Source organism: Cherax quadricarinatus, chromosome 7, assembly GCF_038502225.1.
Source record: "Cherax quadricarinatus isolate ZL_2023a chromosome 7, ASM3850222v1, whole genome shotgun sequence".
Taxonomy (NCBI): Eukaryota; Metazoa; Arthropoda; class Malacostraca; order Decapoda; family Parastacidae; genus Cherax; species Cherax quadricarinatus.
Window position 1 is genome coordinate 64480155 of NC_091298.1, and position 72089 is coordinate 64552243.

The following is a 72089-nucleotide window of genomic DNA, read 5'->3' on the forward strand; positions in this document are numbered from 1 at the left end:
CCTACTACACTCCCACACACACCCTCCCCCACACTCACAAATCCCAGCACTAACCCACCCCCTTACCCCTACCTCGTCAGTAAGACTCCTTCCCATGGCGCCCACAACCCCCTTCTCCCACCCACAACCTTCCCCTCCTCCCACCCATAATCTTCCCCTACACTCAAACAAGCCTACCACTGCACTCACAAGCCTCCCCGACTCTCACAAACCCCACCCCTATCACAAAACCCTCCCCCGCGCGCCCACAAGCCTCCCCCCGCACGCCCACAAACACTGTGAGAGCAGCAACATGACAAGGGCGTGGCCTGGGAACACTAGACTCCGCCCACACCGCCCATAAACCACCACACACATTTTCTTAACCAAGCTGCCTTTTATTTGGAGGGGAGGGGGGTTGTGTATGTTTCTATTGTGTGTGTGTGTGTGTACTCACCTATTTGTACTCACCTATTTGTGGTTGCAGGGGTCGAGTCTTAGCTCCTGGCCCCGCCTCTTCACCGGTTGCTACTGGGCCCTCTCTCTCCCCGCTCCATGAGCTTTATCAAACCTCGTCTTAAAACTGTGTATGGTTCCTGCCTCCACTACGTCATTTTCTAGGCTATTCCACTGCCTTACAACTCTATGACTGAAGAAATACTTCCTAATATCTCTCTGACTCATTTGTGTCTTCAACTTCCAATTGTGGCCTCTTGTTTCTGTGTCCCCTCCCTGGAACATCCTGTCTTTGTCCACCTTGTCTATTCCACGCAGTATTTTATATGTCGTTATCATGTCTCCCCTGACCCTCCTGTCCTCCAGTGTCGTCAGGCCGATTTCCCTTAATCTTTCTTCATAGGACATTCCCCTTAGCTCTGGAACTAACCTTGTCGCAAACCTTTGTACTTTCTCTAGTTTCTTGACGTGCTTTATCAAGTGCGGGTTCCAAACAGGTGCTGCATACTCCAGTATGGGCCTGACATACACGGTGTACAGTGTCTTGAACGATTCCTTACTAAGGTATCGGAAAGCTGTTCTCAGGTTTGCCAGGCGCCCATATGCTGCAGCAGTTATCTGGTTGATGTGTGCTTCCGGAGACATGCTCGGTGTTATACTCACCCCAAGATCTTTCTCCTTGAGTGAGGTTTGCAGTCTTTGGCCACCTAGCCTATACTCGGTCTGTGGTCTTCTGTGCCCTTCCCCTATCTTCATGACTTTGCATTTGGCAGGATTAAATTCGAGAAGCCATTTGCTGGACCAGGTGTCCAGTCTGTCCAGGTCTCTTTGAAGTCCTGCCTGGTCCTCATCAGATTTAATTCTCCTCATTAACTTCACATCATCTGCAAACAGGGACACTTCTGAGTCTAACCCTTCCATCATGTCGTTCACATATACCAAAAATAGCACTGGTCCTAGGACCGACCCCTGTGGGACCCCGCTCGTCACAGGTGCCCACTGTGATACATCATTGCGTACCATGACTCGTTGTTGTCTCCCTGTCAGGTATTCTCTGATCCATTGCAGTGCCCTTCCTGTTATATGCGCCTGATGCTCTAGCTTCTGCACTAATCTCTTGTGAGGAACTGTGTCAAAGGCCTTCTTGCAGTCCAAGAAGATGCAATCAACCCACCCCTCTCTCTCGTGTCTTACTTCTGTTATTTTATCATAAAACTCCAGAAGGTTTGTGACACAGGATTTGCCTTCCATGAATCCGTGCTGGTTGGCATTTATACTCTTGTTCCGTTCCAGGTGCTCCACCACTCTCCTCCTGATAATCTTCTCCATAATTTTGCATACTATACACGTCAATGACACAGGTCTATAGTTTAGTGCCTCTTTTCTGTCTCCTTTTTTAAAAATGGGAACTACATTTGTCGTCTTCCATACCTCAGGTAGTTGCCCAGTTTCCAGGGACGTGTTGAAGATTGTGGTAAGTGGCACGCACAACATATCTGCTCCCTCTCTAAGGACCCACGGGGAGATGTTGTCCGGTCCCATTGCCTTTGAGGTATCGATGTCCCTTAGCAGTTTCTTCACCTCCTCCTCATCTGTATGTATGTCGTCCAACACTTGTTGGTGTATTCCTTGCTGGTGTCCCCATCTGGTCTGTCCCCCCCAGAGTCCTTCCTGACTCTACTGTAAATACTTCCTTAAATCTCGTGTTGAGCTCCTCACATACCTCTTGATCATTTCTTGTGAGTTCTCCACCTTCTTTCCTCAGCCTTATCACCTGGTCCTTGACTGTTGTCTTCCTCCTAATGTGGCTATACAGCAGTTTCGGGTCAGATTTGACTTTCGATGCTATATCGTTTTCATACTGTCGCTGGGCCTCCCTCCTTATCTGTGCATACTCGTTTCTGGCTCTTCTACTAATCTCCTTGTTTTCCTGGGTCCTATGCCTCCTGTACCTCCTGTACAGGTACCTCCTGTACCTGTGTGTGTGTGTGTGTGTGTGTGTGTGTGTGTGTGTGTGTGTGTGTGTGTGTGTGTGTGTGTGTGTGTGTGTGTGTTATAAGCAGTTGCATGGGGTAGACCAACGATTGTTAGGTCTTGTAAAGAATAAACTATTTCTCTTGTCCAAGATGGGAGAAATTTTTGACTGCCTGAAAACAACTAATCTCATATTCTGTACAGCTCCTCTGTTTACCACGACCCTTAACTCTAACATTAAATCTAATTTACAGCTCCTCTGTTTACCACGACCCTTAACTCTAACATTAAATCTAATTTACAGCTCCTCTGTTTACCACGACCCTTAACTCTAACATTAAATCTAATTTACAGCTCCTCTGTTTACCACGACCCTTAACTCTAACATTAAATCTAATTTACAGCTCCTCTGTTTACCACGACCCTTAACTCTAACATTAAATCTAATTTACAGCTCCTCTGTTTACCACGACCCTTAACTCTAACATTAAATCTAATTTACAGCTCCTCTGTTTACCACGACCCTTAACTCTAACATTAAATCTAATTTACAGCTCCTCTGTTTACCACGACCCTTAACTCTAACATTAAATCTAATTTACAGCTCCTCTGTTTACCACGACCCTTAACTCTAACATTAAATCTAATTTACAGCTCCTCTGTTTACCACGACCCTTAAGTTCAACACTAAATTTACAATGTTATGTAAGAGGACGCAAGTGTAACTAATGTGACATTTTATTATGGCAACGTTTCGCCACAATAAAATGTCACTTATGTCCTTTTACCTAACATATTGTCGGTAATTTTACCAACATTAATACAGTAAATCTAATATACAGCTCCTGTGTTGACCACGATCCTTAAGTCCAACACTAAATCTAATATACAGCTCATCTGTTTTCTACGACCGTTAACTCCAACAATATATCTCGGAAATAAGGTTCACGTTACGTCAGCACTATTACAGCCGTTCAACCCAATGAAATCTTTTAGCCTAGCAAGAGGATTCATATACCCCGGGGCAATTACAACCCTTAAACCCAACAACAATTATTGATACGATACTAAGTTCCTTCAGGTCGGCATAACTCTTCAATCCAACACTAACAAGGTAAATAAGCTCTCTCAGGCAGACACAATCTTCTAAGATAAGATAAGATAAGAGTTCGTTCGGATTTTTAACCCCGGAGGGTTAGCCACCCAGGATAACCCAAGAAAGTCAGTGCGTCATCGAGGACTGTCTAACTTATTTCCATTATGGTCCTCAATCTTGTCCCCCAGGATGCGACCCACACCAGTCAACTAACACCCAGGTACCTATTTGCTGCTAGGTGAACAGAACAACAGGTGTAAGGAAACGTGTCGAAATGTTTCCACCCCCCGGGAATCGAACCCGGACCCACCGTGTGTGAAGCGGGAGCTTTAGCCACCAGGCCACTAACAATAACAATAACAATAACAATAACAATAAAATAACAATAGCAAAATAAAAAATATCCCTAAGGCCGGCATAACATTTTAACCCAGCTCAAATGAGCTGATGTAGGTAACAGCTCTTAGCTTGCCAATAAAGTTTGGAATCCTTAACCTGTAAATAGCTAGTCAATAAAGCTAGGGATCCTTAACCTTGTCAAACCCTGTGTTGCCAAACCCTGTGTAAAAAAAAAAAAAAAAAGGCAGAAAATTCCCCTGTGACCGACACAACCTTTTAGTCCAACAGTAACAAGATAAATAAAATCCCTCAGGCCGGCGTAATCCTTCAACCCAACAATAACAAGGTCAATAAGTTGCCTCGTTAGATAACGGTATAACGTAAATACATTATCTACATAACTATCTGTACACCTAAGTTATTAAGGCTACGCAGCCATTGTTCACCTGACAAGAGAATACTTATTATTAGCACAGGTAAATATAACTAGTAGAGTAACTAGTTTACCTGGAGTTTACCTGGAGAGAGTTCCGGGGGTCAACGCCCCCGCGGCCCGGTCTGTGACCAGGCCTCCTGGTGGATCAGAGCCTGATCAACCAGGCTGTTACTGCTGGCTGCACGCAAACCAACGTACGACCCACAGCCCGGCTGATCAGGAACCGACTTTAGGTGCTTGTCCAGTGCCAGCTTGAAGACTGCCAGGGGTCTGTTGGTAATCCCCTCATGTATGCTGGGAGGCAGTTGAACAGTCTCGGGCCCCTGACACTTATTGTATGGTCTCTTAACGTGCTAGTGACACCCCTGCTTTTCATTGGGGGGATGTTGCATCGTCTGCCAAGTCTTTTGCTTTCGTAGTGAGTGATTTTCGTGTGCAAGTTCGGTACTAGTCCCTCTAGGATTTTCCAGGTGTATATAATCACGTATCTCTCCCGCCTGCGTTCCAGGGAATACAGGTTTAGGAACCTCAAGCGCTCCCAGTAATTGAGGTGTTTTATCTCCGTTATGCACGCCGTGAAGGTTCTCTGTACATTTTCTAGGTCAGCAATTTCACCTGCCTTGAAAGGTGCTGTTAGTGTGCAGCAATATTCCAGCCTAGATAGAACAAGTGACCTGAAGAGTGTCATCATGGGCTTGGCATCCCTCGTTTTGAAGGTTCTCATTATCCATCCTGTCATTTTTCTAGCAGATGCGATTGATACAATGTTATGGTCCTTGAAGGTGAGATCCTCCGACATGATCACTCCCAGGTCCTTGACGATGGTGTTTCGCTCTATTTTGTGACCAGAATTTGTTTTGTACTCTGATGAAGATTTAATTTCCTCGTGTTTACCATATCTGAGTAATTGAAATTTCTCATCGTTGAACTTCATATTGTTTTCTGCAGCCCACTGAAAGATTTGGTTGATGTCCGCCTGGAGCCTTGCAGTGTCTGCAATGGAAGACACTGTCATGCAGATTCGGGTGTCATCTGCAAAGGAAGACACGGTGCTGTGGCTGACATCCTTGTCTATGTCAGATATGAGGATGAGGAACAAGATGGGAGCGAGTACTGTGCCTTGTGGAACAGAGCTTTTCACCGTGCCTGCCTCGGACTTTACTCTGTTGACTACTACTCTCTGTGTTCTGTTAGTGAGGAAATTATAGATCCATCGACCGACTTTTCCTGTTATTCCTTTAGCACGCATTTTGTGCGCTATTACGCCATGGTCACGCTTGTCGAAGGCTTTTGCAAAGTCTGTATATATTACATCTGCATTCTTTTTGTCTTCTAGTGCATTTAGGACCTTGTCGTAGTGATCCAATAGTTGAGACAGACAGGAGCGACCTGTTCTAAACCCATGTTGCCCTGGGTTGTGTAACTGATGGGTTTCTAGATGGGTGGTGATCTTGCTTCTTAGGACTCTTTCAAAGATTTTTATGATATGGGATGTTAGTGCTATCGGTCTGTAGTTCTTTGCTGTTGCTTTACTGCCCCCTTTGTGGAGTGGGGCTATGTCTGTTGTTTTTAGTAACTGTGGGACGACCCCCGTGTCCATGCTCCCTCTCCATAGGATGGTAAAGGCTCGTGATAGGGGCTTCTTGCAGTTCTTGATGTACACGGAGTTCCATGAGTCTGGCCCTGGGGCAGAGTGCATGGGCATGTCATTTATCGCCTGTTCGAAGTCATTTGGCGTCAGGATAACATCAGATAGGCTTGTGTTAACCAAATTCTGTGGCTCTCTCATAAAAAATTAATTTTAATCTTCGACTCTCAGTCTGGTTAGTGGCTTGCTAAAAACTGAGTCATATTGGGACTTGAGTAGCTCACTCATTTCCTTGCTGTCATCTGTGTAGGACCCATCTTGTTTAAGTAAGGGCCCAATACTGGACGTTGTTCTCGACTTTGATTTGGCATAGGAGAAGAAATACTTTGGGTTTCTTTCGATTTCATTTATGGCTTTTAGTTCTTCCCGCGATTCCTGACTCCTATAAGATTCCTTTAGCTTAAGTTCGATGTTTGCTATTTCTCTGACCAGTGTCTCCCTACGCATTTCAGATAGATTGACCTCTTTTAGCCGCTCTGTTATTCTTTTCCGTCGCCTGTAAAGAGAGCGCCTGTCTCTTTCTATTTTACATCTACTCCTCCTTTTTCTTAGAGGAATAAGTCTTGTGCATACATCGAGTGCCACCAAGTTAATCTGTTCTAGGCATAAGTTGGGGTCTGTGTTGCTTAGTATATCTTCCCAGCTTATATCGGTTAGGACTTGGTTTACTTGGTCCCACTTTATGTTTTTGTTATTGAAGTTGAATTTGGTGAATGCTCCCTCGTGACTAATCTCATTTTGTCGGTCTGGGGCTCCACGCATACATGTCTGAACCTCAATTGTGTTGTGATCTGAGTATATTGTTTTTGATATGGTGACATTTCTTATCAGATCATCATTGTTAGTGAAGATGAGGTCTAGTGTATTCTCCAGTCTAGTAGGCTCTATTATTTGCTGGTTTAAATTGAATTTTGTGCAGAGATTTAAAAGCTCGTGTGAGTGTGAGTTTTCATCAGAGCTGCCTCCTGGTGTTATTACTGCAACAATATTATTTGCTATATTCCTCCATTTTAGTTGCCTTAAGTTGAAATCCCCCAGGAGCAAGATGTTGAGTGCAGGAGCTGGAAGATTTTCCAGACAGTGGTCAATTTTTAACAGCTGTTCCTGGAATTGCTGGGATGTTGCATCCGGAGGCTTGTAGACTACCACAATGACTAGGTTTTGGTTCTCGACCTTTACTGCTAAAACTTCCACTACATCATTTGAGGCATTTAGCAGTTCTGTGCAAACAAGTGACTCTGCAATGTACAGGCCAACCCCCCCCTCCTTTTGCCTGTTCACTCTGTCACAACTGTATAGGTCGTAACCTGGGATCCATATTTCGTTGTCCAAGTGATCCTTTATGTGGGTCTCAGTGAAAGCCGCGAACATTGCCTTTGCCTCTGCAAGCAGTCCACGGATGAAAGGTATTTTGTTGTTTGTTGCTGGCTTTAGACCCTGTATATTTGCAAAGAAGAATGTCATCGGACTGGTGGTATTGTTGGTACTCGGGGGGGGGGGATTTTTTTTCGGGCATTAGTATCTGTATCTGTTGGTTTGGAGTGGAGGCCATCGACTGTGGTTCCACTCCAGGAATGACTGGATTTGGTGTACGATTTCTGCCATTTCCTGCCAGTTTTTTTTTTCTTCCTGGCACTAAAAAACCTCTCCCTCTTGAGTGGCTGTGGCTACCCAGGTTTTCCCATGGCCTGGATGTTTTGTATCTTTTTGTCCCCTTTAGATGGTATGCCTGGCAATTTAAGTTATAGCACAGTCTTTCCTGTACTGAAGAGGTACACAGTTCAGGGTGAAAAAGCTTACAGGAAGGGAGTTTGCATTTTCCTGTTGTCATATGGGCAGGGCATAAAGCAGGGCATAAAGCAGGGCATAAAGCAGGGCATAAAGAAGGGCATAAAGCAGGGAATAAACAGGGCATAAAGCAGCGGGAGTAAAACTATTTTATTATCTAATTTAAGATACGTTTATTGTTAACAATACAAAGTTTAGCTTTATTTTTAAATAATTTGAACACTTATGGTATGCATACACATGTATATTTCATATATATATATATATATATATATATATATATATATATATATATATATATATATATATATATATATATATATATATATATATATATATATATATATATATATATATATATATATATATGTATATATGTATGTATATACATACACCTTGTGTAAACTCTGGCTATGCATACGCATTATGTATAATACTTTAAGAAATACACTTGTATAGAATGTTCTCATGGACCTAAGTATACAACAGTGTTAGTTAAGGTATACCTTTCATACAACATAGTATTGGTATACCTAGCTACATCCACACACCTGTCCTGCTTTCTAATGTGGTATTCATCCTCTTCCCACTCGTTTACACGTTCGAATCCCTTCAGAGAACGACCCTTGACGCTTGGGGTAGGGGGACTGGCTCTTGTTCCATGGAGTTAGAGCCGCTCGTCTCCTCTCCTCGGATCAAACCTGATCTGTCATTCCCAAAGGTGCTTCACTGACACCTACGTGTTCCTAGTTACTGATAGGTCCTCAGAGGCGACAGGCTGTTAGGTTTATCTAACAGTCTGTCGTGAGTGGATGTCGTGGGTGGGTGTCATGGGTGGGTGTCATGGGTGGGTGTCATGGGTGGGTGTCATGGGTAGGTGTCGTGGTTCACTGTACCCCTACAGAATCCCACTACGTTACGAAGTGATCTGGAACTATCAAGAGGTTCACTTGAAATCACGATGATCCGTGATGCATGTATCACAGTACACAAGACAGTGTGTCACTTCCAAGGATGGCGAGACACCAAACAACTTACAGTGTCCAAACAAAGATTATTGGAAAGCAGTATTTTTTTAATCAATGTATGAGAAATGTCGTATATCCCAGGTTCTTGGGAAAAGATAAAAATTAATGGAAATGAACCAGAATGCATTCCCTTAGGAATACATTCACTGATAACGTTTCGGTCCTTGGACCTTCACATAACGTGTATTTGAAGTGATCAAGGTCCAAGGACCGAAAGTTGTAGTGAGTGCAGTCATGTTCTTTTTTCCCTCTAGTTGTCGGCAGTCATTTGTCTCCCAAGTACGGAAACATAAGATTATGTTATTCACCGTTGGTATATACATTGGTTATAATCATAACCATAATTCTTAAAGGGGTGGAGGGGTAAGCCAGTGGAAGGCCTCGGTCAGATGACTAAAAGCTCCAGCGGCGGGTCATCAACTAAGACCCACGTCAGGAAACACCTGTCTTGTTTCCTGACAAACATTACCTAACCTAATCTAAGCGTTGTTGTTGTTCAGTTTCGTTTACTTAATTTTCTATATTTGCTCATTTTTTTGGAGGCACACTATGCAGTGCCAGCTGGACACACAGTGCCAGCTGGACACACAGTGCCAAACATCTCAGTGCCAAAGAATTCTAGACACCAAAACAACTCACTAAGTACAGCACATGTGAAATACCTGTATAACACGAGGGACACAAATGCCCATGAGGGGCACAATGTTAAAAATGGTAAATAATAATAACAAATTGATGATTAAGACGCACATGCAACAGCTGGGTATCTTTAGTCAGATACAGAGGCAGCAAGTGTAATCAGTCCATCAACCTTGGAGAAATTGTATTTAAGGTGTCAGTCCCTCAGTCTTGGAGTTGAAGGAACACCTTCAGGACTACGGTGCTCTGTTGTATATAATTCTTCACATTATGTCCTTCTGTTGTACTGATGAAACCACTGGATGGCGAAACGTCTACAAATAAAGATACCCAGATGTTGCTCATGTGTCTAATTGACCTCTATTAATGAATTCAAAGTGGATGAGGTTAGATTTAGAAAGGATATAGGAAAATACTGGTTTGGCAGTAGAATAGTCGATGGGTGGAACAGTGTACCTAGTGGGGTTATTGAAGCTAAAACCTTAGGCTGCTTCAAATTTAGGCTAGATAAATACATGGAAGACACTGGATTTAAGCGGGACTTGCAAATGAGTTAATAGATTTATCAAAGCTTATTACATGGGTGGCATTGAAAATGGGTTGGGCAAATGTTTTTGTTAGTGGGTTTAGGTTTGGGTTTGGGTTTGAGAAGGACGCGCCCAGTATGGGCCAACAGGCTTACTACGGTGTTCCTAAACTACCTGGAAGTACGATGAGGCTGATAGGCAGACTATAAGAATGAAAATGTGGGGACTTCAGATGCGGAAACCTCCAGCATACAAAAGATTTTGGAACGATATTCCACCAGATCGTAAAAGCAAACGATACTTATGTACAGTTCAGCACATTTATTAAAGGAAATGTACACAAGTGTCTTGTTCCACATCTTGTCGGTATCACCATATCATTTTCCAGTGAAAGAAAACATTATTAAGTTTTTAAGAGAACTGGGATTTGATCTGTCGGCCTGACAGGGACGACAGATCCCTGCCGCTGCTGGGTGACAAGTGTCAACAATCACTCCAAACTAGGAACCACACGTTTCACTGAGACTGAATACTCCAGTTCCTGTCCCGGTCGCGTTTGTCGAGGGAGAACCACACATAGGATCGGTTTGGGAACCAAATACCATTTTCTATTGCAAATCTATTACATCGCTATTGGGCCGTGCGGACGTGCTGCGCAGTAGCTCCTGATTGAGTTGGCTTTTGCGCAGTGGTGACGTGTACTTAGCTCTGTGAAGACCTGTTTGCGCGCTCTCTAGAATTGAAGCAAGATGCCCTCCATCGAGCAACTTTACCAACAGCTTAAGGAAGAATTGAGGATGGCGAATATGGAAATTCGGCGACTGACCGAGGAAAACAAGAAGATTCGTGGTAGTCCTGTTTTGAGTCCTCAGGTCAAGAAGGGAAACTGTTCAGTGGCTGGACAGCAGGGAAAGAAGTTGATGATCAAGAAGACGAATGGAAAGGTAGAAACGATGAAGAAGAAAGAGACTGCCGTGGAAACTGTTGTGGAAACATCTAATACATTCTCAGTGCTACCCGACGAATGTGAGTAGACTGCTGGGAACGTCACGACGAAAGACATTAAGGAAGGTAAGAATATTGTTGTTGTTGGGGATAGCCAAGTTAGGTATATGGATAGGGCGTTCTGCTTGAAGGACAGGAGTAGGAGACAGAGAGTTTGCTTTCCTGGGGCTGGGATGGAGAATATTGTTAGCCATCTGGATGACATCATGAGAGGTAATGGGAGCAATCCTATTATCTGTCTCAGTGCTGGAGGCAACAATGTTGGCAGACGTAGGAGTGAAGACCTGATTAGCAGGTATAGGTCAGCAATAGAAATAATTAGGAGTAAGGGTGGGAACCCTGTCATATGTGGTATTTTGCCAAGGAGAGGAGTTGGAAATGAATGGTTGTCCAGGGCAATTGGTGTCAATGGCTGGCTGGACAAAAACTGTAAGGAAAATGCGGTAACATTCATTGACAACTGGGACCTCTTCTATGGCAGAAATGACATGTATGCCAGGGATGGGGTTCACTTATCTAGGTCTGGGGTGGTAGCACTGGCAACTGCAGTGGAGGGAGCAGTTAGGACTTTAAACTAGGAATAGTTAGTGGTATGGGTTTTGGCAGGAAAACAGTGAAGTCCCAGTGTAGTAATATTACGAGTTCTAGGGGAACTAGTAATAATAAGAACGAGGTAGATATTGAAAAGCCAGGGACCTTGGCTGATAAGGACAGTAATAGGTTTAGTAGAAAAATAGAAATAAGCAGGAAGGGTAAAGAGAAAGGAGAGTCTTTCAATGTTTATTATGCTAATTGCCGTAGTGCTAGGAATAAGATGGACGAGTTGAGATTAGTTGCTAGTGCAGATAACATTGATGTATTTGCCTTAACTGAGACGTGGTTTAATTCAAAAAGTCGGGACATGCCTGCGGAATGTCATATTCAGGGTTTTAAATTGTTCCAAGTAGATAGAAGTATCGGGAAAGGGGGGTGGGGTGGCATTGTATGTCCGAGATCGCTTGAACTGTTGCATAAAAACGGGTATTAAGTCTGAAGTAACACATACAGAGTCTGTTAGGATAGAATTTTCAGAGGGGCATGAAAAACTGATTTTAGGAGTGATATACCGTCCCCCAAATTTAGATAGGGACCAGGGGAGACTACTATGGGAGGAAATTGTTAAGGCCACAAGGCACGATAATGTAGTAATTCTAGGAGACTTTAACTTTAGTCATGTTGATTGGAATTTCTTGACTGGGAATTTAGAATCATACGACTTCTTAGAAGTAGTTCAGGATTGTTTTTTGAAGCAGTTTGTGACAGAACCTACAAGGGGAAATAACCTGCTTGACTTAGTTATGGCAAACAATGAATCCTTTGTTAATAATTTAGAAATTTCAGAGGAACTGGGTGCTAGCGACCACAAATCAATTACATTTAGCATTGAATGGAAGTCCGATAGTAGCGATAACTCAGTAACAGTCCCAGATTTCTGCTTAGCAGATTACGATGGGCTTAGAGAACACTTATCATCTGTTGACTGGGGTAACGAAGAGAGCTATCAATATGACAGTTTTCTGAACACTATACATACTGCTCAAAGAACGTTTATCCCATATAAAGAAATTAGATCAAATAGAAATGACCCAAAATGGATGAATAATAGGCTCAAATATCTACTAGGGCATAAGAAAGGAATTTATAGGCGTATCAAAAGAGGTGAGGGTCATCTTATGAATCAGTATATTGACATTAAGAGGGACATTAAAAAGGGGATAAGAAAAGCTAAAAGGGACTATGAAATTAAAGTTGCTAGGGATTCTAAAACTAACCCAAAAAGTTTTTTCCAGGTCTATAGAACAAAAGTTAGAGATAAGATAGGTCCCCTTAAAAATAACTATGGGCACCTTACTGACAAAGAGAATGAAATGTGCTCGATTTTAAATAATTATTTTCTCTCAGTTTTTACACAGGAAGACACTAACAATATTCCAGTAATTAATTTTTACAGTGGGCTAGAAGAAGATAAATTATGTAACATCACAGTCACTAGTGAAATGGTTGTGAAGCAGATAGACAGACTGAAGCAAAATAAGTCGCCGGGTCCTGATGAGGTTTTTTCAAGGGTTCTTAAGGAATGCAAAATGGAACTCTGTGAACCATTAACTAATATTTTTAATTTATCTCTTCAAACAGGTGTAGTGTCTGATATGTGGAAGATGGCTAATGTAATTCCTATTTTTTGTAGATGAATGGTTCAGAGAACCGACATGTTGATAAATTAGACACATGTGCAACTCTTGGGTATCTTTATTGAGGAAACGTTTCGCCACACAGTGGCTTCATCAGTCCATACAAAGGAGAATCTTGAAGAATAGGAGGAGAATGAGGTAATCAGTCCCTCAACCTTGAGTCGATGTGGTCAGTCCATCAATCTTGATGGACTGACCACATCGACTCAAGGTTGAGGGACTGATTACCTCATTCTCCTCCTATTCTTCAAGATTCTCCTTTGTATGGACTGATGAAGCCACTGTGTGGCGAAACGTTTCCTCAATAAAGATACCCAAGAGTTGCACATGTGTCTAATTTATCAACATGTCGGTTCTCTGAACCATTCATCTACAAACCTGTCAGACACTGCATCTTCTTGGGATCTTAATACTTGGGAATTCTTCGCTTGCCTATTTCTTGGGCACGACCTACTTCAACATTGAATAAGTGTTACACTGCCTCTGACTGCTTCACCTCTCCTGCAACGGTTTATAAGCTCCTTCTCAGCACGTATGCCGTATTCTATTCAAGATTGATGGACTGACCACATCGACTCAAGGTTGAGGGACTGATTACCTCATTCTCCTCCTATTCTTCAAGATTCTCCTTTGTATGGACTGATGAAGCCACTGTGTGGCGAAACGTTTCCTCAATAAAGATACCCAAGAATTGCACATGTGTCTAATTTATCAATTCCTATTTTTAAAACAGGGGACAAGTCGTTACCGTCAAATTACCGCCCAATAAGCCTGACCTCAATTGTAGGCAAATTACTAGAGTCAATTATAGCTGAGATTATAAGAAGCCATCTCGATAAGCATAGCTTGATTAATGATACTCAGCATGGATTCACAAGAGGCCGGTCTTGTCTAACTAATTTATTAATTTTCTTCAGTAAAGCTTTTGAGGCTGTTGACCACGATAAAGAATTTGATATTATTTACTTAGATTTTAGTAAGGCTTTTGATAGAGTTCCGCACCATAGACTGTTAAAGAAAGTGGCAGCTCATGGCATTGGGGGAAAAGTGCTCTCGTGGATCGAGTCATGGCTCACTGACAGGAAACAGAGAGTGTCCATAAATGGGGTTAAATCCGAGTGGGGATCTGTAACAAGTGGCGTTCCACAGGGATCAGTCTTGGGCCCGTTGTTGTTTATAATATATATCAATGATCTTGATGAGGGAATTACTAGTGATATGAGCAAATTCGCCGATGACACAAAGATAGGTAGGATAATTGATTCAAACGTAGATGTTATGGAACTTCAGGAGGATTTAAACAAACTATTCTTGGTCAGAAAAGTGGCAGATGCAGTTTAATGTAGATAAATGCAAGGTTCTGAAGCTTGGGAGTGCCCATAACCCTAGTACTTATAAGTTAAATGATGTAGAACTTAGCCATACAGATTGCGAAAAGGACTTGGGGGTTATGGTGAGCAGCAACCTCAAACCAAGACAGCAATGCCTAAGCGTACGTAATAAGGCAAATAGATTACTGGGATTTATATCAAGAAGTGTAAGCAACAGTAGTCCAGAGGTCATACTGCAGCTTTATACATCATTAGTAAGGCCTCACCTAGATTATGCAGCTCAATTCTGGTCTCCATATTACAGAATGGACATAAATTCGTTAGAAAACATTCAGCGTAGGATGACTAAATTAATACATAGCATTAGAAATCTTCCTTATGAAGAAAGATTGAAGACTCTTAAGTTACATTCACTTGTTAGACGAAGAATGAGGGGAGACCTGATCGAAGTGTATAATTGGAAGATAGGTATTAATAAAGGGAATATTAACAAGGTCTTGAGGATGTCTCTCCAAGAGAGAACCCGCAGTAATGGATTTAAATTAGCAGGCATGCGTGAGCGTGTTTGATAGGAGTGAATGGAGACAAATGGTTTTTAATACTTGACGTGCTGTTGGAGTGTGAGCAAAGTAACATTTATGAAGGGATTCAGGGAAACCGGCAGGCCGGACTTGAGTCCTGGAGATGGGAAGTACAGTGCCTGCACTCTGAAGGAGGGGTGTTAATGTTGCAGTTTAAAAACTGTAGTGTAAAGCACCCTTCTGGCAAGACAGTGATGGAGCGAATGATGGTGAAAGTTTTTCTTTTTCGGGCCACCCTGCCTTGGTGGGAATCGGCCAGTGTGATAATAAAATAATAATAGATTTAGAAAGGACATAGGAAAGTATTGGTTTGGAAATAGGGTAGTTGATGAGTGGAACAGTCTACCTAGTTGGGTTATAGAGGCTAGGACTTTGGGTAGTTTCAAATTTAGGTTGGATAAGTACATGAGTGGGAGGGGTTGGATTTGAGTGGGACTTGCACATCAGAGCTTATTTCTTGGGTGGCATTGAAAATTGGGTTGGGCAAATGTTTTGTTAGTGGGATGAATTGTAAAGGACCTGCCTAGTATGGGCCAGCAGGCCTCCTGCAGTGTTCCTCCTTTCTTATGTTCTTATGTAAGGCATACATTATCTCTGTTGTTTTCCTTCTCATTTGTTCCCGACCATCGTAGTCTCGAACTATCCACACGTTTAGTCTAGGTGAATACTGAAACACACTGCGAATAGAAACAGTCCTCTTGAATGAAGGTATCGAGGTGCGTTACGTGGAGGGCAATTCAGTATTTAATAGAGTTATACCTGGTGTGAAGGCGTAAACATCATTTTCTTCCTTAACTTTTTCAATTTCATTCTCTGATTTCTTTTGTTTTCTACACATTCTAGGCCTAATATTTTCAGTGGCATACCTTACTTCTTTGTAAACATGCTCTAAACATTCTATATCTCCTATTTTCAACATCGTCTTTCATCTCTTTAACATCTTCTTCCTCCTCTGTACAGCATCTGTGAATCCGACACCTTCTCTTTTCAATATAAAGGACCCCAATGGAAATAAGTCACTCTGTCTGACTTTTTTGGGTTATCCTAGGTTTTCTACACATATGCTGCTATGTATGATAATTCTATGTAACTGTATTTGTGTATACCTGAATAAACTTAGCTTGCTTACTTACTTACTTACTTAATATATGGGGTCCAGTCCCTGGACCCATTATGTACTTTTGTAATCTTTTGACTACCGCCCACAGGATGGGTATGGGGTGCATAATAAAGATATTAAACTAACTAAAACTTTTCAATACCGCGCCTCTCCTCTCGTAATATCTAAACATCCTCTTCTTCGGAATCAGCGATAATGTGACGCACTTGCTCTGTGTCTAACTTGGACAGACGTCCCGAGATGTTGGACGATTGGCGGGTGAGCGGGTGAAGGCTGTGGTAGACGGTAATGGGAGACAAGGTCCTCACCCGCAAGAGGATGAGCCCCCCAGCTATCACCATCAACACAAAGATGGCGGCACTGTGCCAGCAGAGGATAAGAGTCACTATCATCATCTGCTTGTCATCTTCCTGGTTCCACGCCTCCCCTATAGGATGGTACAAGATGAACCCCATTTGGACGAACCAAGTACCCTAAAGAGGGAAAAAAAGAAAAAATAGAGATCCAGAGTTAGAAATATACGTGTAAACTCTACCGTGAAAGATTAACATGTTCTTAGATGGTACAAAAATTTATAGGGGAATAAGATCTTATCTCTTGCAGAATTAGGATCTTGTCTAACTCACCTCCTATAGAAGTAGGATCTTGTCTCACTCACCTCCTACAGAAGTATCTTGTCTCACTCACCTACCACTACAGAAGAATCACGTTCTACTCACTACATGAGAATGATGGAGTCTGGCTCAAGAGCCTCATCGAACAAGCGAGAGAAGAGCTCTGCAGTCACTGTGACAAGATGGTCCCGAAGCCCCTACTGCACTACTTACTTGACTGTCCTGCAACGATGCCCATTCTCCGCAGACACTTCCCTGTGCCTTCAGTGGGTCGGGCCCGGGAGGATGAGGCGGCATATATGGTGTACCTCGCCGTCCGTGACTTGGAGGCTATTCCTAGTCCGTGCAGCACACCCTCCTCCCCGATAAAGACACCGTGAAGACTCCCCGACGGGACCACCGCTACTTCCCCTTCTCCCCCTTTACATTCTCTTACTCCGTTCCTCTGCCATCCTATCCAAAGACAACTACGGTCAGCCCCCACCACGAGGAGCCATTGCAAGATTCAAGAAGATGACGGTCACCCTTCAGAGGGAGGGACCACAGCAAGACGTCCGCGCAGGACAGATGATGAGTGACACCCCTCACTCAAGGGGCCAATACCAGGTCACCTTTTGGTAAAAAACCCGGGCCGGGACAAGACCGGCAAACCTACTAGAACTAGGCTGAATTGCTACAGTAGATGGATCCGGACCCACTCTCCTACTGTACCAGCAGAACTAAGTCCCACTCAACACCTCTCAGGTGTCACAACAGAACCGGGAGCAACGCTACAACACACAGGCACCACTCACCTGCAGAAGGGTTAAGTACGTGCGGGCGAGGGCAGGAAGAACACTCCTCTTGTGGTACATCTCTAGGGCTATGGCTAAGATGCAGCCTCCCACCACGTACACCAGAAACATGTGTACCTATGTACAATGTTTACATTGATTATGGATCAGGGTAGACATCGCTATTATTACTTTCCACTCACGAAATCGTAATAACACTTTTTGCAAACAAATCACGGAACGGGTGGGGCTTGAATCCATGGCTATAATATGAGCCAGCTGGCTGAGTGGTTAATGCACTGGCCTATGAGCTGTAGGGTTCACTTGCCATGGGTTCAACCCCCCACCCGTTCCCTGATTTACTAATTTTGGTATTACAATATGTCTTGGGGCCACTGATCTATGTTTGGGCCATGTTTCTCTCACCTTGATGGTGGTGTTTTGCTAGTCAGGAAACAGGAATTAACCAGATTATTAAGTTTTATTATAGGGAAAATCAAGGTAACGCAAATGAGAGAGAGAGAGAGAGAGAGAGAGAGAGAGAGAGAGAGAGAGAGAGAGAGAGAGAGAGAGAGAGAGAGAGAGAGAGAGAGAGAGAGAGAGAGATACAGAGACAGGGAGAGAGTGGGATAGCCTACCTAGTAGAGTCATTGACGCTAAAGGCTTTGGGAAGCGTCAAATAGAAATTACATAAATACATGAGTGAGAGGGATTGGATTTGAGAGGGACTCACACTTGAGTTAAATTGGTTATCAAAGCTTATTCCTTGAGTAACACTGGTAATGGGTTTGGTGAATATTTTTTAGTGGGTTTGGGTTTGACAGGAACCTGCCAAGTATATGCCAATGGGCCTGCTGCAGAATTCCTCCTTTATGGTATTACACACTACCCTCTGCTACCCACCTGCACGTCCATGGGTGTACGACCGTGTAAGTGGTACGTAAATACGAGAGCCTCCACGCAGAAGGCCAAGATAGCGGATAGGTAGTCTAGGTCTTGAGGAATGGAGCCACCATAGAACGTTACTATGTCCATAGCGCCGTTCAACCCGAAGAAAAAGTATATCGTCATGTGCTGAGCGTTGTTGAAGTGAACGAAAACTCCGTCCACAAAGGCTGTTGCGAGCTCTCCTGTGTAGTAATTGTTGAAAGAGAGAGATAAGTTCTATATTTTCAAATATAATTATCTTACAAAGTTATTCTATATAATGAATTTTTTCCAAATGCAGTTCAAATAAGTGCATTCAAAATTAAATGTACTTAAAAAGCCTTTTCAAGTACTGTTCTATTTTAATGCTCTTTTTAAATCACATATGCAAAAAAATCGCACTGTACAAAGGACCTTGATAAGAGCTGATTCTGTACACACCGGTAGATCGATTATCCGGCACTTAACATTATTCATCGATTTTATTTCATATAGATCACCTGAATAGATAATGTATAAATAGAATGTGCTACCTATAGCTACTGCGAAAAAAAAAAAAAAACAGAGGCAACTATCTAGCAGTTTTGAAAATCTGACGAAGTCTCCCTTCTAGTTCTTATTGTTGGTATTTAGGGCCACTGAAGCTGCCGCCGTACGCAATCTTCCATTCCCCTCCACTCTAATAAGGTGCAGGAAAATGGATGATCTTCTGGATATTTACTCAAAGAATTTGAACATAATGAAAGAAAAGCTGGGTTCAGGAACTCTGGTAATATGTCTATTACATTCTTAAAGGAAAATGTTATTTGGATACTTGTTTAAATAATCGCCTGTTTGAACCCACTTTAAGGCAACTCTCATTCTTAAAATGTGATAGGAAGTGAACACTCACAGCTCAAACTTATAGGGAGTGTACAATCACAGCTCACAGTTACAGGGAATAAACACTCACAGGTTCACATTTAAAGGGAGTAAACAGCTCATACAGGGAGTAAACAGCTCACACAGGGAGTAAACACTCACAGCTCACTCTCACAGGGAGTAACCCCCCTCACAGCTCACACAGGGAGTAAACACTCTCAGCTCACTCTCACAGGGAGTAACCCCTCACAGCTCACACAGGGAGTAAACACTCACAGCTCACTCTCACAGGGAGTAACCCTCACAGCTCACACAGGGAGTAAACACTCTCAGCTCACTCTCACAGGGAGTAACCCTCACAGCTCACACAGGGAGTAAACACTCTCAGCTCACTCTCACAGGGAGTAACCCTCACAGCTCACACAGGGAGTAAACACTCTCAGTTCACTCTCACAGGGAGTAACCCTCACAGCTCACACACGGAGTAAACACTCACAGCTCACACACGGAGTAAACACTCACAGCTCACTCTCACAGGGAGTAACACTCACAGCTCACACAGGGAGTAAACACTCACAGCTCACTCTCACAGGGAGTAAACAAAGCCAGCGCTCACCCGTCATGGCCACAGCAACAAATACCACCTTCAGGATCCCTTCCACGGGCAGCTTGGGACAGCAGGAGGAGTTGAAGGTGCAAGTACTTCTGTAACAGTATCTTCCACTGCCTCCATCCCTTACCCCTACGGCTCTCTGGGATAGGAAGAACTTCTTGAAGATGTTATAAATCCACCACAGGGAGAATAGGGACAAGAAGGCGCCAGGAACGACGTGACCTATAAACGTACCCATCTTCTTGTCGCTGGAGAAGACGAAAAGAAATGGAATTTTTTTCTTCTTCAGATAGGAGTTTGTTGTTATCCTGCCTCAACTCATTCTACATTATACGAGTTTGTTATCCTACTCATTCTACAAGCCACCCAGAATAGTCAGCTATCTAGATACCTATTTATTTCTGGGCAAATATTAGCAACAGATGTGAAGGCTGTTACCTAGATACCTATTTATTGCTAGGTGAACAATGGCAACAGGTGTAAGGAGACAAAACACTTAGGTACCTATTTACTACTAGGTGAACAGAGACAACAGGAGACTTGCACGTGTCTTGACTCGCCCGGGATTGAGCCCGGGTCCCTCGATTCTAATCCAATTACGAAATAATAATAATAATAATAATAATAATAATAATAATAATAATAATAATAATCTGATAATAAGGACTGATAATCAAGAAGAACGTCCGATTCCAAGGATCAGGATCCTCTCGCTACACCCCCCTTCCTTTGTCGCTGTGTCAATGGTGTTATCAGTGCAGATAAGATTGTAACTTGAGCTGACGCGATCAAGTTTGACCAGAGAAAGTGGAAATGGTGCCTCTTACTCCCTGGATCAAAACCCTTCAACCGCAACATCAATATATATATATATATATATATATATATATATATATATATATATATATATATATATATATATATATATATATATATATATATATATAAACAATAATAATATTAATAATAGCAATGATAATAATAATCATAATAATAATAATAATAATAGTTCTGAGAGTTGCTGGATCACACTCCAAGGGCCACTTCTTATCTCTTGTACGTGACTCCTGTCACTACTTCCTGACCTTCATAACACGTTCAACATCGCCCTTAGACCCCCCCCCTCAGCCCTCTTACACACCCTCCCTTAATCTCTACCCAATAACTCTTTCCCCCATTCCGTCCCTGCCCTTACCCGGCCAGCCCGGTAATCGAATCCAGGTCCTTTTGATTGAAAATCAGAGAGAGAGAGAGAGAGAGAGAGAGAGAGAGAGAGAGAGAGAGAGAGAGAGAGAGAGAGAGAGAGAGAGAGAGAGAGAGAGAGAGAGAGAGAGAGTGAAATCATTTTGCTGACATTCCTGACAGATCAATGTCACTATAGTATTAACATAAGCAAACAACAGTAGTTGCCCCTCCAACGCTGTGCACCCATACGGGTTTTGCGCTCTCCTTGACCTTGAATAATAATAATAATAATAATAATAATTAAATAAAAAATGTTTAAACTAATATTTTTTCATGGTATTACTGCCCACATTTTCTTACTGAAATTTTTAATAATCTTCACAGAGTGAAAGATACGCAAGAAGACCGGTAAGCCGGCGGAAGGCCTCAGTCAGATGACCAAAAGTTCCAACGGCGAGTCATTATCTGACTAAGACCAGCGTCGGGAAACACTTGTCCTGTTTCCTGACGAACCTAACTTTACCTAACCTAACCTAACCTAACCTAACCTAACCTAACCTAACCTAACCTAACCTAACTTTACCTAACCTAACCTAACCTAACCTAACCTAACCTAACTTTACCTAACCTAACCTAACTTTACCTAACCTAACCTAACCTAACTTTACCTAACCTAACCTAACTTTACCTAACCTAACCTAACCTAACTTTACCTAACCTAACCTAACTTTACCTAACCTTACCTAACCTAACTTTACCTAACCTAACCTAACTTTACCTAACCTAACCTAACCTAACCTAACTTTACCTAACCTAACCTAACCTAACTTTACCTAACCTAACCTAACTTTACCTAACCTAACCTAACTTTACCTAACCTAACCTAACTTTACCTAACCTAACCTAACCTAACCTAACTTTACCTAACCTAACCTGGCGTAACCTAACCTGACGTAACCTAACCTGACGTAACCTAACCTGACGTAACCTAACCATGCCTATCCTAACCTAACCTAACCTGGGACTGGTAAGTATATTTAGGTACAGGTAGAAATAGATGCATTTACGGGTGGAAACATTAAGAAGTGTTTCCTTAAAACACCTACTGTCTATGTTCACCTAGCAGTAAGTAGGTACCTGGGTGTTAGTCGACTGGTGTGGGTCGCATCCTGGGGACAAAATTGACCTAATTTGTGGGAAATGCTCAGCATAACAAGCTGCTTTCTATATAGTAGTGTGTTACTGATGTCAGCTATGGTCTGTATACCTTGTACATGTACTGGTAGAAATAAGGATATTATTATTATTGTCTTTGACAAGGTGACCACAAGAGCACCAATATATACATACCTTGCTCCGGATACCTCTCAGTCATCAGATGTATATATATATACACCCAGAGAAATGCTTCTCTCAGCGTATATACACTACAAGTTAACGTTAATCCCTCTTGCAGGGATTAAATTATTCCTGACAGTGTTGAACAGGTGATGACAGTCTTAATGACCCTCATGTAGTCGATAGGCTTTCAACCACCCCATTAACGAGGAGAAATAAATAGCCGTCAGCGTCCACTACTCACCCACTAAAGACGCACAATAACAACCAGGTTGCTAGCACTAACAAGGTAACAGCAGCAGGTACCCGAGTGTGTGTATTCTGCAACAGTGTGATAACACTCAATATTACACAGTGTACACTGTGTTGTTTCTCCCCCGCACCTCTCATGTACCAACCTTATCTGATGATAATGCTGATTACATACAATCGTGATATAGTATAATAAAAACTGCCTCATCTACTTGACGATTATTTGTATAGCGTGTGAGAGATGGGGAGGTAGTTTATATATATATATATATATATATATATATATATATATATATATATATATATATATATATATATATATATATATATATATATATATATATATATATATATATATACTCACCTAATTGTGGTTACAGGGGTCGAGACTCAGCTCCTGGCCCTCGTCTCTTCACTGACCGCTACTGGGTCCTCCCTCTTCCTGCTCCAAGAGCTTTATCATACCTCGTCTTAAAACTATGTATGGTTCCTGCCTCCACTATATCACTTGCCAGACTATTCCACTTCCTAACAACTCTGTGGCTGAAGAAATACTTCCGAACATCCCTTTGGCTCATCTGAGTCTTCAACTTCCAATTCTGACCCCTTGTTTCTGTGTCCCATCTCTGGAATATCCTGTCTCTGTCCACTTTGTCTATTCCACGCAGTATGTCATTATCATGTCTCCCCTAACCCTCCTGTCCTTCATTGTCGTCAGACCGATTTCCCCTAACCTTTCTTCGTAGGACATTCCCCTTAGCTCTGGAGCTAGCCTTGTTGCAAACCTTTGCACTTTCTCTAATTTCTTGACGTGTTTGACCAGGTGTGGGTTCCAAACTGGTGCTGCGTACTCCAGTAAGGGCCTGATGTGTGAAAATCAGATACAATAAAAGGCGATATACTAGGAACAAGGTAAACTGAATTATTTACACTAACACTAAAGAGAGGATCAGCTTACAATAATAAGTAAATGAATGTTAACTATGCAAGAAATCAATCTCCTCCCATCCTGTGGCATCACTCATTGAGTACTGTATCTCTTCCTGATCTGGCTCATGCTATGACAGGCTCTGACATGTGCAGGCAGTCTATTCCACTTTTTTACTGCTGTATAATAAAAGGTGTTTGAAGCCTGACCACTGAGTGTGGGTAATACAAAGTTGTGTTCTCTAGTACCATACTTTAGTTCCCAGCCTTAACAAACTTAGCAGCAAGATATTCTGGACACATCTTGTGAGCGATTTTAGATTATCTGATACATCTGGGCAGGGCCTAAGTCGTCGGAATTTTGACTTTCAAGAACCATCACGAGTTATAAGACATTTCTACTTATTAAATTTGTTTAATGTGAAAGTTACGGGGGATTAGCAAGATTGGTACAGGTTGGGATCCTCAAGAAAGCTTCCTTGATGGTAATGAGGGGCTCTTGATCCAATGAATTGGACTTCCCAGTCCTTGGATCAAACCTGATTGTGCTATTACTCAAGTGTTGCATGAACCGTATGGGTTTAGCGCCTCCCTCTAGTTAAAATAATACAAGATGTGCCTGGGTTCGATACGGCGCATGGAGTCAGTGGCCCTAAAACAAAAACCTGGATCCCGGTGCCGCTGAAAGTTGTTCTGGGACCCGTGACGTCACTACTGTAAACATTGAGGAGTCCCTCAACATGTGGAAATTATTCTCGAGAACTTTACCACGTTATTTGTTATCTCGTGCAGCTGTTTGTCAAGCTTCCAGCTTGCCGAGGACGATAAGCTGCACACACCTGTGTAAAGTATCCACGAGGACGTGCGAAACATCGTGTTATGGGGAGGTATTAACAGGAGCAGCAGGAGCATCAGGAACAGCAGGAGGAGCACCAAGAGCAGCAGGAGGAAGGAAGACATGCAGGAGGAGAGGGCTCAAGCTCCTGGCCTCAGCAGGGGTTCTCGGAGGTTACTGTTATTACTCCATAAATTCAGCCGCTGTTGCTTGCCAGGATGTCCTGGTGGAGACCCTTGATGAGGGAGACATCGACTCCAAGCCTCTTACTCGACTCGAGGTAAATTACAAGTCGTGTCACAGTTGCATTCTCAGCTCACACACTGGGGGACCAGGGTTCGATACCTGACGTGGGTGAACCTTGGGAGTGTTTCCTTACACCTGTTGCCCCTTGTTCACATAGCAGTAAGTAGGTACCTGGGTGTTAGCATACTATGGCTGGGTCACATCCTGGGGGAGAGCTCTACAACCCACTAGGGTCATACAGCTAGGATTTTATTATTATTACAATTAACAATAATAAAATCCTAGGGGTAAGAATGGCTAGTGTTCATTTTGCACCCTACGTGTGTTTTTTTTATGCAAATTCTATGTTATTATGCATGTTATGCAGCGCTGTATGACCCTTGTCGGTTTAGCACTTTCACTGCATGTTATGCAGTGAAGGTACCTATATTTAATACCTATTGGAGAAAACTAGGTTGGTTTAAGTTTTGTTACTAAACTTATCAAAATGAAGCTTCTTTTCTATTGGTCCAGAATTATTATTATAATCAAAATAGAAGCGCTAAACCACATGGTCCAGAATATAACGTTTCCATTGCAAAAGCTATTTAAAAAAAATTGCATAATAAATATTACTCTTATTTTTCCTTTTATCACCTAAATGAAAAAATTCCACGTTAAAAATTTTTCCCATGGGATGGAATTCATAGATGTTATTTATCAAATAATAGATTAGCAGGTTTCTGTCCTGGAGAAAGTAAACAATAAATGAGGATTTAAAGACCCCAGTACAAACATTTTACTTCTGCTGTATGTACATGTACTAATGTTACTACCGCTGTTGGGAGGCACAGTGCCTGCACTCTGAAGGAGCGGTGGAGGTATGTTGCAGTTTTTTAACCATAGTGTAAGAGCGCCTCTGGCAAGACAGTGATGGAGTGAATGATGAAAGTGTTTCTTCTTTTTTGGGTCACCTTGCCTTGGTGGGAAACGGCCGATGTGTTAATAAAAAAAAAATTACTGTGTTTGTTAGTGTTTATGTCTGGGTTTTCCATGCCAGCCATGGTATCTGTCACTTTCTCATATTTAGTCTGGTAAAGTAATAATTTTAGATTAACTAAATTTATTTAGGCACATGTACACATGGGTACAATTATCATGCATAGTATAAATTACCTAGGATAACAAAAAGCCAGACAAAGTAACTTATTTCTTCTGGGGAATTTTGATGTAGAAAGTCGATTCTTGTGTATATCAGTGATGCCACAAGATAAGATTTGCATGTCAAAGTGGTTTGATACAGTCTCCTTGTCAGTTGAATGAAGCCGCGGCTCTCACGCATTCATCACTCTTGCGGCAAGCCAGTGGGGTCACCGTTGACGCTTCTCTGCAGCTGCTTCATCGAGTGCTTAGAGCAAGGCTGGATTTCTCAGCACAATACAGGTCAGATATAATAATAATAATATTTGATGTCAGCATGATACAATGCTTGTACAGTGCATGCAGAAAGCCCATGGTTATGCAGAGCATTTTGGGAAAACTTAAACCTAACTTAAGATTACAGTGGCAATAACAAATTTATTGTTGATATAAAAGGACATTAAGGGTATATAAACAGTATATTTAGGAATTGATCTACATCATTTGATGAGTCACTTTCGTATGGTGAAATATTTTGTGATTTTATGCCGTTGTTACCATTAGTTCAAGGGGAAGCCCTAAACCTGTGGGGTCATGCAACACCTGAGGTAAGGGACTCAATAATCTGTGTCTAGTCTTAAGTAGTCTGTAAGTATCTAGTGGCTTTCTTTTGTGATGAACAGAAATTGAATTGTATTGTATTATGTCAGCAGTGGTAAATGCCTTGAAGAATGCTCTTTCTTTGGACAAGACTCCAGACTTCACTGCCCGGTGTGACGGTGCCTAAATGACCCTTTCAAAATTCCTCGCTCAATTGCAAAGTGACACATATCTATGACTGTGGTATTTAAAAGCAGAGATAGTGAAATATAATAGCAAGATGTTGATTGCATTAGACAATCAGGACATTAGATGAACACTACAGTAGGCCTAGTGATCTCCATCTCATTGCTCTCACCCATCGCTCAGATACCATTGTGTTGCAGTGGCTGTCAGACACTGCAGTATGTTGGTAGAGAGAGATGTCAAACACTGCAACAAAACAGTATCTTGGTACACAGCTGTCAGACACTGCAACACAATGGTATCTTGGTACACAGAGCTGTCAGACACTGCAACATAATGGTATCTTGGTACACAGAGCTGTCAGACACTGCAACATGATGGTATCTTGGTACAGAGGGCTGTCAGACACTGCAACACAATGGTATCTTTGTACACAGAGCTGTCAGACACTGCAACATAATGGTATCTTGGTACACAGAGCTGTCAGACACTGCAACACAACAGTAACTTGGTACAGAGGGCTGCCAGACACTGCAACACTCCCTCTCCAGGTTGATTTGTTTGTGACTCAATAAAGCCCACTATATGGACAAAACTTCAATAAATGTAAAAAGAAGATTAGCTTTTGTTGCTTCTTTTTCGGGTCACCCTTCCTTGGTGGGACATGGCCAGACTGATTAAAAAAAACAATTAAGCTGCATTTATGTGCTTTACTATTTCTTACTCACTTGGCTATTAAATTAGGAATTTCAATAACAGCATGGAGTATTGCATGATGTTAATGTGGTTATTATAATGTGCAGTCTAGTGAAAATATTCCCCTCAAGGGAGGTTCCTTGACACTGTTGAGGGGCCCTTGATCTTGGGAATTGGATCTGTGCTCCAGTTCACTGACTTTAGCCCGAATATCTTCCATATCCCCCCTCCCTCAGGCGCTGTATAATCCCTGCGGGTTTAGCGCTCCCCCATATAATAATAATACTGAGAACTGCAAATGCCTTCAACAGAAAGCAACTAAATGATGTTATAGATCTACTGGAATACTGCACTTCAGTCTTGCACAGTCCAGAGCAACACGATAACATCTGGGGACGTCTGGTCGTTTCACGTGCTGAAATGGAGTCGTTGAAAGATCACCTCAAGGTACGTTTCTAAATTTTATTTCATTTTTTGTATTTATTTTGACATTAAGGTTTCCTTATTTCAAGATATATTATGCTTTACTATATTATGCTGCCTCAGTGCAATATGGCTGGTTTGGTGAAAAATATCTTCTTTACTCTTTTTTCCATATTCATTCATTAATATTATGGAGAAAGAGAGGGATAGCCATTTCCTGGAATCAAGAGCCTTTCACTGCCTTTCAGCCTTTTTAGTTTTCAGTCTTTGAAAAATGATTGGCAGGTCTGTGTCTTGGTGAATGACAAAGAATTAAATTCATGGCTTTGAAGACTGGAGAATAAAAAGGCACAATACCATGACTGGAACAATACACAAAAAACACCTGCACGTAGGAGGATGAAACTTATGACAATATTTCAGTCTGACTTGTTAATGGCCCAAGTCAGACCGAATCATTTTTTTTTTTTTTTTAATTTCAGTCTGAAAATTCAAATATTGTGAGGATGTAGATATTTTTTTTTTAACGTGGTGGCCATTTCCCTCTAAGGCACGGTAACCCAAAAAGAAAGAAAAACCCAGAGAGAAAGAAAAACTTTCATCATCATTCAACACTTTCACCATCACTCATGCATAATCACTGCCTTTGCATAGGCGCTCAGACACGACAGTTTAGATGTCCCTCCAAACTAGATATATCAATTAGATATACAAAAAACATTGAAAAGATATTTGATTCCTTGCAGTTATTGAGCTGTTTTTAATAGATCAAGAATTAGATATACAGGAGGGCCCCCCTATTCAGACTTCTGGCAATAAATATATTCCCGACTCACTATAGGTTAAGGAGGAGAATGTTTAAAATAAGAACTGTGTGTACTGTATATGCATGGGTTATGCCTACCTCTATTGCTTTTATATACATTTGAAAGTGGAAAAAGGCTATATTTCACTTTTCAGTGATTTTCACTTTACAGCAGTAGCCCGGAACCTAACCTGCTGTATAAGCAGAGCCCTACAGTACTGTACATAAGTTAAACCTTGAAATGACTAACTGATAGGGGTTACTGTCTTAGTGTTTTCAGTCAGTAATTTTTAAATAACCTCATTGTTATTATTATCATGGGGAAGTGCTAAACCCACAGGGTTTATACAGTGCCTGTGGGGGGGGGGGAATGGAAGGTATTCTGACTCAGTTCAGGGAACTGGCACACAGATCCAATACCCTAGATCAAGAGCCCCTCATCAGCATCAAGGAACCTCCCTTAAGGGGTTAAATAACTGCAAGGAAGTACTAAGGTACTCTAATGTATACCTTATATAGCACTGTACACACAGTTTACAGGTATACTGTGTTGCAACCCCTGAATGGGTTGCAATGATTATTATGTATATATATAATTATTACCTTTTCATTTAATTTTATATTGCTTATATTTGCGATAATAGCTAAATCGTAAATGTATTGCTTTATATTGTTATTTGACGTAGCTTCCTTTGTTAGGTAGGATGTAACATGTGTGCTCAGTTCAAGTCTTGATTGTCTAACTACTGTAATTATCGCTCCTTGCTCGTTACTCTGCTGGCTTCTGAGCTGCAGTTGTCCACGGAGCTATCATGTGATCGAGGGGGGGGGGGTGTCCTCACCTCGCCTGAAATATTCAGTCTGGTCTAGACTCTCTTGGTGGTTGGACAGATTCTCTGTCTCATTATTCTTGTTAGTTCCGTAGAACTCTGTTCACAGAACATTGTATAGACTTAGTGATTTTCGACGTTGTACTGAGGTTGTGTGTCTCATAGACACTCTTAGTAACTCAGGTCCTGAGCTGTAACTTCTCACTTAACTTGTACTGGTATCTGTGTATTATCACAGTCGGGGATTTTCTTATGCTGAACTTAGATTCAGTAGTATGGGAGTTTTGTGACTTTTGTGGAGGATCTGCAGATGGTCCCTACTTAGTGTCGTTATATTATCTCCTTGTTCCTGATTCTGTGTCGCAGTTGCTTGTTATATTGCTATTGGGCTTAGCATTCTTTTTATTGTTCAAGCAGACTGTTCTGATTGCCAGTTGGTCAAGAAGTTAGTTTATGTGAGGACTTTGTCAGTCACTTGTTTAAGTCTAGTCGAGTCTTGAGACATAGTGAACTACTTAGAGCACTTACACACATACATACTTGTACATATTTGTAATATCTTATTAAATGTTAATGTACCAGACAGTACTTAAGAATTATAAATGTGATATGTGCTTTCAGCACAATAATATTGTACTTGAGAGAAGTGATATTATTTTGATTACTGTGATTAATTTAATTTAATTTAATTTGATAATATACCTCTAGACTTAATAAATTTATTAAATTTTAATTTCTCTAGTTAGTAGCCTACCAGTTGTAATCCTGAAGCACTATCGAATTATTCTGAATTCTAATGGATAATTGGACAAGGATACTGACTACTTGTTACGAAAACCCAGTAACAGGCTGGATGCTAGAAGGGCAGTCCTTTCTAGTGTTCACTGGAGATCTCTAAGCTTTTAGAATCGCGTTTTTTGTAACAAATGGGGGTCCGTCCGGGATGCTCTTGATCCAAGGTGGTGGAGAAGTTGTCCAGTTTGACATACTAGTAACTCTATGATCAAACACTTTGAGTACTTTCCTAATCTGAAGACTTTGAGTTTAGTCTTGTACAACATACCAGGTGGATGTATGTACCTGACTGAGTCTCTTGATCCAAGGAGATGGAAATACTGTTTATGAGTTCTAGCTCTAAGACAACTAACACTAAAATTCCTATCAAGATTATAGTTTCCCATAATCACTCTCTCGTAGTACACTTATTTTCGTGATGTATGCCAAAGTGAAACAGTTAATTGATACTCTGACTTTGTCTGAGTTAAGTACATTAAAACTTCAGACGTGTTGGCGAGTAGCCAAATATCTCGGTGTGATGTATAACAGGAATTACACTGCAGAAACTGTCAGAGCGTTAATTAAAGATATATTGTTTCCTGCTCATACAGAGATGTCTGATTATGATTCAGATTCAGAAAGCCTAGTGTCACAATTAGGAAGTATGACTATTTGATGAAGAAGAAAGAGCAACTAAGGCAGAAGTGTCTGAGCCTAATGAACCTCCGCTCACACCTTCCCGCCTCACTGACACAATAGTACAAAGTGTAGCTGGTTGGATGACTCAGCCTAATACTAGTACAGTGTATGCTACACCTCTATCTACTTATCCTAGACCAGATCTAGACTCTCTAGAGATGGCTGGACGAAGTGTCCAACCTAAGGACTGTCCAGATCATGTTAATTTCCCTACTCCTCCATTACCCACTGGTCCTATCTGTCAGGAACAGTTTGAGAGGTTTGAACGCCTCATTATGTTGCAGACTGCACAAATAGAGGCACAGAGGAAATTGAAAGAAGAAGATTTCCAAAGAGAAAATGTTCGTCTGGGAAGACAACAGACTGATAGATCACAGGACACATTTAATGTGCAGAAAGCTGCATCCATGGTTCCTAAGTTTTTTGAGAGTGACTTAGACACCTATTTTGATGTGTTTGAGAACCAGGCACGTGCTATGAACTGGCCACGTAAGCACTGGGCAACCTTGTTGCATACAGCTTTGACAGGAAGAGCTCAAACTTGTACTGCTACCTTACCATTTGCCAAGTACATTAGTTATAACGCTGTCAAACAAACTATTCTGGAGACATTTAACTTGTTACCTGTAAGTTATCAAAGAGCATTTCGTACGTTACAACGACGACAAGATCAAACTTGTGTAGAGTTTGCTTGTGAGAAAAAAGTTGCATTTGAGAGATGGTCTAGAGCTGCTAAATGTAACAACTACGACAGCCTTGTTCAGTTGTTACTACACGAAGAGTTTAACAACTGTATGTCTCCTGACATACAAGAATATCTGATTGATCATACTACCTCGGATATTCTGGAAACTGCAGCATTAGCAGACAATTACGAGATTTCTCACAAACTTGTACGTACTAAAAAACAGAAAAACAAGGTAACTAAAAATTGTCCTAGAAGTTGGCAACCTAAATCAGCTGCTCATTGCCGGCTTGATGTACCTGCTACTGTAACTTCTCGTACCTTTACCAGGAAAACTCACAATCCTGAATCTGTCTCTGTGGCTAGACAGAAATCTGATATCGAGAAGAAGAAAGTTAAATGTACCTATTGTAACAGAAAAGGACATGCTAGAGAGTATTGCTATAAGTTAGAAAGAGATACGAGAGACAGTCGTGCGGCTGGCGCCCCCACTCAAGTCGTATCCTCTTCCGAGCAACAAAGGCACCAAAATCCTAGTAATATCTCTGATCTTACTGTTTTAGATAATGTTACTCAGGATAGATGACTAGCGTCAGAAAGTGTATCTGACGAAAAGATTCGTTCAGCGATGAGTCCTTACTTTTCAAGAGGTAGAATAGGATTTGACGAATCACATCTAACTGAGATAATTACTTTCAGAGACACTGGCAGTTATCTCACGTTATTAAGAGAAGATGTACTGCCCATAACTGACGATACCTATTGCAAGATAGATGTATTGTTAGAAGCCTATGGTGGGGCTGTTATAAAAGTACCTTTGCACAAAGTTTATATTGAAACAAGTTATTATACTGGTTATATTTCAGTGGGTATATCCAGTGGTGTATTTCCCATCAGGTCAGTGGACTTGTTGATAGGGAATGATATCCTTCATGCTGGTATATGTAAAGAACCACTTGTGATTGATAATAACACTGATGATAATTATGCCATTGAAGCTTGTAAAGAGAAACCTATTTTATTTCCTCTCAGCGCAATTACTAGAGCTATGTCAAAGATACAACAACCATCCTTGTCTCCTGTTGAGTTAGTGGATGACAATGATTTGGGGTTGAATATGTTGTTTAGTGACGCTCTGCGCCCTGGATCATTAACACCGACTCCCCCCTGTCATCAACCTAGTCGGGACACACCTGACGTTAAATTTCTAACTCATGATGATTTAATCAAGGATCAGTTTGTTGATCAGTCACTGGAAAGACTGAGAGATATAGCAGTTACTGAGAGTGAAGCAAAGGATCTCGATAATTGTTACTACTATAGTAACGGTGTACTGATGGAGAAAAATACATGTAAGTTGTCAGCTGATAGTGTTTCCACCACAGTCAAGCATCTTGTAGTGTTACCAGTTACATTTTGTGAACAAGCCATTGATTTTGCTCACAATAGTCTCATTGGAGGACATCTGGGTGTCAAGACACTCGGTAAGCTGGCAAAACATTTTACTTAGCCGAAGATGAAGGAAACAGTAGCTGATCATGTGCGACGTTGCCACGTGTGTCAAGTGACAGGCAAGCCAGCACACACACCTCCACCTACACCTCTTACTATGTTCTCTAGTAGCAAAGTTCAGTTCACCTGGACTAGAGATTGTTCAGACTCGTTCAAAAGGTTGAAGCATCTGCTTTCCTCTGCTCCAGCGTTGAGTCCAAATTTCAATCTTCCCTTCTTTTTACATATAGATGCGAGTTGTTATGCAGTGGGTGCTGTGCTGCTCCAACAGTCAACATCCACTGATATTCTCCATCCTATATGTTACTATTCATCTAAACTTAAACGACACCAGAAAAATTATGCCACTATTGAGAAAGAGGCTCTAGCTCTTGTGGTGTCCTTGGAACATTTTGACGTGTATTTGGGCACTTCCCCATTTAAAATTAACGTTTTTTCAGACCACAATCCACTCACTTATATTAACACTTTGAAAAGTAAAAATGCTAGGATCATGAGGTGGGCCCTCAGAATCCAACCTTATTCTATTAGTATAAAACACATAAGTGGTCATTGTAATGTAATTGCTGACGCTCTGTCACGTCCTTAATAATTATCAGTTACATTAAATTAACGTAATTTTGATGCCCAAATACCTTTTGTTACTTGCTATGTCAAATTCAGTAAAGTAACTTAATCCCTCCAGCCCATATTAACTATATATACTCATGTCTAATTATTATATTTATATATTCACAGTATTGTTGTGTGTGTAAGGAGACATAAGCTGAGTGATGAGTGGGTAGTGTCGTGTGGGCGATGTTACTGCTTGGCGGAACACTGTCCTGCCGCAGACCCCCCCCTTCACTACACACCTTAAGCTGTTTCATACTCAGATGTCCATACTACATAGCATTCCACAACCACTACTTAAGAGTGGAATGCCGTCTCCTCTACTATGATCGAGCCTCAAAGGGCCCTCCTTGTCTGCGCTATCCTGTCTCTACACTGATGTACATAACCACGAGTATGCAGAGATACGATACTGTGTACTGCCCTAGTACTAGGGGCATATCCTAGTGAAACTGACACTGTTGAATGATAGAAGTGCTTGGCACAAGAGTGACTGATTAATATTTATATTAAATTGTATTAATATGAGTAATCAGTAATAATGTGAAAGACATTAATGCAACTCCTAGTGCGACCGTCTGTCGTGTTGGGGGGGGTGTTGCAACCCCTGAATGGGTTGCAATGATTATTATGTATATATATAATTACCTTTTCATTTAATTTTATATTGCTTATATTTGCGATAATAGCTAAATCGTAAATGTATTGCTTTATATTGTTATTTGACGTAGCTTCCTTTGTTAGGTAGGATGTAACATATGTGCTCAGTTCAAGTCTTGATTGTCTAACTACTGTAATTATCGCTCCTTGCTCGTTACTCTGCCGGCTTCTGAGCTGCAGTTGTCCACGGAGCTATCACGTGATCGAGGGGGGGGGGTGTCCTCACCTCGCCTGAAGTATTCAGTCTGGTCTAGACTCTCTTGGTGGTTGGACAGATTCTCTGTCTCATTATTCTTGTTAGTTCTGTAGAACTCTGTTCACAGAACATTGTATAGACTTAGTGATTTTCGACGTTGTACTGAGGTTGTGTGTCTCATAGACACTCTGAGTAACTCAGGTCCTGAGCTGTAACTTCTCACTTAACTTGTACTGGTATCTGTGTATTATCACAGTCGGGGATTTTCTTATGCTGAACTTAGATTCAGTAGTATGGGAGTTTTGTGACTTTTGTGGAGGATCTGCAGATGGTCCCTACTTAGTGTCGTTATATTATCTCCTTGTTCCTGATTCTGTGTCGCAGTTGCTTGTTATATTGCTATTGGGCTTAGCATTCTTCTTATTGTTCAAGCAGACTGTTCTGATTGCCAGTTGGTCAAGAAGTTAGTTTATGTGAGGACTTTGTCAGTCACTTGTTTAAGTCTAGTCGAGTCTTGAGACATAGTGAACTACTTAGAGCACTTACACACATACATACTTGTACATATTTGTAATATCTTATTAAATGTTAATGTACCAGACAGTACTTAAGAATTATAAATGTGATATGTGCTTTCAGCACAATAATATTGTACTTGAGAGAAGTGATATTATTTTGATTACTGTGATTAATTTAATTTAATTTAATTTGATAATATACCTCTAGACTTAATAAATTTATTAAATTTTAATTTCTCTAGTTAGTAGCCTACCAGTTGTAATCCTGAAGCACTATCGAATTATTCTGAATTCTAATGGATAATTGGACAAGGATACTGACTACTTGTTACGAAAACCCAGTAACAGGCTGGATGCTAGAAGGGCAGTCCTTTCTAGTGTTCACTGGAGATCTCTAAGCTTTTAGAATCGCGTTTATTGTAACATACTGTAACAAATGTTTTACGAATAATAATCAGGTGTATATAGGATAAAGAAGATTTTCTGGTTATTTTAGTTTTTAAGTGTATATTTTTTGGCACATATAGAATGGTAAGGTATGTTCCTTCAAGGGAGGTGCCTTGATGCTAGTGAGGGGATCTTGATCCAGGGAATTGGAGCTGCCTTCCTCCCCCCTTCAAAGGGAGGTTTTTTGAAGCTAGTGGTAAGGTATGTTCCTTCAAGGGAGGTTCCTTGATGCTAGTGAGGGGGATCTTGATCCAGGGAATTGTGGCTGCCTTTCTCCCCTTTCTTGCCCTTCAAAGAAAGGTTCCTTGATGCTAGTGAGGGCTCTTGTTCCAAGGAATTAGATATTCTCCCCTCCTTGGACTGAACTCAATTTCCTCATTCACTAGGCACTGTATGACTCCTACGGGTATAGCACTTTCCCCTCAAAAAACAACACTCCCCTTCCTCAGATCAAAATTGATTATTCCCCACTTTATGCCATTTCCCCCAAGTGCTATATGACCCTTCCAGGTTTAGAGCTACCCCTCTAAAAATAATAATTTAAAACCATTAATTTTTTTGATACACAGTACAGGATTACCTTACTACTGTGGCGGGTTATGTTACAGACCGCCATTATAAAGCAAATATTGTCCTAAAGTGAATCATAGCCTTTATAGTATAATATCATGGTATTCAAATAACCTGCACATAGAAGAGAGGAACTTACGATGACGTTTCAGTCCGACTTGGACCATTTCAGTACTTTAGGGAAACTGGCCGATCTCTTTCTGACAGACTTAGGGAGCACAAAAGTAGTGTTAGACTTGCCTACACTAACAATGCTCTTTTCTGTCACATCAGAGATCACAGTCATCCTATTGACTGGTCTTCTGCTAAAACTGTCTTCCCTACTTCCAACTTTAACAGTTGCTGTCTGGTTGAATTGTTCCTTATACACAACTTTCCTTGTATGAATCTTAGTCCTGGCTTCATTTCTGTAGATGCCTTCCTTTTCCACTACATTGTAAAATGCTCCAAACTTCAGAATACCCATGACTTAACCTGATTCTTTTTTCTTCTTCTCCCTCTTCCTCTTTCCTCTTTCTTCTTTCTCCTTTGGGTTGTCTTTCTTCTGCCTTAGGTATTTGTTCCTTCATTATTTATTTTTCCCCCTCTGTGTTCTTGCTTCTACCCCTCTGTGAGCCCCTAGCTCCCTTGCAGTGCTCCTCTTTCTTAGTATTTGACTGGCTCCACCTCCACCATACTTCCTTCCCCACTACTACCTTCTGCCTCCACTACTACCACTACCACCTCCTGGCCTATATATACTCCCTCCTTCTCTCTTTTTCATTAGTGTGACTTTGTAAATGGTCCAAGTCGGACTGAAATGTTGTCATAAGCTCCTCTCTTCTATGTGCGGGTTATTTGTGTATCGTTTCAGTCATGGTATTGTGCTTTTTTTCGTTAAATATGGTATTAAAAGGGCCCCAATGGAAATAAGTCACTCTGACTTTTTTGGGGTTATCCTGGGTTCTCTACACATATGCTACTATGTATGATAATCTATGCAACTGTATTTGTGTATACCTGAATAAACTTAATTATTGTAAGCCTAAAAAAACATTGTTGTACTATCACTTATTAAGTATACAGTAACACTAAGTCTAAACACAACAGTGCAAAAAGCCACATTAAGAGCAAGGCAAGTCCAAAAATAGAGCAAAGCGCTCCAAAAGGAACACCGTATTAATGAAGTATGCCTCTACAGCATTATTGTACTGATTTTTAATCAGTAATAATACTAATTATAAAACTGTTTACTAAACCCAAGAGGGTGCTTTAGTACAAGATGCTTGGTTTAATTTCCAGATCCAGACCATAATTTTTTTTTTTTTATCACTGGCCGATTCCCACCAAGGCAGGGTGGCCCGAAAAAGAAAAACTTTCACCATCATTCACTCCCAGACCATAATGTATAAATCTAAACAATGTCTGCTAGAAAGACAGGCAGGTTAGGTTAGGTAAAGTTTGTCAGGAAACAAATTAAGTGCTTCCTGATGCTGTCGTTAGTTCCATACCAGTACTGTAATCTTCGTTATACAGGACTTGAACATACTGATGACTTATGCATACACCACACTAGAGAATGCAGCCATGACAGCCTTCATTAGCGGAGTGGAGTTCACAGCATCCGCAGCACAGCAGGCGATAAACAGTGCAAAAGCTGAGGTGACGTAGAGTTTGATTTATGTATCCACTTACAGGTGCTGAAGGAAGTTAGTGTGCATTTGTAATGTCTGGATTATAATTAGTGAAATGTTCATGATACCATGTTGGCAAACTCTCAAGTCAATATAATGTTCATATTACATCAAGCTGCCATTTCAAGGCAACTTTTCTCTTAATATTTTCATGTGTGAATTGTCATCAGAATTTATTGCCTTGAATCTCTTAATAAGTTAGATACAGGGACACAAATGCAACTACTGTGACATTTTATTATGGTAATATTTCACTCTCCAGAAGCCTTGTCAAGCTGTACAGCTTGACAAAGGAGCTCTGTCAAGCTGTGCAGCTTGACAAAGGACCTGTCAAACTGTACGACTCGATAAAATGAGCTTTATGAAACTTCTGGAGAGTAAAACGCTGCCACAATAAAATGTCACATTAGTTGCACATGTGTCCTTGTACCTAAAACACTGTCTGTAATTCCTCCATTATTACTACTCTCTTAATAATCTTATCATTTTGTTTTCAGCTTGAGAACGACACAAAGCAAAATTTGGCTTTGGAACTACAGTACGTTCACACTCACACCAAGTATATTGAGGCCTCCCACAAGTTGATGGAGGAAGCTGAAGCCAGCAGTGAAGAAGGTGCAGAGGTATCGGACGACAAAACAAAGACCAGCATAGATTAATGCCAGTCCGTATTAGTATAATCATAACCAAGCGCTAAAACCGGAAGGGTCATACAGCTCAATGCCTATCTGTAATTATCTCTCAAATTGTACCATAGGCCAAATTTGACTGTTCAATAGAGTACAGTTGCCCCAATAATGCCTTTTGGCCATTTTAAACCCCATTAATTGTTTTCAGATGCACAAGGGGGTTTGCTTACTGTGGCAAATGCTTCCATCAGTGGGGTGTATTGATCCTAGTGTGGGGGCCCTTTGTCCGAAGAATCAGTTACCCTCATTTTTCTTAGATTAGCCCAATTCTCATTCTCCAGGGGCTATATAGCCCAAACCATACCACGGGCGGGGACAGAACCTGTGATCAGAGAGTCTCAAAACTGATCGTGGGTTCTGTCCCCGCCCGTGGTATGGTTTGTTTGCAATTGTGTCATTACGATTTTGTGAGCTATATAACCCATACAGATTTAGTGCTTCCTTGTAAAATCAATAGTGGCAAATACTCTGTTGTTGCTACATTATACACAACCATGAACAGTACCAGTTCTTAAGTCATGTGAAGCAATTTGTACTAGTTTATAAGTGGTGTGAAGTGAGTCAAATGAGTTCATAAGTCATGTGAGGTGACTCATACTAGTTCATAAGTCATGTGAAGTGGCACTAAGGTTAAAATGAAAGAGCAACATTTATTATACACCCTTTTTGTGAGAATTCTTTTATAGAAGCTGGGAAATTATATACAGGTATCATAAGCAAACACTGAACACAAATTTGTTGTCTGTACAGTATGTTAATAGACCATTTTTGTGTACTGCATTATTGATGTGCAAGTTATTTAGAAGAATTTATAACAAAAATAAATATAACAATAAAGGATTTTATAATTTTTGAATGTTGTACATCAGTAGTGCTGTATTATCCAAATGGGTTTAGTGTTTAAAATATAATTTTATATTACACCAATAAATATCGAGTTCTAGGGATGGGACATTGCCAAAATTTTAGTCTAATACCGATGCCTAGTCTCTGGTGTTCCATGGCTTGGTAGGCAATGCTTTCGACTCGCATACAATGTCTGTAGTTCAGTCCCCAGTAAGGGTGGAAATATTGGGTGTTTCCTTACACCTGCTGTCCCTGTTCACATAGCAAGTCATTAGGTACATGGGTGTTAGTCGACCGGTGTGGGTCACATCCTGGGGGACAAGATTGAGGACCCCAGTGGAAATAAGACAGACAGTCCTCGATGACGCACTGCATTTCTTGGGTTATCCTTTGTGGCTAACCTTCTGGCGTTAAAAATCTGAACAAAATCTTATCTCATCACAGATACCAATACAGTGAGACACTCTTACTGAATTAAAAAAAAACATGAGAAAGGTATGAAATCACTTAGACTGCTTTCCATGGGTTCACTGCAGGAAGGGTCTTGATGCTGTGACGGGATGGTGAGCGGAAGAAATTGAGCTACCCTTTCCTTCTTTGGACTAAAACCAATTGCATGTGCCTCCAATATCACTGGCACTGCAAAACTTACAGGTTTAGTGCTTCCTCATGGCAATATTGTTTACTCTGGTTAACTGTAGGAAATGACATAGAAGGTTGCTCCTCAGTTGACTTAAGATTCTGGTATGGTGTTAACCTTGGTAATGGATCTCGGTACAGACAGGCTTCGTTTCACAGCACTTTGCTTCACAGTGTTTTGCTAATATGTACAGTAGTTTTTCAGTTATACCCGTTCTCATTTAATCAGACTTCCTACAATAAATATATTCACCACTCACTATAAGCTAAGGATGAAAATATTTTAAGGTAGTGTAAAGCACCCTTCTGGCAAGACAGTGATGGAGTGAATGATGGTGAAAGTTTTTCTTTTTCGGGCCACCCTGCCTTGGTGGGAATCGGCAAGTGTGATAATAAAAAAAAAAAAAAAAAGTAATGTGTCTACTGTATATGCATTTTTTAGGCCTAGCTCTATTGCTCACTTAAATATATGATAGTGTAAACATGTTATCAGGTTTTATATGCATTTAAAAGTGAAAAAAGGCTGCGTCTCATGTTAGTGATTTTCGCTTTACAGCAGCAGCCCGGAACCTAACCTGCTGTATAAGCGGGGCCTTCCTGTAATTGGTTTAAAAAGACACTAAGACGTTAGAAAATGTTTCAGTCTCAGGACTGAAATGTTCTATATGTCTTACTGTTTGTTCCTGTGTCTTTTTTAAACCAAGGATGCCAGTGTCTTTATAAGTGACTTGAGGTCAGTACCTGAGTCAGTCAGCGAAGATCCCAGCAGCGTTAACAATACATCATTGTGATCACTGCCGGTGAGGAGGAAGGAGGGGCTTCATACAAGGAATTGGACCCATCTTTCCCTTCCCTGGATCAAACCTGATTGCCTCCTGTACTCCCAGGTGCTGTATGACTTACAAAAATTGTAATAACACAATTGTAAACAAACCAGGGTAATGGGGCTTGAACTCACATTATTATTATTATTATTATAATCAAGGGGGAAGCGCTAAACCCGGAGGATTATACAGCGCCTGGGGGGGGGGGGATGTGGAAGGCATTCAGGCTTAATTCGGGGAACTGGAGCACAGATCCAATTCCCTAAATCAAGAGCCCCTCACCAACATCAAGGAACCTTCCTTGAGGGGTTGAACTCACAGCAAGTGAGTCATAAAACTCTAGGCCAGTGCATAAGCCACTGGGCCAGCTGGCTACAGTAAGATTTGTCTAACTAAATATATACACCATAGGGAGGTTATTATTATTATTATAATCAAGGGGGAAGCGCTAAACCCGGAGGATTATACAGCGCCTGGGGGGGGGGATGTGGAAGGCATTCAGGCTTAATTCGGGGAACTGGAGCACAGATCCAATTCCCTAAATCAAGAGCCCCTCACCAACATCAAGGAACCTTCCTTGAGGGGATAGGGAGGTTAGCAAGGGCCACCACTGTGACCAGACCCACTGGCTCAGGCACTGGACTGGAGTTTTACGACTCACTTGCTGTGAGTTCGAGTCCCACTTGTACTGTGGTTTGTTTAGGTGCTGTATGTCTCATATGGGTTCAGTGCTCCTCCCACGAGTGTAATGTCTGGTAATAACAATACAACTGCAGTAAAGACCTTTATTTGTACAATGTTTCATTCAACAATGGGTTAAATTAGTGCAAAGGGAGTCACATCACTTATTCATGTGTCATGTGCTTGGGTGGAAGTAACGCTAGTGTAGAAAGTGCACTGCAGGAGGCCTACTGGCTCATGTTTAGTTCACTATCTCATAAAATATGTACTATGGCAATATGATAATGGGATACAATACCAACAAGTTGATAAGACAAATGTGCAACAGTTATGATTCTTTATTCTGAAATATATTGCTTACACAGTAGTCTTCTTCAGTCAAATACAGAAGCAGCAGAAGCAGTAGAGATGTAAAGATGATGTAATCAGCCCATCACCCTCGAAGATTTAGGTTTGAGGCGGTGAGTCTCTCTCTAGGCTGAGGGACTGACCATCTCAAAACTGTCTACGAAGGTGAGGGACTCATATATCATCTTTGCAGCTCTACTGCTTCTGTATTCTATTGAAGAAGACTACTGTGTAGGCAAAATGTTTCAGAATAAAGATATCTAACTGTTGCACAGAATGTCTTACTTATCAACATGTACTATGGGAGCTGACAGAGTGAACATTGCATTGTTTTATTTGATGGTTGAATAACCGATGAGTCGAGGCATCTTCTCAGTTTGTTCTGCTCTTGGTACAGTATCATAGTTTAGCTTTGTTCTATCACAGGCAAGTTGCAGCTTGTTAGGTAAAAGAACACAAGTGCAATTAATGTGATATTTTATTGTGGCAATGATTCACTCTTCAGGAGCTTTATCAAGCTGTTACAAACAATACAGGGACACAGAGAGGTATATATAGGTCCAAGGTGAAATGCAGAACATAATCTGTACCTATATATGTATACCTCTCTGTATCCCTGCATTATTTGTAACGGCATGACAAAGCTCCTGGAGAGCGAAACGTTGCCACAATAAAATATCACATTAGTTGCACTTGTGTCCTTTTACCTAACATATTGTCGGCAATTCTACCAACATAAATAAATGAGTTGCAACTTACATTCACACCTCATGTCCTGGAACAAAGCTGAACTACCACACCAGGAACATGATAATCTGCAGTGGCTGGGATCATCACTTGTTAAACCAACACCATCAATCAAAGCCCCCAAAAAACCCACTAATAGCCCAATGTAATTCGTGAAAACCAAGGATTGTGACTTAATTCAGTTGAGGCCTCTATATCCTCCTAGTATATGACCCACAACTGGCAACTAACTCCTAGGTGTCTATTTTACTGCTAGACAAGGAGGGGCAGCAGATGGTAGGAGACTTAACTATAAATCTCTACCACTGAGCAAATGCCAAAATTGTTGACTAAATTCAGTACAGTACATTTGACATGGTAGTTGAATTTAGTCTAATATATTCACACAGATTTATTTACTTCAAACATTAAAATAACTATGCAAAAAATGCAATGGAATGACAAGAAAAGTGTTTGAATGAGCATCCTTTTGTAATTCTATTGCTAACCAGATGACCCTTGTGGGTTTAGCACTTAGCTATGATTGTAATAATAATAATATTGGCAACCAGAATATCATAGTTGTACTTCATTCCAGTACTGAGGATTTTCCACAAACAATAAATACAAATTAGGAAACGTGCAAGCAAGTTCGGTGTACAATTTATCATCTGCTGGAAAAATGAGTACACATGGTACTTTGACATACCATATTTTACGGTGTCGAAGATGCTATTATTTTGGAAAAAAGTCTCTTAAACTTACCCAGCATCTTGGAGGCTGAAGTACTGTTTATCTTTTTTTTTTTTTCAAAAATTTAGCCAGCCAGAATTGTGGAGGGTGGGGCAGGGGTGGGGGGGGATCCTTGACACCGTAGAGTTTTGTTTTCCATAAAATACAGTAAGCGTTATAGATTACCAATTCACCACTTGTTATGTACTACAATATAACTGATGACAAAATATAATTTAACATTTTTATTTCACCTGAATTGCAAAACTTAAAATTCAGCTGCTTGCATATTCCAAATATGTATTGATCAATATAGAAAACATTCTTAAAATACATCACATTATTAATATACAATAACCTGCAACATCAACAATTCATATCATACAACATTTCTTTTGTATCTGCATTACCCAACTGGTGAAGTATTGTGTAAAGTAAAAGGACACAAGTGCAACTAATGTGACATTTATTGTGGCAACGTTTCGCTCTCCAGGAGCTTTATCAAGCCATTACAAACAATACATGGACAAAGAGGGTATATAAAGGCTCAGAGTGAGGTGAATACTAGTGAGGTACCATTTCGATGTTCACTAGAGGTGGTGGTGGTGGTAGTAGTAGTAGTAGTAGTAGTAGTATTAGTAGTAGTAGTAGTATTAGTAGTAGTAGTAGTAGTGGTATTAGTAGTAGTAGGTAGTAGTATTATTATTAGTAGTAGTAGGTAGTAGTAGTAGGTAGTAGTAGTAGGTAGTAGTTAGTAGGTAGTAGTTAGTAGGTAGTAGTTAGTAGGTAGTAGTTAGTAGGTAGTAGTTAGTAGGTAGTAGTTAGTAGGTAGTAGTTAGTAGGTAGTAGTTAGTAGGTAGTAGTTAGTAGGTAGTAGTTAGTAGGTAGTAGTTAGTAGGTAGTAGGTAGTAGGTAGTAGGTAGTAGGTAGTAGTTAGTAGGTAGTAGTTAGTAGGTAGTAGTTAGTAGTTAGTAGTTAGTAGTTAGTAGTAGTAGTTAGTAGTAGTAGTTAGTAGTAGTAGTTAGTAGTAGTAGTTAGTAGTAGTAGTTAGTAGTAGTTAGTAGTAGTAGTTAGTAGTAGTACAATATGGTAAAGCAATTAATTCGTACATGAGTAAAAGGATATAAAAGCTATTACTTGGGTAACATAAAAATAGGTTGGACAAATATAAACTGGAATGAGAAACGTTGCCACAATAAATGTCACATTAGTTGCACTTGTGTCCTTTTACTTTACATATTGTCGGTAATTCTACCAACTTTATTACAATCTGGTGAAGTATTGTACACAATGACTTACACTACACCCCAACATCCACATAATGTAATTACCTAACTGGAAATGCAATAAATTCCTAATGAACTCCTATTACTGAAGCCAAAGAACTTAGCTGCCAGAGTCAAGTATGGCAGAAGAATAAGACATTCTCAATGTGAAAGACTAACTCCCTGGAAGACAAGAACCCAACACTTAAAATTAGTTACAAACTAACTTTCAACTTACCTGGAAGACAAGAGCATGATTCAAAATTAGTCATGTATTACCCCACATGGGTTTAGTACTTCTGTACTTCCATGAATATAATACTGTATATTTATAATAAGAACTGGCCTTGAGCTTATCAACCTTCAGTAAAGTTATCATTAGGATAAATATACTGTGAATAAACAGAGGAACAGACAGGCACTTGAACTGTGGCCCTGGTGCATAGCAGGTCCAGCCACGGTTCCAGTCCCTGGCCCTTGTTTATCCGCTGAAAGTCATTTATTATGACTTATGCTGAGTTTATACTGTATATGTATTTACTCAAGTTGTCACTGTTAAAAACTGATCAAATGGAGGTATCCTTCACTTGCTATGTATAACTTTGCTATTGTGCAATGGCCCATTTTTTATCTTTATAATTCGATATATGGGATATACATCTATCATGCGCAATTGGTTCTCTTCATGAAAAATACTGACAATTCTTATTAAGTGTTGAAAGTATGACTGAACTGTCATGGGCCAGAAACACATCCACTGTACTTCAGGGAATTTTTTTATCAGTATCAAGATATTAATATTTTAAAAGAAACGACAAACCTAGATATTTTGTAAAAATTTCACATTTTTTTCAAGAATTTATGAAATTTAATTTTTTTTTCATGAAATTTAAGATATATTTGGTTTAAAAGATCAACTTAGGCTAGACATATCTAATATTATAAAGCAAGGGATACCTTGCCCGAAATGCTCTGCATAACCGTGGGCTTTTTACATGCACAACCGAATATCACCCATTTTCTGTACAAACATTGCATCTTGTGGAAATATATCTTTGACTTAGACTTTGTATAGAAATGTTTAAGTTATTCTGTTATTGTTGCACCATTCGGTAAATGATTTTGAAGGGTCTTCGGCATCAAGCTCGTCCCACAAAGGTAACAGTAGTTGCGACGGAAGACGCTTTTCAAGTTGCTTCTCCAATGCCGGAACCAACAGTGATGCCAGCAGTTCTGAGCCTCGTCGCGAGAGGTGGAGACCATCGCATAGGAGACCCTGCCAATCCTCCTGAAGAAAAATAAATGCAAAATTAATTATCAGTATCCTGTATTATCTTTTAAGATGGCTCTATGCAAAACATTCTCAACTCGATACCCTTTTCCAGGTTCTGTACATTCCACGTCTTTCACTTGTGTGTTCCCTTACTTGTCTTTCCACCTTGATTTGTTCTTCAGCTCAGCTCATCTGTGTAAACATTTAATAATCTGTATCTTCAGATGTTGTTTCCACATTAAAAAGGCTATTAGGGTATATTATTATTACATTCAGGAGTTATACAGTGCCTGGAAATGGAGAGGAAATGAGGTTTGATCCAGGCCTGACTGCCTTCACCAGAATCAAGGAACCTACCTTGAGGGGTAAAAGGAAAGAGAGGACATCCTGTAATGCTGAGTATCCAGTAAATATGAATCATATAAATAACAGAATTGATGTTATATTTAGAAACATAATTAATCTTTAAATAATGTTAATATGCATAATAAAGTACGAATTATGTTTCTACTTTGATGCATTAAGCATATGTACATGTTAGACACATGTTCATCATCTTGTTGGCACAGGCATATCTTGTTAATACAGCGGTCACTCTAGAGTTCTTTACTAATGTGGCGCTTTTCAAATTTTTCGGCAATTTTCTAATTTTTTATTATCATCATTTTTCTATGCCTAGTCCTATTGTGCACTTAATAAATGATAGTACGAACATGTTTTTAGGCATCTATATATACTGTCAAGTGAAAAAAAGGCTGTGGTTCACTTTAAGGTGCTATTCACTTTACTGCTGGGGTCTGGAACCTAAGCTGCCATATTAGTGAGGTATCCCTGTATTGTGTACCATTAATACCTTTAATCGGAGGATCAAGCCTCCACCATGCCTAACACTTTAATCGACATTCTTCTCACCTGATTGATCATCGCTGTGTGAAGGTCAAGGCACGGGACCTTCAAGTCATTGGCAGTGTTTGAGCAAGCCTGAGCATACTTGGCAGTGAGTTCCTCGTTCTTCGTGTACAAGCGGCCACTTTCCGCACAGTTCCTCTGCCAAGCTTCACCATCGAGTGCTGGTGGTGTTATCACGATGGGATCAACCCCAAATTTCTGCAAGGATGACGCTATTAAAAATTTTTAATTTTATTGTAAAAAAAATTACATGTATGGTACAAAAGTGTGCATAAAATATATTTTTACAAAGAGCAGATTATATTAAGTTCTTGGGGCAAATATATTATGCTATTTTTATATAACAAAATTTCTACCATGTAAATAACAATAATGTACTATAATATATATTGAGGAGTTTGTAAATGATTATTTTTTTTAGATGACTGTCATAGGGATGAGCTATGACGGAGTGGGAGGCAGTTAGGTTCGATCCAAGGAAGTGGAGAACAGGTCTGATTCCTTGGATCATGAATGTAACAGCATCATGGCATTTCCCTCTGGGGCTCTATTACTGTAGAATTATTATTATCATAACTAAGTGCTAAACCCACAAGGGTCATACAGTATTATTGTAGAAGTCTAAATAGTCAAATCAGGATAAATTATACATTATATCACCTAGCACAGAGCAATTCTATACAAGGAGAGTAAGTGTACAAACACCCTGTACTATACTACAGTACTCTTAATTACCTATTACATTTTTAATACCAGAATGACCTTATAATTAATGTACAATATATATTTCAGTAGATATGTTGCAGTTTTTGAGCTGCAGTATCAGCACACCTCTGGCAAGACAGTGATGGAGTGAGCGATGATTAAAGTGTTTCTTCTTTTTGGGGTCACTTTGCCTTGGTGGGAAATGGAAGATGGTTTCAACAAATATATACATATCTTAACTATTATACTAACCCCTTGTCCTGTATGCGTTACAAAATTTAGAGAGAGAAACTTTCGTTTTTCTTTTTAGGTCACCCTGCCTTGGTGGGATATGGCCAGTTTGTTGAAAAAAAAAAAAAAACTGGTATACTGAGCCAATGTCTGCAATGTATTTGGCCTGTAATGCATGCTTCACTATTTAAATTATTATTATTATTTTTTACCTCATCAGCCATCTCTCACTGAGGTAAGGTGACCCAAAAAGTCATTTAATTACTGGTGCCAGAGGAGTGCTAACACTACAGCTCAGATGACCCTCTGAACTGCAACATTCCAGCACCTCCTTCAGTGTAGGTACTGTACTCCCCATCTCCAGGACTCAAGTCCAGCTAATTGGTTTTCATGTTACTTTGCTGGCAAGCCAACACCATGTCCACTGTGATAAATGGTTTAGAAAAATGACAAGTTGAAGCCATTGGCTGGCAAAACATTTCCTCAATAAAGATTCCAAAATGTTGCTGTCTCATTCTTCACTATGCCTATTAAAAACTACTTGTCTCCACTGATGTGCTTGCATATGTCTGGTGGATGCTCAAGCCATAACAGTCAAAGTTGCCTTTGCCCCCACCCCTTCCCTCCAACCATTCCTGACACAACTTCTCCCCTTTCTACCCTTCACCTCAAATTTATATATCTTCTTCATCATTTTATTCCTCTCCATCCTATCTAGATGCCCAAACTATCTCAACCAGCTATTATTATTATTACAATGTATTCAAAGAAAAGTATTAACCTAACAGGGGTCAGACACAGCCTGGTAAATGGAATATAACAGGATTGATCAGAAGGGAAGAGTAGCTCTGATTTCTTGCATCGACTTTAAGGCTACCCATTCAAAGATAAGTCTTGAAGAGGTTGTTTTGTTAATATATGTGGGATGATGTGGAAGAATACAGAGTTAAGCTCAGTGGCCTGCTAGGTGGAATGAACAATGAGAAATAATAGCATGCTGCATTTCTGAAGGAATGAGCAGCATTTATCAGCATGTTGGTGTATCAAAATGTAATGATGTACATCTTTGTCAGTACAAGAAAAAACCCACTTATAGACAAAATAAGAACATAAGAAAGGAGGAACACTGCAGCAGGCCTACTGGCCCATACTAGGCAGATCCTTCCCAAACCCACAAGCTTTCATAACCCTATTAACTCATGTGTAATTACAGAGATGAAAGTTCTGTATGAGAAATCTTCAGCAGAAGCTCTCGGCAGGATGTTAAAATATAAAGATATTTCTGTATTAGCCTCGATGGGATACGGCTGGTTTGTTGAAAGATTTCTGTATTATTGTGTTTCTGTCTACCTCTAGCTTTTTCCTTTGCACGTCTTAGTATGTTTATGACATTACAATTACAGTATGGTTTTTATATTTGCACTTGAATTAACAAAAAAAGGGCACAATACCATGACTGGAACGATACACAAATAACCCGCACATAAAAGAGAGGAGCTTACGACGACGTTTCGGTCCAACTTGAACCATTTACAAAGTGTGACTTTGTAAATGGTTCAAGTAAGTTCCTCTCTTCTATGTGCGGGTTATTTGTGTACACTTGAATTTATGGGTTAAGAGCTGTTATCCTACCTCGGGTCATTTCAAAGCCCAGCTCTAAGATACATTAACACCTTCCATGGAATGTGACCCACTGCAGTAGACTGACATCAAGGTACCTACTTACTGCTAAGTGAACAGGAGCAATAGATGTAAGAAAACATATCTAACATTTTCAACTGTGCCAGGATTAAACCCAGGTGCCTCAGATGTAAGACAAGGGTATTACTACCTGAGCCACACAAGAATGGAGGAACACTGCAGCAGGCCTACTGGCCTATACTAGGCAAGTCTTTCTCAAAACCAACCATTCCCACCCACCTAATTGTCTAACCATTTCCCCAAACCACCCAAGAATTTGCTTCAGTACTTCACACGTCACTGGTAGTTTCTAGGGCTCGTCTACCCTAGGAGCCCAATCTGGGATTAGCATTCCTTGAGGATTCTTGCTGGTGTAAAACTTGTAGGCAAAAAAAAAAAAAAAAAAAAAAAAAAAAAAAAAAAAAAAAAAAAAAAAAAAAAAAAAAAAAAACAGGACTACAAAGGTGTATAAAAACGGAATGTCACCCGAGATGTGTGTCACACTGGGTACACAAGTTCAGTGCAGCTACACAAATGTATTACACAAACTATTCCTTAGCAATACCCATCAAGGGGTTTGTCTTTAATATTAGTGAAGGATTTTCAATCCAAGAAACTGAAGTACCCTGCCCTTCCTCATCACTGGAGCTGAACTCTTCAACAGACTGAGGGACTGACAACCTCCAATACTTTTTCTCCAAGGTTGATGGACTGATTACATCATCTTAATTACATTTCTATTGGTCCCTTTGTATTTGACTGAAAAATCGTACTATGTAGGTGAAACATTTCATCAATAAAGATACCCAACTGATGCCCATGTGTCTTAATCTTCATCTCTCATCACTCACAAAATTGTAATAACACGACTGCAAACAAATCATGGAACGAGTGGGGCAAGTGAGCCCTAAAACTTGGCCAGCTGGCCTAGTTGTTAATGCAATGGCCTGTAAGTTTCAGGGTTTTCTTTCCATGGGTTCAAATCCCACCTGTTCCCTGAACTGTATGTCCCTTATGGGTCAAGTGTGTTCCCATAAATAAAATAACACTGTACATACTAATAATGTTAGGTACGTAAAAGGACACAAGTGCAACTAATGTGACACATTGTTAGTAATTCTACTAACATTATTACAATCTGTACTAATAATCCTTAAAAATAACCTTGCAGGAATATTCATTCCTTAACACTATACAGAAGTACATTAGTAAATTTTTATTACCACAGTCTTTCTTACTTAAATTACCCACCTGAAAATGTGCAACGATATCTTTGAGATTCTGCACGTAATCCTGTAGTGGTACATACTGCTGCCTGTTTATCATCTCACTAGCATCATTAGCTCCAAGGAAAACTGTAGCTCCTACGACATCTTTAAGATCTGACACGACATGCGGCAGCAGCGCTCGGCAGTCGCGGGTGTTGTAGCCAGAGAACCCTCGTGCCACCACATCTGCTCGTCTAGTGGAAAGAATGTTCAGCATAAATATTTTTATGTTGGTACTTTACTTTTATTAAGAAAAAATGCTCAGGAAACATTGTTGTCAATGAAATGCAGGTATAGTGATATGTTTGGTAGATGGGGAACTAGATGTAACATTACAACACATCTCACTGCACCATCATTACATATATACCTACAATACAGATGCTACTTGCTTTATGATGGTTTGACTATACAGTGGACCCCCGCTTAACGATCACCTCCCAATGCGACCAATTATGTAAGTGTATTTATGTAAGTGCGTTTGTACGTGTATGTTTGGGGGTCTGAAATGGACTAATCTACTTCACAATATTCCTTATGGGAACAAATTCGGTCAGTACTGGCACCTGAACATACTTCTGGAATGAAAAAATATCGTTAACCGGGGGTCCACTGTATTTTGAATTTACAATGGTGTGATAGTAATGCACATTCAGTAGACATCAATCTTTCATAAGAAAAACTTTTATTCATTTATTTACTTTTCAATCTTGGTACTATTTAGTTAACAGTAATTGTTTATTTCCTTATTTAGTGACAGTAATTATTTATTTATTTATTGTACCGTATTTTGTGGCTTATAAGACTTTAGTTTCAATGGCTCGGCATCGGACGTAACTGGGAGAGCTATAGCCCACCCCACATCCCAAACATATAGCTCCCATCACCGACCTTCAGTTTATAGGACGCAGAGTGGTTTTTGGGGACATTTTATGGAACAAAAAATGCATCTAATAAGCTACAAAATATGGTATTCATATCTGACTTACAATATTTTCAACTTACAATGGGTTCATTGGAACGTAACCATCTGTAGTGTCAACAATTTTACTCACTTTACTATCTATAAACATTTGTTTTCAAGGATTTCCAGTACTCTCCTTGCAACAATATCCTGCCATTCATCTTCCTTTGAAGTCAGCTAATTTTTCATTTATTCACATTCAAGTTTATTTCCACACAGTACTATAATGCACAGCACCTTTGTTACATATACTATAATAATAATAATAATAATAATAATAATAATAATAATAATAATAATAATAATAATAATAATAATAATAATAATCACAGTGTAGGTGTGCCTCTGGCAAGACAGTGATGGAGTGAGTGATAATAAAATGTTTCTTCCTTTTTGGGTCACCCTACCTTGATGAGAAATGGCTGATGTATTAATAAAATAATAAAAATTAAATAATAATATTTATTTTTTCTGCAGTAGACTGATAATATAGTTTACATGTAATAAAATATCGTTAAGTAAAAATAAAACCACTAGCATGTGGCACATTTTGGTTTAAGTCCCAGAGTTTTCTTGATGTTAGCATTGATGACAGACAGAAAAAAATAACACTGATTCAAATTAATGATTCTGGAGGTTAAATAATCCAGGATAGTCCATGAAAGCCAAGTAGTGTAGTTAATTTTCATTGGGGTTCGTTTTTTTTTTTAGGGCCTTCCCCAGGACGAGACCAACAGCAATTGACTTATTCCCCAGTATCTATTTATTGCTGGGTTAGTAGAGCACTCAACTCACACACTGAGGTCTGTGGTTTGATCCCTGGTATGGGTGGAAACATTTGGAAAAGTTTAATTAAGACACTTGCTGTCTATGTTCACCTAGCAGTAAGTATGTGCTTGGGTTTTAGTCACCTTACACCTGCTGTCCATATTCACCTAGCAGTAAGTAGGTACCTGGCTGTTAGTCGACTGGTGTGGGTCACATCCTGGGACAAAATTAACCTAATTTGCTCGAAATGTTCTGCATAACAAGGGGCTTTCTATAAAGTACATCACTGATGTCAGCTGTGGTCTGTATAAGTTGTCATGTACTTGTAGAAAATGCACTGCATGCTAGTGGCTTTTGTGCCACCCATTCGTATTCACACACAATCAACATTCGTATTCACACACAATCAACTTTTTTTTTTTTGTAACACTAGTGTGTTACAAAAGAAAGAAAGAAATGTTTTACATGAAATACTCTGCATAACTATGGTCTTTCTATATTCACAACTCAATATCACCCATCTCTGTGCAAATAGTGTATCATGCTGAAATAAAATACGTACATATACGAAAGGTTGGAGGGAGGGGGTAAAGGAGGTTTTGTGTGCGAGGGGCTTGGACTTCCAGCAGGCATGCGTGAGTGTGTTTGATAGGAGTGAATGGAGACAAATGGTTTTTAATACTTGACGTGCTGTTGGAGTGTGAGCAAAGTAATATTTATGAAGGGGTTCAGGGAAACCGGCAGGCCGGACTTGAGTCCTGGAGATGGGAAGTACAGTGCCTGCACTCTGAAGGAGGGGTGTTAATGTTGCAGTTTAAAAACTGTAGTGTAAAGCACCCTTCTGGCAAGACAGTGATGGAGTGAATGATGGTGAAAGTTTTTCTTTTTCGGGCCACCCTGCCTTGGTGGGAATCGGCCAGTGTGATAATAAATATTGTTATTATTATTATTATTGTTATAACTTACCGTTGAAAATGATCAGCCAGCAGAGCGCCCCAGCAACCTTCACCACTGAAACAAAACTGTGAATATCTTTAGTTGCAAACAACTGTATGATCCTTGTGGGTTTATTGCTTAGCTATGAATACAATAATAATAATTAGACACAGACAAATGTATGACTCTTGTGGGTTTACTGCTTAGTCATGATTGTAATAATAATAATTAGACTAAGACAACTGATCTTCACTCCCATCAAAGTTCTACAGTATTATGAATACAAATATTGTGATACATTGTACAGAACAGTAAAACAAAATATAGTGTATATACTTTAAAACAACTGCAGTTTATTCAAAAAAACATATGATCGTACCCAAGTTAATTTATATCCTTAAGACAACCGATTCCTGTGCTGTAGGATCCTTGTGAGTTTAGAGGTTAGTTCTGACCATAATAATAATAATTAAGACAACCGACGGCTAACTGATTCCTTAACTGGAAATTCATGAATTATTGCCATGTTTATGTGCATTTTGATTAGATTGTAAATTATTAATTATTTATTAGATTGTAAATTGCTTTTAGTGTATTATACTGTATTAGTATTTATTAGTTGAGGTTCCAGTCCAAGCTGGTGGTGGAGAGACATTATTTTGTTATTATTATTATAACTCAATGTTGAACACACATGATGATATGTATGATAATCTATGTAACTGTATTTAAGTATACCTGTACATGAATACAGTGGACCTCCGGTATTCGATGGCATCGGTATTCGATAAATCCGGTATTCGATGCATTTTAACGCAAAAATTTCGCCTCGGTATCCGATCGAAAACCCGGTATTCAATGCGATTCGTACGAGACGTGTCCACGTGTGGCCTGAACTGCCCCTTATGTGCCAGTGTTTACAAGCCAGCCAGTGTGCGTGCATCTAAGGATACATTTGGTACATTCCATATTATCACTGTTTTTGGTGCTTGTTTCTGCAAAATAAGTCACCATGGGCCCCAAGAAAGCTTCTAGTGCCAACCCTGTGGTAAAAAGGGTGAGAATTAGTATGGAAATTAAGAAAGATTTTGAAGGGTTTGGGGCTAACCCTGAGAAGCCTATGCCAGTTGTGGAATCCATTGTGCCTACTTCAAAAATTAAGGAAATGTGTGCACAGTGGGTTGAACTGCAAACCTTTATGGATGAAAATCACCCTAACACAGCTATTGCAAGCCGTGCTGGTGACTATTACAATGACAATGTTGTGGCCCATTTTAGACAAATCGTAAAGGAACGGGAGGTACAGAGCTCTATGGGCAGATTTGTTGTGCGACAGAGGTCCAGTGACTCTCAAGCTGGTCCTAGTGGCATTAAAAGAAGAAGGGAAGTAACCCCGGAAAAGGACTTGCTACCTCAAGTCCTAATAGAAGGGGATTCCCCTTCTAAACACTAACACCATCCACACTCTCCCCTCCTCCCATCCCATCAATCATCACCAGATCCTCATTAAAGGTAAGTGTCAATTATTCTATTGTTATTATTCTATTGTTATTGTAATTATTCTATTGCATTAAACTTAATATTTCATGTGGTAAAATATATTTTTTTCATACTTTTGGGTGTCTTGCACGGATTAATTTGATTTCCATTATTTCTTATGGGGAAAATTGATTCACTTTTCGATATTTTCGGTATTCGATGAGCTCTCAGGAACGGATTAATATCGAATACCGGGGGTCCACTGTACGTACTTACTTGCTTTTACTTACTATACTTACCTTACTTGCTATACTTACCATACTTACTATACTTAATTAACTTACTATACTTATATGTACTTACTTCACTTACAATACTTACTTTACTTATACGTACTTACTTCACTTACTATACTTATATGTACTTACTTCAATTAGTATAATTACTTTACTTATACGTACTTACTTCACTTACTATACTTAAACGTACTTACTTCACTTAGTATACTTACTTTACTTATACGTACTTACTTCACTTACAATACTTACTTTACTTATACGTACTTACTTCACTTACTATACTTATACGTACTTACTTTACTTATACTTATACTTTACTTAGGCTGGAATATTGCTGCACTCTAACAGCACCTTTCAAGGCAGGTGAAATTGCCGACCTAGAAAATGTACAGAGAACTTTCACGGCGTGCATAACGGAGATAAAACACCTCAATTACTGGGAGCGCTTGAGGTTTCTAAACCTGTATTCCCTGGAACGCAGGAGGGGGAGATACATGATTATATACACCTGGAAAATCCTAGAGGGACTAGTACCGAACTTGCACACGAAAATCACTCACTACGAAAGCAAAAGACTTGGCAGACGATGCACCATCCCCCCAATGAAAAGCAGGGGTGTCACTAGCACGTTAAGAGACCATACAATAAGTGTCAGGGGCCCGAGACTGTTCAACTGCCTCCCAGCACACATAAGGGGGATTACCAACAGACCCCTGGCAGTCTTCAAGCTGGCACTGGACAAGCACCTAAAGTCAGTTCCTGATCAGCCGGGCTGTGGCTCGTACGTTGGTTTGCGTGCAGCCAGCAGCAACAGCCTGGTTGATCAGGCGCTGATCCACTAGGAGGCCTGGTCACAGACCGGGCCGCGGGGGCGTTGACCCCCGAAACTCTCTCCAGGTCCAGGTAATACGTACTTACTTCACTTACTATCTTATACGTACTTACTTCACTTAGCATACTTACTTTACTTATATGTACTTACTTCACTTACTATACTTATACGTACTTACTTCACTTAGTATACTTACTTTACTTATACGTACTTACTTCACTTACTATACTTATACGTACTTACTTCACTTACTATACTTAAACGTACTTACTTCACTTAGTATACTTACTTTACTTATACGTACTTACTTCACTTACAATACTTATACTTACTTTACTTCACTTACTTTACCTACAGCGCTGCTCAGTAGCAGATAGACCGGTATATACATACATGTCCAATTTACGTAAAGTCCACAATAAACTATTCTTTTTACCCGACAATCACAACAGCTTGCTCGATCTAATAAATGCTGAGCATAAAAGAGTTTTTTTACTTGTGTAATAGAGTCCCCGAAGAGGAATATCTTGGGCCACTTGACGACCTTATGGACCGCCATGTTATTGTTGGGTGTTAAGGGTTGTTGTTACTGAGGAGCCGTAGATCATGTTATTGTTGGATGTTAAGGGTTGTGTTACTGAGGAGCCGTAGATCATGTTAATGTTGGATGTTAAGGGTTGTGTTACTGAGGAGCCGTAGATCATGTTATTGTTGGGTGTTAAGGGTTGTGTTACTGAGGAGCTGTAGATCATGTTATTGTTGGGTGTTAAGGGTTGTTGTTACTGAGGAGCTGTAGATCATGTTATTGTTGGGTGTTAAGGGTTGTTGTTACTGAGGAGCCATAGATCATGTTATTGTTGGGTGTTAAGGGTTGTGTTACTGAGGAGCCGTAGATCATGTTAATGTTGGATGTTAAGGGTTGTGTTACTGAGGAGCTGTAGATCATGTTATTGTTGGATGTTAAGGGTTGTGTTACTGAGGAGCCGTAGATCATGTTATTGTTGGATGTTAAGGGTTGTGTTACTGAGGAGCCGTAGATCATGTTATTGTTGGATGTTAAGGGTTGTGTTACTGAGGAGCCATAGATCATGTTATTGTTGGGTGTTAAGGGTTGTGTTACTGAGGAGCCGTAGATCATGTTATTGTTGGGTGTTAAGGGTTGTGTTACTGAGGAGCCGTAGATCATGTTATTGTTGGGTGTTAAGGGTTGTTGTTACTGAGGAGCCGTTTACCTGGAGTTTACCTGGAGAGAGTTCCGGGGGTCAACGCCCCCGCGGCCCGGTCTGTGACCAGGCCTCCTGGTGGATCAGAGCCTGATCAACCAGGCTGTTGCTGCTGGCTGCACGCAAACCAACGTACGAGCCACAGCCCGGCTGATCAGGAACTGACTTTAGGTGCTTGTCCAGTGCCAGCTTGAAGACTGCCAGGGGTCTGTTGGTAATCCCCCTTATGTGTGCTGGGAGGCAGTTGAACAGTCTCGGCCCCCTGACACTTATTGTATGGTCTCTTAACGTGCTAGTGACACCCCTGCTTTTCATTGGGGGGATGGTGCATCGTCTGCCAAGTCTTTTGCTTTCGTAGTGAGTGATTTTCGTGTGCAAGTTCGGTACTAGTCCCTCTATGATTTTCCAGGTGTATATAATCATGTATCTCTCCCTCCTGCGTTCCAGGGAATACAGGTTTAGGAACCTCAAGCGCTCCCAATAATTGAGGTGTTTTATCTCCGTTATGCGCGCCGTGAAAGTTCTCTGTACATTTTCTAGGTCGGCAATTTCACCTGCCTTGAAAGGTGCTGTTAGTGTGCAGCAATATTCCAGCCTAGATAGAACAAGTGACCTGAAGAGTGTCATCATGGGCTTGGCCTCCCTAGTTTTGAAGGTTCTCATTATCCATCCTGTCATTTTTCTAGCAGATGCGATTGATACAATGTTATGGTCCTTGAAGGTGAGATCCTCCGACATGATCACTCCCAGGTCTTTGACGTTGGTGTTTCGCTCTATTTTGTGGCCAGAATTTGTTTTGTACTCTGATGAAGATTTAATTTCCTCATGTTTACCATATCTGAGTAATTGAAATTTCTCATCGTTGAACTTCATATTGTTTTCTGCAGCCCACTGAAAGATTTGGTTGATGTCCGCCTGGAGCTTTGCAGTGTCTGCAATGGAAGACACTGTCATGCAGATTCGGGTGTCATCTGCAAAGGAAGACACGGTGCTGTGGCTGACATCCTTGTCTATTTCGGATATGAGGATGAGGAACAAGATGGGAGCGAGTACTGTGCCTTGTGGAACAGAGCTTTTCACCGTAGCTGCCTCGGACTTTACTCTGTTGACTACTACTCTCTGTGTTCTGTTAGTGAGGAAATTATAGATCCATCGACCGACTTTTCCTGTTATTCCTTTAGCACGCATTTTGTGCGCTATTACGCCATGGTCACACTTGTCGAAGGCTTTTGCAAAGTCTGTATATATTACATCTGCATTCTTTTTGTCTTCTAGTGCATTTAGGACCTTGTCGTAGTGATCCAATAGTTGAGACAGACAGGAGCGACCTGTTCTAAACCCATGTTGCCCTGGGTTGTGTAACTGATGGGTTTCTAGATGGGTGGTGATCTTGCTTCTTAGGACCCTTTCAAAGATTTTTATGATATGGGATGTTAGTGCTATTGGTCTGTAGTTCTTTGCTGTTGCTTTACTGCCCCCTTTGTGGAGTGGGGCTATGTCTGTTGTTTTTAGTAACTGTGGGACGACCCCCGTGTCCATGCTCCCTCTCCATAGGATGGAAAAGGCTCGTGATAGGGGCTTCTTGCAGTTCTTGATGAACACAGAGTTCCATGAGTCTGGCCCTGGGGCAGAGTGCATGGGCATGTCATTTATCGCCTGTTCGAAGTCATTTGGCGTCAGGATAACATCGGATAGGTTTGTGTTAATCAAATTTTGTGGCTCTCTCATAAAAAATTAATTTTGATCTTCGACTCTCAGTCTGGTTAGCGGCTTGCTAAAAACTGAGTCATACTGGGACTTGAGTAGCTCACTCATTTCCTTGCTGTCATCTGTGTAGGACCCATCTTGTTTAAGTAGGGGCCCAATACTGGACGTTGTTCTCGATTTTGATTTGGCATAGGAGAAGAAATACTTTGGGTTTCTTTCGATTTCATTTATGGCTTTTAGTTCTTCCCGTGATTCCTGACTCCTAAAGGATTCTTTTAGCTTAAGTTCGATGTTTGCTATTTCTCTGACCAGTGTCTCCCTACGCATTTCAGATATATTGACCTCTTTTAGCCGCTCTGTTATTCTTTTCCGTCGCCTGTAAAGGGAGCGCCTGTCTCTTTCTATTTTGCATCTACTCCTCCTTTTTCTTAGAGGAATAAGCCTTGTGCAAACATCGAGTGCCACCGAGTTAATCTGTTCGAGGCATAAGTTGGGGTCGGTGTTGCTTAGTATATCTTCCCAGCTTATATCGGTTAGGACTTGGTTTACTTGGTCCCACTTTATGTTTTTGTTATTGAAGTTGAATTTGGTGAATGCTCCCTCGTGACTAGTCTCATTATGGCGGTCTGGGGCTCCGCGCATACATGTCTGAACCTCAATTATGTTGTGATCTGAGTATATTGTTTTTGATATGGTGACATTTCTTATCAGATCATCATTGTTAGTGAAGATGAGGTCTAGTGTATTCTCCAGTCTAGTAGGCTCTATTATTTGCTGGTTTAAATTGAATTTTGTGCAGAGATTTAAAAGCTCGTGTGAGTGTGAGTTTTCATCAGAGCTGCCTCCTGGTGTTATTACTGCAACAATATTATTTGCTATATTCCTCCATTTTAGGTGCCTTAAGTTGAAATCCCCCAGGAGCAAGATGTTGGGTGCAGGAGCTGGAAGATTTTCCAGACAGTGGTCAATTTTTAACAGCTGTTCCTGGATTTGCTGGGATGTTGCATCCGGAGGCTTGTAGACTACCACAATGACTAGGTTTTGGTTCTCGACCTTTACTGCTAAAACTTCCACTACATCATTTGAGGCATTAAGCAGTTCTGTGCAAACAAGTGACTCTGCAATGTACAGGCCAACCCCCCCCCCTTTTGCCTGTTCACTCTGTCACATCTGTATAGGTTGTAACCTGGGATCCATATTTCGTTGTCCAAGTGATCCTTTATGTGGGTCTCAGTGAAAGCCGCGAACATTGCCTTTGCCTCTGCAAGCAGTCCACGGATGAAAGGTATTTTGTTGTTTGTTGCTGGCTTTAGACCCTGTATATTTGCAAAGAAGAATGTTATCGGACTGGTGGTATTGTTGGTACTGGGGGGAAATTTTTTTCCGGCATTAGTATCTGTATCTGTTGGTTTGGAGTGGAGGCCATCGACTGTGGTTCCACTCCAGGAATGACTGGATTTGGTGTACGATTTCTGCCATTTCCTGCCAGTTTTTTTTCCTTCCTGGCACTAAAAAACCTCTCCCTCTTGAGTGGCTGTGGCTACCCAGGTTTTCCCATGGCCTGGATGTTTTGTATCTTTTTGTCCCCTTTAGATGGTATGCCTGGCAATTTAAGTTATAGCACAGTCTTTCCTGTACTGAAGAGGTACACAGTTCAGGGTGAAAAAGTTTACAGGAAGGGAGTTTGCATTTTCCTGTTGTCATATGGGCATGGCATTTTCTAGGGTGGTCATAGTTGCACGTCCCATCTGTTTTTCCAGATTTCCCATGCCAGCAGATACCAAGTATGTGCACAGGCTTGGTTTCCGTTTGCCTTGGGTTTCTGTGACTGTATTCCCTGTTGGTGCATGTTTCCCTGTCTTACTTCTATCCTCCCTAGCACCAACAATGGAGCTCCCACCAGTTGTTTTTGGTAATATATCCTCACTATTGCTAGTGGAGTCCTCTTGTTTGCTATTTCCTGCGGTATTTCTAGTTTGCAATATTGGTTTTATCTTATCTTTGACTACACTTGTTTCCCTACTGTGGCTCCTGTCCCCTATGAGGTCATTTATATGTATTCCTTCCTGCGTATAGTTCCCGACTACCTGGACAAAATCTCCAGCTTCACCATTTCTGTCTCCCAGGACAGCACCTCCAGCTTCACCATTACTGTCTCCCAGGACAGCACCTCCAGCTTCACCATTACTGTCTCCCAGGACAGCACCTCCAGCTTCACCATTACTGTCTCCCAGGACAGCACTATCAGCCCCACATTTACTGACTACCAGGACTTCATCTCCAGCCTTACAGTTTCTGACTACATGGCCAGTATCAAGGGCAGTACCATTCAGCACAGACTTTTTATGTTCCCATCTGTTGTAGAAAGCTTCCAGGTTGTCTATGAAAGCAGCTTTGATGTTGTCCTCTTTTAATACCCTTGTGATTTTAGTCCATAGATTTATCTCATTTGGGCATACCCAAAAACATTTCCCTGTTTTAACACTGCTTGTAGCTAGTTCTTGGATATCTGCACAAGGGGCGTGACACCAATTTCCACACAAATGACAATTTATCCATGTGGAAGCCCGTTTGTTTGACTGACCACAGACTACACACAGCTTCATAATGATTTGAATGGTTTGCCTACATTATCGGCCTATTACTACCTATGTTAAGGTCTTAGGTCTACATTATTATTATCTACAGTTGCCTTAGTAAACCTAATATTAATATACTAGCAGTAAAACTACCTACTCCTTCCCTGAAGAGTAAATCTATAAATTAAATAAATGCCTACCAACAATCCACCGCCAACTAGAGAGAATGCTGTTTGTTTGGGAGGGTTTTAAGGGCCACCCAGCTCAGCCGTTCTATTACGGCCATGCCGGATCTGTCCTGTGGAACTTTAGGGACCAAATAAATTTCCACACATGCATTCTACTCTCTATCTAACCTTTTGACAATTTTTTTAAAATTCTCTCATATCTTTGTCTATATGGATTCAATAAGAAATAAAATGTCCAAAAAACCTTCCTTGATTTTCAAATAATAATTGTTTTCATTCTAATTTATAAATGAGACTGAAATATATGCCCAAAATTAAGTCTACGACCCAGTTATTCCCAACCTTTTTTGCATCAAGCCCCACCTCGACACTTCAAAAAAAATATGCCTAGCTGGACGAATCTTATTGTGGCTAGCTGGTCCAGTGGCTAACGCGACGGTCTGGAGTTTTGAGACTCTCTGACCGCGGGTTCAATCCTGCCCGTGGTATGGTTTGTTGGCAATCGTGTCATTACGATTTCGTGAGTCAAGTTGTGCCTCTTTTATTCTTCAAAATCTACATATATTCGTCAAATAATGTAGAAATGTCAATTAATGATCGTGGTGGGAGTTCTCTTCTTTTTGTTTTAGTTTATCAATAAAAAAGACAGAAAACGATTTGTATATCAATATAAAGAAAATGAATTTAGGGATAACTAATACAGAGAATAATTAAACTCATCACACTTCAGAATTTTTTTTTTTATATACAAATTATTAGTATACAAGAACTTTTTTGAATTCAAACTAGGCTTGCAGGTTTGTTTAACCTTGTTAAAGTTTATGTAGGAGCAGTAATCTCCTATATAAATAAATAACAAAAAAGGCACAATACCGTGACTGGAACAATACACAAATAACCCGCACATAAAAGAGAGAAGCTTACGACGACGTTTCGGTCCGACTTGGACCATTGACAAAGTCACACTAACAGAGGTGGAGCAGGACGGCTATATATAGGCAGGAAGAGGTGGTAGTAGTAGTAGTAGTAGAAGTAGTACAAGAATTGTATATAATACCGACAGGATGAAATTAAGACACATGCACAACACCCGGGCATCCCCATCGTAGACGTTTCGCCATCCAGCCAGCCACTGGATGGTGAAACGTCCACAACAAAGACAACCAGACGCCGCACATGTGTCTCAATTTCAACAGTAGTTGTAGTAGAAGAAGAAGAGGTAGTAGTAGTGGTAGCGGAAGAAGTGGGAAATAAGGAAGACGAGCCAGTCAAATACAAAGGAAGGGGAGCACTGCAAGAGAGCTAGATGCCCACAGAGGGAGAGCAAGCGCACCGAGGTGCGTGAAAGGGGAAGTGGTGAAATAAAATAAATGAAGAAGGAACAGAAACACGAGACAGGAGAGAGAAAGACAACCCAGAGGAGAAAAGGAGAGAGGAAAGGGGAAGAGGAAGAAGAAAAAGAAAAAGAAAAAGTGAGAATTCAGGTTAAGTCACTGAGACCCACATAAAGGATCACTTGGACAACGAAATATGGATCCCAGGTTACAACCTATACAGATGTGACAGAGTGAACAGGCAAAAGGGGGGGGGGTGGCCTGTACATTGCAGAGTCACTTGTTTGCACAGAACTGCTAAATGCCTCAAATGATGTAGTGGAAGTTTTAGCAGTAAAGGTCGAGAACCAAAACCTAGTCATTGTGGTAGTCTACAAGCCTCCGGATGCAACATCCCAGCAATTCCAGGAACAGCTGTTAAAAATTGACCACTGTCTGGTAAACCTTCCAGCTCCTGCACTCAACATCTTGCTCCTGGGGGATTTCAACTTAAGGCACCTAAAATGGAGGAATATAGCAAATAATATTGTTGCAGTAATAACACCAGGAGGCAGCTCTGATGAAAACTCACACTCACGCGAGCTTTTAAATCTCTGCACAAAATTCAATTTAAACCAGCAAATAATAGAGCCTACTAGACTGGAGAATACACTAGACCTCATCTTCACTAACAATGATGATCTGATAAGAAATGTCACCATATCAAAAACAATATACTCAGATCACAACATAACTGAGGTTCAGTCATGTATGCGCGGAGCCCCAGACCGACATAATGAGATTAGTCACGAGGGAGCATTCACCAAATTCAACTTCAATAACAAAAACATAAAGTGGGACCAAGTAAACCAAGTCCTAACCGATATAAGCTGGGAAGATATACTAAGCAACACAGACCCCAACTTATGCCTAGAACAGATTAACTCGGTGGCACTCGATGTATGCACAAGGCTTATTCCTCTAAGAAAAAGGAGGAGTAGATGTAAAATAGAGAGAGACAGGCGCTCCCTTTACAGGCGACGGAAATGAATAACAGAGCGGCTAAAAGAGGTCAATATATCTGAAATGCGTAGGGAGACACTGGTCAGAGAAATAGCAAGCATCGAACTTAAGCTAAAAGAATCCTTTAGGAGTCAGGAATCGCGGGAAGAACTAAAAGCCATAAATGAAATCGAAAGAAACCCAAAGTATTTCTTCTCCTATGCCAAATCAAAATCGAGAACAACGTCCAGTATTGGGCCCCTACTTAAACAAGATGGGTCCTACACAGATGACAGCAAGGAAATGAGTGAGCTACTCAAGTCCCAATATGACTCAGTTTTTAGCGAGCCGCTAACCAGACTGAGAGCCGAAGATCAAAATTAATTTTTTATGAGAGAGCCACAAAATTTGATTAACACAAGCCTATCCGATGTTATCCTGACGCCAAATGACTTCGAACAGGCGATAAATGACATGCCCATGCACTCTGCCCCAGGGCCAGACTCATGGAACTCTGTGTTCATCAAGAACTGCAAGAAGCCCCTATCACGAGCCTTTTCCATCCTATGGAGAGGGAGCATGGACACGGGGGTCGTCCCACAGTTACTAAAAACAACAGACATAGCCCCACTCCACAAAGGGGGCAGTAAAGCAACAGCAAAGAACTACAGACCAATAGCACTAACATCCCACATCATAAAAATCTTTGAAAGGGTCTGTTGCGGCCCCCTGCCAAACTAGCGGTTAAATAGTTAACCTGCCGGCCGGCAGTACCACTGGGTACGTCATCAAACCCAATGTGGGGACTGCTGAGCCGGCCTTAGAGCAGTAAGAGCCTGAGTGCCTCACGGTGCGCATCTAAGCAGTAGGTACCTGACCACCTAAGGGTACAGTCTACTGGCTTTAGCAACAGTATGTACCTGAGCGCCTCTCGGTACGCACCTAAGCAGTAGGTACCTGAACACCTAAGGGTACAGTCTACTGGCTTTAGCAACAGTATGTACCTGAACACCTCAGGATACGCACCTAAGCAGTAGGTACCTGACCACCTAATCGTACACGTCTACTGGCTTCAGCAACATTAAGTACCTGAACTCCTCAGGGTACACATCTACGTAGTAGGTACCTGACCACCTAATCGTACCTATCTACTGGCGTTAGAAGAACCGCTCACCGCAGCTCACTGAGTCTGTTGGCCTCAGTTACTTGACGGCCGCATTCAGTGAGCTTGCAGCATGGTGCTCGGCTAGCGGTGTGTCAACCGGCTTTGGAGAGGATTTACTGGACTATTGGTGATGTCTGTGGACTCACCGTCTAAGCTGATCAACTGTGGGCTGGAATCATCAGATGCTGTTTAGTGGGACATTACATGAAGAAAAGGTTGGAGTGTTACACTGAACTGGGCCAGGACCGTAGTGTGACACTTAGGGACGTATGATGGAATGGAACACTGAGATATGCACAGGACCGTAGTGGAACACTGAGATGAAAAGGGTGTCGTGGGACACTGAAGATGGCCTGGTTGTAGTGTACACTGAATAGTATCATGTGACTGGCCTCGACCGGATAAGTGTCGTGAGAAACAGTTGACTGTAATATATTATTTTAAATGTTACTTAATTTATTATTTTAGCATAGATATATATATATATATATATATATATATATATATATATATATATATATATATATATATATATATATATAGTGACAGTAGTGTCAAGAAAGTTGTACCCTGTGTAGGGTTACGAATTATTTATTATTTTAGTTAGATGCTAATTATAATTTATTATAGTAACATGTACATATCATATATCATAGTTCAAATACCTCTAGACCAAAGATAGTTGATTTATATATATTAAAGATTAATTGATTTTAATGTGTGTATTTATGTATCCCGAACTCTTTATTACAAAAGGAGTAAATCTTACCATCTTTTAAAAATTACTTTTTTGTAATAGGGTCCTAAGAAGCAAGATCACCACCCATCTAGAAACCCATCAGTTACACAACCCAGGGCAACATGGATTTAGAACAGGTCGCTCCTGTCTGTCTCAACTATTGGATCACTACGACAAGGTCCTAAATGCACTAGAAGACAAAAAGAGTGCAGATGTAATATATACAGACTTTGCAAAAGCCTTCGACAAGTGTGACCATGGCGTAATAGCGCACAAAATGCGTGCTAAAGGAATAACAGGAAAAGTCGGTCGATGGATCTATAATTTCCTCACTAACAGAACAGAGTAAAGTCCGAGGCAGCTACGGTGAAAAGCTCTGTTCCACAAGGCACAGTACTCGCTCCCATCTTGTTCCTCATCCTCATATCCGACATAGACAAGGATGTCAGCCACAGCACCGTGTCTTCCTTTGCAGATGACACCCGAATCTGCATGACAGTGTCTTCCATTGCAGACACTGCAAAGCTCCAGGCGGACATCAACCAAATCTTTCAGTGGGCTGCAGAAAACAATATGAAGTTCAACGATGAGAAATTTCAATTATTCAGATATGGTAAACATGAGGAAATTAAATCTTCATCAGAGTACAAAACAAATTCTGGCCACAAAATAGAGCGAAACACCAACGTCAAAGACCTGGGAGTGATCATGTCGGAGGATCTCACCTTCAAGGACCATAACATTGTATCAATCGCATCTGCTAGAAAAATGACAGGATGGATAATGAGAACCTTCAAAACTAGGGAGGCCAAGCCCATGATGACACTCTTCAGGTCACTTGTTCTATCTAGGCTGGAATATTGCTGCACACTAACAGCACCTTTCAAGGCAGGTGAAATTGCCGACCTAGAAAATGTACAGAGAACTTTCACGGCGCGCATAACGGAGATAAAACACCTCAATTATTGGGAGCGCTTGAGGTTCCTAAACCTGTATTCCCTGGAACGCAGGAGGGAGAGATACATGATTATATACACCTGGAAAATGCTAGAGGGACTAGTACCGAACTTGCACACGAAAATCACTCACTACGAAAGCAAAAGACTTGGCAGACGATGCACCATCCCCCCAATGAAAAGCAGGGGTGTCACTAGCACGTTAAGAGACCATACAATAAGTGTCAGGGGCCCGAGACTGTTCAACTGCCTCCCAGCACACATAAGGGGGATTACCAACAGACCCCTGGCAGTCTTCAAGCTGGCACTGGACAAGCACCTAAAGTCAGTTCCGGATCAGCCGGGCTGTGGCTCGTACGTTGGTTTGCGTGCAGCCAGCAGCAACAGCCTGGTTGATCAGGCTCTGATCCACCAGGAGGCCTGGTCACAGACCGGGCCGCGGGGGCGTTGACCTCCGGAACTCTCTCCAGGTAAACTCCAGGTAAACTCCAGGGTGTTCTGAAGTTTGGAGCATTTTACAATGTAGTGGGAGAGGAAGGCATCTACAGAGACGAAGCCAGGGCTAAGGTTCATACAAGGAAAGTTGTGTATTAGAGAGGATTCAACTAGACGGCGACTGTTCGAGTTGGAAGTAGGGAAGACAGTTTTAGCAGAAGACCAGTCAATAGGATGGCTATGATCTCTGACGTGACAGAAAAGAGCATTATTAGTGTCGGCAAGCCTAACACTATTTTTGTGCTCCCTAAGTCTGTCAGAAAGAGATCGACCAGTTTCTCCGAAGTATTGAAGAGGACAGGAGGAGCAAGAAATAGAGTAGACACCAGGAACATCTGTAGAGGGTTGTAAGGTTGTAGGGGTCGAGTCATAATCCTCTCTCTCTCTCTCTCTCTCTCTCTCTCTCTCTCTCTCTCTCTCTCTCTCTCTCTCTCTCTCTCTCTCTCTCTCTCTTTGCTCCATGAGCTTTATCGTACCTCTTCTTAAAGTTATGTATTGATTCTGTCTTCACTACTTCACCAGATTGTTTTTCTTCCTAACAACCCTAGTGAGGGAATAATACGTAATTAAAAGATAGGTGGAGCCAGGAGCTGAGAACTGATCCTTGTACCCCACCCACTTCGACGCACACACACACAAATATATATATATAACACACGAATCTACCTGCACTTCCTACTCATTTCTGCAACATTGCAGCTTCTAAAGATGCTGATTGCAACACAAAAAGTTAAAAAAACACTAATCTCAGGCCGAAGGAGACTCGAACCTACGAACCTTGAAACAAGGTACGCAGTACAGGAAGTCCTCATTGAACCTCGTTTCCCTCAACGTCGATCATCGACACCATGCCCAGCCCTTCTAGGGTAGGGTAGGTGCCTGAGCCGGAGCTTGTAGCTCGCAAGACTGTCATTCCCATTAGCCCCCTTGAGGCGGGGATGGCAGACCAGAGGCCTAGCTTGTGGCTAGGCCTGGGGACAGTTGGTCCCAAAGATGAGGAGGTACTTGTGCCGTTAGTTAATTTAATATGTTTATTATGCACCCCATACCCATCCTGTGGGCGGAAGTCAAAAGATTACAGAGGTACATAATTGGTCCAGGGACTGGACTCCAAAGTTTTGATAGCTGAGCAAGTTACAAAGGTAATGAACTAGATCTGGTCATAATCATGACCAAGTTACAAAGGTAATGGGCTCCAGGTAGAGCTGGTCACACATGTATAATTGCAAAGGTAATGAATCAAACACATTAATCATGAGACTTTACAAAGGTAATGAGCTCCAGGTAGAGCTGGTCACAATCATGACAAGTTTCAAAGGTAATGAATGATAAACACGTTATGACATGATTACAATCATAGACAAATTACAGAGTAATGAGCAGTTAACAAACATAGTAGGGAATTCATCCAATGCCCCAACAACAGATGTTGCTAGGTGCCTGTCTCTCCTCGGCAGACAGCCATTGCAAACAGCAGCAAGTTGCCCCGGGATCTGCTGCTTGCACGAGCACCATCGACCCTCCCCAAGAGGTCCAAGAAGCCAGTGACTCCGTTAGCAGCCCGATGGAGAGCTGCCCTAGGGACATGTCAGCGTCCTGGTGGACGCCAAGTTGATTGAAGATCCCAGGCCCTCGTGTGCACGGATGTTGAAGCTTGAGGAACTGAGTACACACTGCCTGTGGCACACCTGACAGCTGCCTCGCGGTCGAACTCCACGATGCTGTCACTGTAGTGGAAGTTCCTGTGAGCCCGCCACTCCCTGCAGTGCCATCGCTGACATCGTGGGTTAGGGGAGAAGTACCCTCTATAGATGGGGTGGCGCTGGGAGTTGGGTGGGTGAGGCGGGGGAGACGGGCAGGGGTGAGGCGTTATGAGAGGGTCACTGTTTATTACCCACGCCCTCCCCCTCCCCCCCAGCGGAGATGGGGGGAGGCGCTGACTGGTTCTGACTCAACAACACCAAACCCTCTAAAACTGCACAACACTTCAACTATTTATGCTGAAACGATGCACCGGGATGTCCGTTCGCTGCTCTGGTATCTTCTCAAAGCATTCACACTGAGTTCTGTTAAGTAGGGACCTGGTCAGACTCTTTGACCAGGAGCTCTCCTTGAAAATCCCGCAGCCAGGGCCGGATTACCGCATAGGCAAACTACGCATTTGCCTAGGGCCCCGCGCATTTGGGGGCCCCGCGGTCCAAGGGGTTTAGGGACTCATCCAAGACTGCACACATGGTGCAAGTGCAAAGGGGTCCCTACCTAAAAAGTTCAAGTGTTTGGAGAGTAAAACTGATTTTTAAAAATTAATCAAAACAAAAATAAATAATGAAATAAATAAAATAAAAATAAATAAACCTAACCATAGATGGCAACACTCAACACGCCTTTGTTTACATCAGAACAGCTGTGTTTTCCCGCTAATGGGTGAGTATGGGAGATTCCTCTCCAATTTTCTGTAGTAATTACACATAATGATTAGTTAAGTTATGAAAATGGTAATATAAATACCATTGTGCATTGTTCTTGGACTCAGTTTAAGTAAATTGGAGATCAAGGAGGATGAATTAGTAAAATATTCGTAGCCCAAATCACTAACCTAATCTATGGTAAAAGTTCTGTATATGACTCCTTTCTGGTAACGTTTTGAATTTTTAGATGCGCAGCCAGAGGAAAGGGGGCTACAAGGGCCATATCCCCCCAATTGACAGAAAAAAAAAATAATAATAATTAAAAAATTAATAATAATTGATAATGAAAAATTTGTATTTGCATGATAACAGACAGTCATACATCCTCGTTACGGCATCTCGTGAACGTGATGCCATAATTGAAATTGAAATGGCTACTTGTGCTAACCTCTATGTAGTCTTAGTGGAATTTGTAAGTTCACTTCGCACTGATGAAGCTTCTAAAATGTTTGAAGAGAAAGTTAAACTGCTGGTGAAAGACTACAGTTACCGGGCTGATCATCAGCGGTCAAGGAAGAGTTAGTTTTTCTTTAGTTTACTATGTTTATTATGCACCCCATACCCATCCTGTGGGCGGTAGTCAAAAGATTACAGAGGTACATAATGGGTCCAGGGACTGGGCCTCAAAGTTTTGATGGCTGAGCAAGTTACAGAGGTAATGAATTCACAATTTACAAAGGTAATGAACTGCAGGTAGGTCTAGTCACAATCATGACAAGTTACAAAGGTATTAACAGATTACAGAGGTACACAATGGGTCCAGGGACCGGGCTCCAAAGTTTTGATGGCTGAACTAGGTACAAGGTAATGAACTCACAAGTTACAAAGGTAATGAATACTGTAAGAATGGTTACTTGCGTTTATACATGGCTACAATCATGAACAAATTTTAGAGTAATGAGCAATTCACACTTCCACACCCGGTCACAACTGTAGTGAGTTATTGGTGCAAATATTGATTGTTGAGTCACACACACACACACACACACACACACACACACACACACACACACACACACACACACACACACACACACACACACACACACACACACACACACATACACACACACACACACACATCAAGGAATAGGAAACGCAATTTTGAAGAGCCAGACAATGAAATTGTGTTGCTACCAAGGCAGAAATGTAAGACAGCTACATACTTCGTCATTCTGGATTCACTGATTACAGAATTGGTGAAAAGAAAAGAAATCTACCAGAATCTAAATGACAAGTTTGGATTTCTGTTCAAAATTACTACTATGCCAGATGCAGAATTGAGAGAAGCTGCATTAAAGTTGCAACAACACCTTTCAGCAGATGTTCAGGACACATTTGTTGAAGAAATAGTTCATTTCTCTGGGTAAGATAAGATAAGATAAGATAAGATTTCGTTCGGATTTTTAACCCCGGAGGGTTAGCCACCCAGGATAACCCAAGAAAGTCAGTGCGTCATCGAGGACTGTCTAACTTATTTCCATTGGGGTCCTTAATCTTGTCCCCCAGGATGCGACCCACACCAGTCGACTAACACCCAGGTACCTATTTGCTGCTAGGTGAACAGGACAACAGGTGTAAGGAAACGTGTCGAAATGTTTCCACCCGCCGGGAATCGAACCCGGGCCCTCCGTGTGTGAAGTGGGAGCTTTAGCCACCAGGCCACAACACCTTTCAGCAGATGTTCAGGACACATTTATTGAAGAAATAGTTCATTTCTCTGGGTATATGAATCAGATTAAAGCGCCACCTGAAGAATGTGCGTCCTCAGCTGCTTTGAAACATTTAAGAAATGCAGGTATCTCAGAAACCTTCCCTAATGTTGACATAGTGTATCGCCTTTACCTAACACTTCTAGCTACTAACTGTGAAGGAGAACGTTCATTTTCTGTTTTGAAAAGAGTGAAAAACCAGCTCCGTTCAACAATGAGCCAAGACAAATTGTGTAACCTAGCCTTGTTGACCACTGAGTCTGATCTAACAAGAAATATTGATTTTCAGAATATAATTGATGATTTTGCCAATATGAAATCCAGAAAAAAGTTTATTTAAGAAGTGCCTGTGAATATAAACAATTCTTTACTTTCTTGAGTTTATATGATTTGATAATCTTATGCATGATGCAATGATAATAATGGTCAGTGATTTATAAAGGGAATAATAGTGCTGTAGTGGTTATGCTGAATATAATAGGTACATGATGTCACTACTTTAATAGCCTAATCTAGTAATACTATGCTGTCTTGAGTTTATTCTCTTTAAAATGCTTGATTTAACAAGATGGTTATAGTAGCTGTTGGTAAATGGTTTTGGTTGTCTTGATGTACTTTCCCTATTAAATTTAATCTAAATAGCCAGAATGTATTTAATTAGACCTTAAACAGGCACACACCGACCCCCCAC

General features: G+C 40.9%; 3 protein-coding genes across 6 annotated transcripts; 1 reads left to right on the top strand and 2 right to left on the bottom strand.

The window, feature by feature from the left end:
* Positions 1-13454: 13454 nt before the first annotated feature.
* On the bottom strand, positions 13455-22871 carry LOC128686944 (transmembrane protein 45B). 3 transcript variants are annotated; one of them, XM_053774249.2, is made up of 5 exons: positions 22502-22727; positions 19970-20214; positions 18469-18695; positions 17587-17703; positions 13463-16651 (listed from the first exon to the last, which is right to left on the bottom strand). In XM_053774249.2, exons 2-5 carry the CDS (start codon positions 20202-20204, stop codon positions 16343-16345), a joined length of 888 nt encoding a protein of 295 aa, XP_053630224.2. In that variant the 5' UTR covers positions 20205-20214; positions 22502-22727; the 3' UTR covers positions 13463-16342. The 3 variants fall into 3 exon arrangements, with proteins under 3 accessions (XP_053630225.1, XP_053630224.2, XP_053630223.2); XM_053774248.2 differs by lacking the exon at positions 22502-22727 and adding an exon at positions 22734-22871 and having other exon boundaries at positions 13464-16651; XM_053774250.2 differs by lacking the exons at positions 19970-20214; positions 22502-22727 and adding an exon at positions 22734-22865 and having other exon boundaries at positions 13455-16651.
* A 1498-nt stretch (positions 22872-24369) lies between these two features.
* LOC128686945 (uncharacterized) lies at positions 24370-42675 on the top strand. Of its 2 annotated transcripts, XR_008406736.2 has the most exons (6): positions 24370-24783; positions 26044-26171; positions 27662-27797; positions 37600-37725; positions 38255-41170; positions 41349-42675. XR_008406736.2 is itself a non-coding variant. In XM_053774251.2 (5 exons), exons 1-5 carry the CDS (start codon positions 24409-24411, stop codon positions 38414-38416), a joined length of 927 nt encoding a protein of 308 aa, XP_053630226.2. In that variant the 5' UTR covers positions 24370-24408; the 3' UTR covers positions 38417-42675. The 2 variants fall into 2 exon arrangements, 1 of the variants encoding a protein (XP_053630226.2); XM_053774251.2 differs by having other exon boundaries at positions 38255-42675.
* LOC128686946 (isoamyl acetate-hydrolyzing esterase 1 homolog) lies at positions 41527-56495 on the bottom strand. Its single transcript, XM_053774252.2, has 5 exons — positions 56348-56495; positions 53272-53327; positions 50557-50767; positions 46693-46887; positions 41527-45795 (listed from the first exon to the last, which is right to left on the bottom strand). Exons 1-5 carry the CDS (start codon positions 56408-56410, stop codon positions 45589-45591), a joined length of 732 nt encoding a protein of 243 aa, XP_053630227.1. The 5' UTR covers positions 56411-56495; the 3' UTR covers positions 41527-45588.
* Between the last annotated feature and the right edge of the window lie 15594 nt (positions 56496-72089).

What these genes read in the sequence shown, in the direction of transcription:
- LOC128686944 (XM_053774249.2), bottom strand. Translation starts at nt 20,204, where the DNA reads ATGGGTACGTTTATAGGTCACGTCGTTCCTGGCGCCTTCTTGTCCCTA. An exon ending in GTACACCCATGGACGTGCAG is followed by an intron (nt 17,704 to 18,468) that starts GTGGGTAGCAGA and finishes CATTGTACATAG; the next exon opens with GTACACATGTTTCTGGTGTA. An exon ending in CGTACTTAACCCTTCTGCAG is followed by an intron (nt 16,652 to 17,586) that starts GTGAGTGGTGCC and finishes TTCCCTCTTTAG; the next exon opens with GGTACTTGGTTCGTCCAAAT.
- LOC128686945 (XM_053774251.2), top strand. Translation starts at nt 24,409, where the DNA reads ATGTGGAAATTATTCTCGAGAACTTTACCACGTTATTTGTTATCTCGT. An exon ending in GATTTCTCAGCACAATACAG is followed by an intron (nt 26,172 to 27,661) that starts GTCAGATATAAT and finishes TGCCTTCAACAG; the next exon opens with AAAGCAACTAAATGATGTTA. An exon ending in CGTTGAAAGATCACCTCAAG is followed by an intron (nt 27,798 to 37,599) that starts GTACGTTTCTAA and finishes TTCGTTATACAG; the next exon opens with GACTTGAACATACTGATGAC.
- LOC128686946 (XM_053774252.2), bottom strand. Translation starts at nt 56,410, where the DNA reads ATGGCGGTCCATAAGGTCGTCAAGTGGCCCAAGATATTCCTCTTCGGG. An exon ending in TCGGGGACTCTATTACACAA is followed by an intron (nt 53,328 to 56,347) that starts GTAAAAAAACTC and finishes AGATATTCACAG; the next exon opens with TTTTGTTTCAGTGGTGAAGG. An exon ending in ACACAGCGATGATCAATCAG is followed by an intron (nt 45,796 to 46,692) that starts GTGAGAAGAATG and finishes ATTTTTCTTCAG; the next exon opens with GAGGATTGGCAGGGTCTCCT.